Raw genomic sequence first — 72,089 nt, forward strand, 5'->3', positions numbered from 1 at the left:
GTAAGGGGATTTGCGGTATGCTCGAGTTGCGGAAGAAAAGTGAGCGGTACACCTGTACCTGCCAGACTCGTAATACCAGCGGGCATTTAAAAGCAGTGTTGGGACCTCTTAACGCTGCTTTTTAAGGCTAACGCAAGACTCGTAATCTAGCAGAATGTCCTTGGAGAACGAGTTAATTATCACGTCAATACTCTAGAGAGATAAGCAAATAAGTCACAGTTGAAGTAGTATATGTAGAATGACAACGGTAAGTAGAACTAGGTTTGAGAGTTACTTAAAGAATGTCAGTTGTAGAAATGAAGACAATGTCTCTAGTAACGGCTGAAAGGTTTTGCAGCTCTGATTGTAGCAGCTCACTGAGTGAAACGAAGATGGCGTGTACCGTCACCGCAAGGGGCAAAACAAGGCTCAGGGGGATTGCCCACAAACAACTGATCTGTCAGGAGCCAGAGAAATTCACGCTTTGAGATTGTAGTAGGCTGGAAACTCCTAGGTACGTTTAGAATTACCAAGCAATGAGGTATCCAAGATGGCATCCCTTAGATTCCGATTGGCTGATAGAATTCTATCAGCCAATCGGAATTAAGGTAGAAAACATCCTATTGGCTGATGCAATCAGCCAATAGTATTGAAGTTCAATCCTATTGGCTGGTCCAATCAGCCAATAGGATTGTGCTTGCATTCTATTGGCTGATTGGAACAGCCAATAGAATGCAAGCTCAATCCAAATCGGAATCTAAGGGACGTCATCTTGGATGACGTCACTTAAAGGAACCTTCATTCGTCTTTAGTCGTCAGAAGAAGAGGATGCACCACGTCGGGTGTCTTGAAGATGGAGCTGCTCCGCATCGAATGGATGAAGATATAAGATGCCGTCTGAATGAAGACTTCTGCCCGTCTGGAGGACCACTTAGCCCGGCTTGGATGACGACTTCTCCCGGCTTCGTTGAGGACTTCGGCCCGGTTGGATGAAGACTTCTGCCGCTTCCTTGAGGATGGATGTCCAGTCTTCAGAACTGTAAGTCGATCTTCAGGGGGTTAGTGTTTTTAAGGGTGTATTAGGTGGGTTTTATTTTTAGGTTAGGGTTTGGGCCACAAAAGAGCTAACTGCCTTTTTAAGGGCAATGCCCATCCAAATGCCCTTTTCAGGGCAATGGGAAACTTAGGTTTTTTTAGATAGTATTTTATTTGGGGGGCTGGTTGTGTGGGTGGTGGGTTTTACTGTTGGGGGGTTATTTGTATTATTTTTTACAGGTAAAAGAACTGATTACTTTGGGGCAATGCCCCGCAAAAGGCCCTTTTAAGGGCTATTGATTGTTTTATTTTATTTGGTGGGGGCTTTTTTTATTTTGATAGGGCTATTAGATTAGGTGTAATTAGTTTAAATATCTTGTAATTTGTTTATTATTTTCTGTAATTTAGTGTTTTTTTGTACTTTAGCTAATTTTATTTAATTTATTTAATTGTTGTTAATTTAGTTAATTTATTTAATTGTAGTGTAGTGTTAGATGTTATTGTAACTTAGGTTAGGTTTTATTTTACAGGTACATTTGTATTTATTTTAGCTAGGTAGTTATTAAATAGTTAATTACTATTTAATAACTATTCTACCTCGTTAAAATAAATATAAACTTTCCTGTAAAATAAAAATAAAACCTAAGCTAGATACAATGTAACTATTAGTTATATTGTAGCTAAATTAGGGTTTATTTTATAGGTAAGCATATAGAAACATAGATATTGACGGCAGATAAGAGCCATAGGCCCAGCAAGTCTGCCCGACCTTACCTAACAGTATAAACTTATCTAGTTCGTAGGATAGCCTTATGCTTGTCCCATGCATTTTTAAAGTCCCCCACAGTGTTTGTTGCTACTACCTCTTGAGGAAGTTTATTCCATAAATCAATCACTCTTTTAAATAGGAATAATTTAGGTAATGATAGGAATTTTATTTAGATTTATTTTAATTATATTTAAGTTAGGGGGTTTTAGGGTTAGACTTAGGTTAAAAGAGTTAATACATTTAGAATAGTGGTGGCAACGTTGGGGACGGCAGATTAGGGGTTAATAAATGGAGGTATGTGGTGGCGATGTTAGGGACGGCAGAATAGGGGTTAATAATATTTAACTAATGTTTGTGAGGCGGGAGTGCGGCGGTTTAGGGGTTAATATGTTTATTATAGTGGCGGAGACATTGGGGGCAGCAGATTAGGGGTCAATAAGTGTAGGTAGGTTGCGGCGACATTGGGGGCAGCAGATTAGGGGTTAATAAATATAATGTAGGTGTCGGCGATGTTGGGGGCAGCAGATTAGGGGTTCATATCTATAATGTAGGTGGCGGCGGTGTCCGGAGCTGCAGATTAGGGGTTAATAAGTATAATGTAGGTGTCGGCGATGTTGGGGGTGGCAGATTAAGGGTTAATAAGTGTAAGATCAGGGGTGTTTAGACTCGGGGTTCATGTTAGGGTGTTAGGTGTAAACATACATTTTATTTCCCCATAGGAATCAATGGGGCTGCATTACTGAGTTTTACACTGCTTTTTTGCAGGTGTTAGACTTTTTCTCAGCCGACTCTCCCCGTTGATTCCTATGGGGAAATCATGCACGAGCACGTACGATCAGCTCACCGCTGACTTAAGCAGTGCTGGTATTGGAGTGCGGTAAGGAGCAATATTTTGCTCAACGCTCACTTCTTGCCTTTTAACGCTGGGTTTGTAAAAACTTGTAATACCAGCGCTGCATGTAAGTGAGCGGTGAATAAAAACTGCTCGTTAGCACCGCACAGCTCAAAACGAAAAACTCGTAATCTGGCCGATAGTATGATATACATGTATATATATCTTTATACGTATATAAAATTATATTGATGATAATATCTATTTTTTTTTAAAAATCTAGATCTAAATATCTATATATATATATATATATATATATATATATATATATATATGTGTTGTTATTATTATCTGGAGCATATAATGTCCACTTATTGAAGCTGCATGAGCTTTAGACATAATAGTATAAAGTGAATAGTTGTAATGTGGAAATAAATCATTTATCATTGCAGACTTATCAAGGCCGAGGGAGAGGATTCCTAGATATCTGCTGCCGGTATCCCACAGCAGCCCAGTGAGCAACAGGTCATCACTGCCACTGCCCCTGACTTTGCTACAACCTCAGGGTGATGAGGATTCAGGGACATCTTCAGATGTGAGTGAAAATGAAGGTAATGTAATGTATAACAACATGTCATTATTTACATGAAAATGAGAAATTAAAATGTTTTAATGTTCATAACGCTGTTTCATCAGTGATGTTTTATGGCCGAGGCACACACGTTATTTGCATAAGGAATCAGAGTTGGGATGTGCAGCACATCTGTACTGTCCTCTATCTAAAATCAAGCAAACAGTACAGGGACTGATAATGTGAAGGCTTTTAAAGAGAAGACAAGGCACACACACTGATTAAGGCTTATAGGCAGTGCAAATTTAAAACATTGCTTCATTAAGTGCATAAATAATTTTGGATGTGAAAAGCGTTAAACGTGAGAAACTTGACCAGTGATATGCATTCAAAGGTGATAATGGAGGAGAAGACCTTGTGCCAATATGCTATCTCCCCTTATCTGCTGTGGTGCATCTGTGACCTTAATGGTTATTGCAGGTCTTAGCAGCTAATAGAATTGAATAGCTAATATGTCACTTTGTGTTTTTAAAATCACGAGGTTGTCACAACCATCTAACAGCAATGATGAGCATAATATAGGACTTGTCACATATTCATCATCCTACTAATCATTTGTGTTTGTGATTCTTCTCTGACAGATGATACTGAGAGTTCCATCCCAGCAGCAGCCATGATGTCTCCAGCAACTGCAGAAGAGGAGGTTGCTGATACCGAATGTAAGAATTTCTCATATCATCTTTTTCACTTCTACATTGATTGTGAATTAATTTGGAGACCCTAGTTTCTTTTTCTTTTTAGAACAATGTAGAGTATAATCTAGGCCTTCACACATTTTCAAACTTCCGTAACAATGTATTTGGTTTGTGCTTCTTCTATGATAGCTGACAATGATGAATACGCCCAAGCGGCCTTGCATCCAGCAACTGCAGAAGAGGAGCAGGCTGGAAATGAAGGTAAGAACTTCTCATGTTCTCTTTTTTCACTTCTACATTGATTGGGAAATACTTAGGAGACCCTAGTTTCTTTTACTTTATAGAACAATGTGGAGTATAATCTAGGCCTTGACACAGATTCTACATCCTTAACAATGTTTTTGTTTTGTGCTTCTTCTCGGACAGATGAAAGTGATGAATCCTCATCAGAGGAGGGTTCCCCAGCACCCAGTCTTACGGAGGTGACAGAAGAGGAGCAGGCTGGAAATGAAGGTAAGAATCTCTCATGTTCTCTTTTTTCACTTCTAGATTGATTGGGAAATACTTAGGAGACCGTAGTTTCTTTTTCTTTTTAGAACAATGTGGAGTATAATCTAGGCCTTGATACAGATTCTACATCCATAACAATGTTTTTGTTTTGTGCTTTTTCTCGGACAGATGAAGGTGAAGAATATGCAACATCAGCCCTGAGTCCGGAGGTGAGGCAAGAGGAGGAGGCTGAAAGTTAATGTAAGCATTTATCATATCTTTTTACACTGCTATATTTATTTTGAATTAGTAGATCCTCATTTATTTATTTTTTAAAACAATGTAGAGTATAATCTAGGCCTTGACACATATTCAAGATCAATAACAATATATTTTTTGTGATTCTCGGACAGCTGAAACAGACAGTGGGACTGAATATGCGGCCACAGCAGAGGATGAGGTGGCACAAACAGAAAGTAGGAATCTTTCATATGATGTTTTTTAACTTATATCTTGAAAGTAAATTGTTGTAACAAAATTAATTTTGTGTTTTTATTACAGCTGTTGAAATGAGGACACAAACAGAGCCCTCAATTCCACTGTTAGTTGATCTTTGGCAGTCACTTCAAAATGTTGTAGAGGCTGTGAGACAAATACAGCAATCCCTTCAAGATTTTTAATATTTTTATTATATATATATATATATATATATATATATATATATATATATATATATATATATATATATACAGTATATATATTTTATATCAAAGTTTTAGGAAGAATAAAAAGTTTATATTTATAGTATCATGCTGTCACTCCATTATTTTAAGGATTATCTTAAAGGGACATGAACATGAAATATATGTTTAATCATCTATAAATAGCATGCAATGTGGTTGATTATTATTTGGTTAGATATTTATTACATTTTTAAACTTTTATATATCTATCCTTTGATGGGTAGCATATTTTTAGACACTATAGGGGCTAGTTATCAACGTGTCTACTTTACCTGCCTTCGGCGGCTCAATACGCCGGCCTAAGCTCGCCTACCATTGCCGCCGCGGACCTGCAAAATTTTGCCTAAGTTATCAAAAAAGCTGTCAAAAAGCCACGCACCAAGTACGGGGCGATGAGCAGCGGACTGTGAGAGTTATCACTCATCCGATCTCGCTGCTCTTCGGCTTTTTGACAGCTTTATTGCTAGCCTGTCACTAAGCACCCACACTAACTACACTGTTCTACCTCCTATACCAGCGCCCCCGGAGCCCCCTGCAACTAAATAAAGTCATTAACCCCTAAACCGCCGCTCCTAGACCCCGCCGCAACTCTTATAAATGTATTAACCCCTAAACCGCCGCTCCCGGACACCGCCGCCACCTACATTATACCTAGTAACCCCTACCCTGCCCCCCTATACCGCCGCCACCTATAATAAAGTTATTAACCCCTATCCTGCAGATCCCGGACCTCGCCGCAACTAAATAAATTGTTTAACCCCTAAACCGCCGCTCCCGGATCCCGCCGCAACCTATATTAACTTTATTAACCCCTAATCTGCCCCCCTACACCGTCGCCACCTATAATAAATTTATTAACCCCTATCCTGCCCCCCTACACCGCCGCCACTGTAATAAAATTATTAACCCGTAAACCTAAGTCTAACACTAACCCTAACACCCCCCTAACTTAAATATTAATTAAATAAATCTAAATAATATTTCTCTCATTAACTAAATTAATCCTATTTAAAAATAAATACTTACCTTTAAAATAAACCCTAATATAGCTACAATATAAATAATAATTATATTGTAGCTATCTTAGGATTTATTTTTATTTTACAGGCAACTTTCAATTTATTTTAACTAGGTACAATAGCTATTAAATAGTTACTAACTATTTAATAGCTACCTAGCTAAAATAAAGAGAAATTTACCTGTAAAATAAAAACTAACCTAAGTTACAATTACACCTAACACTACACTATCATTAACTAAATTATTCCTATTTAAAACTAAATACTTACCTGTAAAATAAAAACTAACCTAAGTTACAATTACACCTAAAACTACACTATACTTTAATAAATTATTCCTATTTAAAACGAAATACTTACCTGCAAAATAAACCCTAAGATAGCTACAATGTAATTAATAATTACATTGTAGCTATTTTAGGATTTATATTTATTTTACAGGTAACTTTGTATTTATTTTAGCTAGTTAGAATAGTTATTAAATAGTTATTAACTATTTAATAACTTCCTAGATAAAAGAAATACAAAATTACCTGTAAAATAAATCCTAACCTAAGTTACAATTAAACCTAATACTACACTATCATTAAATTAATTAAATAAATTAGCTACAAATAACTACAATTAAATTAAATTAAATAAACTAACTAAAGTACAAAAAATAAAAAAAGCTAAGTTTAAAAAAAATAAATAAAAATAAGTTACAAACATTTTAAAAATATTACAACAATTTTAAGCTACTTACACCTAATCTAAGCCCCCTAATAAAATAACAAAGCCCTCCAAAATAAAATCAGCCAATCAGATTGAGGTCGCATTCTACTGGCTGTTCCGATCAGCCAATAGAATGCAATCTCAATCTGATTGGCTGATTGGATCAGCCAATCAGATTGAACTTGAATCTGATTGGCTGATTCAATCAGCCAATCAGATTTCTCCTACCTTAATTCCGATTGGCTGATAGAATCCTATCAGCCAATCGGAATTGAAGGGATGCCATCTTGGATGACGTCCCTTAAAGGAACTTTCATTCGTCGTTAGTCGTCGGGAAGAAGAGAATGGCTCCGCGTCAGCTCGTCTGAAGATGGCTCCGCTCCACTCCGGATAGATGAAGATTGAAGACGCCGCCTGGATGAAGACTTCTATCGGATGGAAGACCTCTTCAGCGCCGCCTGGATGATGACTTCATCGGATGGAAGACTTCTTCAGCGCCCCTTGGATGATGACTTCTGCCGCTCCGGATCTCCTCTTCGGTTCCATCGGTGGTCGGCTGGCTGAAGACGGCTCAAGGTAGGATGATCTTCAGGGGGTTAGTGTTAGGTTTATTTAAGGGGGGTTTGGGTTAGATTAGGGGTATGTGGGTGGTGGGTTTTAATGTTGGGGGGGTTGTATTTTTATTTTACAGGCAAAAGAGCTGAATTATTTGGGCCATACCCCGCAAAAGGCCCTTTTAAGGGCTGGTAAGGTAATAGAGCTGGTAACTTTTTAATGTAGAATAGGGTAGGGAATTTTTTTATTTTGGGGGGCTTTGTTATTTTATTAGGGGGCTTAGATTAGGTGTAAGTAGCTTAAAATTGTTGTAATATTTTTAAATGTTTGTAACTTATTTTTTTTTTTTTTGTAACAGCTTTTTTTATTTTTTGTACTTTAGTTAGTTTATTTAATTTAATTTAATGATAGTGTAGTGTTAGGTTTAATTGTAACTTAGGTAACTTAAGACTGCTCTAGGGTGATCTTCAAGGGGTTAGTGTTAGGTTTTTTAAGGGGGGATTGGGTGGGTTTTAGAGTAAGGGTGTGTGGGTGGTCGGTTTTAATGTTGGGGGGGTTGTATTTCTTTTTACAGGTAAAAGAGCTGATTACTTTTGGGCAATGCCCTGCAAAATGCCTTTTAAGGGCTATTTGTAATTTAGTATAGGGTAGGGAATTTTATTATTTTGGGGGGCTTTTTTATTTTATTAGGGGTCTTAGATTAGGTGTAATTAGTTTAAACTAATAGTATATCTGAGAGATAATAGAAGTGAAAATGATTAATGCTCCTTGAAAAGGTCTTGTCTATCTGCATAATGAAATAACATTTATCAGTTTGATCTCCCTTTAACATATGAAACGACATTCGGCTAGATTTAGAGTTTGACGTTAGCCGTCAAAACCAGCGTTAGGGGGTCCTAACGCTGGTTTTTACCGCCCGCTGGTATTTAGAGTCAGTCAGGAAAGGGTCTAACGCTCACTTTGCAGCCGTGACTTTTCCATACCGCAGATCCCCCTACGCCATTTGCGTATCCTATCTTTTCAATGGGATCTTTCTAACGCCGGTATTTAGAGTCTTGGCTGAAGTGAACTAAATCTAACGACAAGACTCCAGCCGCAGAAAAAAGTCAGGAGTTAAGAGCTTTTTGGGCTAACGCCGGTTCATGAAGTTCTTAACTACTGTGCTCTAAAGTACACTAACACCCATAAACTACCTATGCACCCCTAAACCGAGGCCCCCCCACATCGCCGCCACTCTATTACATTTTTTTAACCCCTAATCTGCCGAACGCACACCGCCGCAACCTACATTATCCTTATGTACCCCTAATATGCTGCCCCTAACACCGCCGACCCCTATATTATATTTATTAACCCCTAATCTGCAGCCCCCAACGTCGCCTCCACCTACCTACAATTATTAACCCCTAATCTGCTGACCGGACCTCACCGCTACTCTAATAAATGTATTAACCCCTAATCCGCCTCACTCCCGCCTCAATAACCTTATAATAAATAGTATTAACCCCTAATCTGCCCTCCCTAACATCACCAACACCTAACTTCAAGTATTAACCCCTAATCTGCTGACCGGACCTCGCCGCTACTCTAATAAATGTATTAACCCCTAAAGCTAAGTCTAACCCTAACCCTAACACCCCCCTAAGTTAAATATATTTTTTATCTAACGAAATAAATTAACTCTTATTAAATAAATTAATCCTATTTAAAGCTAAATACTTACCTGTAAAATAAATCCTAATATAGCTACAATATAAATAATAATTATATTGTAGCTATTTTAGGATTAATATTTATTTTACAGGCAACTTTGTATTTATTTTAACCAGGTACAATAGCTATTAAATAGTTAATAACTATTTAATAGCTACCTAGTTAAAATAATTACAAAATTACCTGTAAAATAAATCCTAACCTAAGTTACAATTAAACTTAACACTACACTATCAATAAATTAATTAAATACAAATAAATACACTAACTAAAGTACAAAAAAATAAAAAAGAACTAAGTTACAAAAAATAAAAAAATATTTACAAACATTAGAAAAATATTACAACAATTTTAAACTAATTACACCTACTCTAAGCCCCCTAATAAAATAACAAAGCCCCCCAAAATAAAAAAAATGCCCTACTCTATTCTAAAATTAAAATAGAAAAGCTCTTTTACCTTACCAGCCCTTAAAAGGGCATTTTGCAGGGTATGCCCCAAAGAATTCAGCTCTTTTGCCTGTAAAAAAAAATATACAATACCCCCCCAACATTACAACCCACCACCCACATACCCCTAATCTAACCCACACCCCCCTTAAATAAACCTAACACTAAGCCCCTGAAGATCTTTCTACCTTATCTTCACCACACCGGGTATCAGCGATCGGTCCAGGCTCCTATGTCTTGATCCAAGCCCAAGCGGGGGGGATGAAGACGTCCATCCTCCGGCTGAAGTCTTGATCCAAGCAGCGGCTGAAGAAGTCCATCTTCGGGCAGAAGTCTTCATCCTATCCGGGAAGAAGAGGAGATCCGGACCAGCAAACATCTTCATCCAAGTGGCATCTTCTATGTTCTTCCATCCGATGACGATCGGCTCCATCTTGAAGACCTCCGGCGCGGATCCATCCTCTTCTTCCGACAACTAGACGACGAATGAAGGTTCCTTTAAGGGACGTCATCCAAGATTGCGTCCCTCGAATTCCAATTGGCTGATAGGATTCTATCAGCCAATCGGAATTAAGGTAGGAAAATTCTGATTGGCTGATGGAATCATCCAATCAGATTCAAGTTCAATCCGATTGGCTGATTGGATCAGCCAATCAGATTGAGCTCGCATTCTATTGGCTGTTCCCCTCAAAATAGGATGCAAACAAACAGTTAATGCCAATACCAGTGTAACATTGATAATATAATGCAGTGGTGACTGAGATGCAAATCAGATTGGAGTCATAAATTCTCGATAGGGCTGTATGAAGATAAGGTAATATCTGATCACAGTGGATATGATACTAGTGAATGATATATACATATTGACTTTTAACAGATCTCTTTCTGTTAAAGTTCATATCGGCATGTGACACATTTTACTTCTACTTCTCAGGTGGGTGTTAACCTCTAAGTGCTTTTTCTGCTTGTGAACTCTATCGCAACATAGGGGTATACTATGGTTAAAAGGATTAAAATATTCAGATCAGGGAATTAGTTTATAAAATGCATACAATTTGTAATTAATACTAGAAAGTGGAATGAGCACATTTAGCAATAAATAGATGTATACAACATAACATACAATGATTAGTTTATGTTATATTCATAGACTTTGTGCCTCTCATTCTTTTTGGAGTTTTATGATTGGGGATGCCCAATCTATATTTTTTTTTTTTATTGTGAAAAGCTTTGAAAAATAAGAAAATATTTTAGACTAAGTTAAATACTTTTGCCACACACTGTCACAAGATAGGTTAAAAGTGTACACCGAGACCATAGCATCAATAGAAAATTAGGATCCAATACTTCTAACAAAGAATTTGTTGTTTAAACAATATATTATATGTCAAAATGTGTTCTTGGGCTTGGAGAAACCAAAGCTTTACTAACTACTGCAAAGGGATGCAATGTGGGCCTGTGATGAAGCGAAGGACAATGTTTTTGAAGGTATTACAGTCTTATTGTCCATTTCCTAGAAACAGTATTACAATATCTGGAGTCCAAAAAGGTGACCATACATGATAATGCCTCTCAGTTTTTCTTAGGAGCTAGAAGGCAGGTCTGTTGCATATGCTGTCACAGAACAACTATGTCCAGAAAGAAAAGGAAATGTTATCCGATGTCTTAGGACATGACAAGTTTTATAAACATATGTATGGGAAAGAAATCATAGCAGAGACAGATTATAAACCACTTTACAGAATTTTATTTTTCAATAAAATTCTACTTTTACTATGTTTTAGCAATTGACAAAGCATTAAAAATAGTTAAAGTGCTGTACCATATTGGCTTCCATGCAGCTCCATTTAAGAATACAACAGAAGATCAAATACTGGGCAGTTATATGTAGAAATGCTCAGGTCACTGTCCACATTCTTATCTGGAGCAGCACTGAGATGTTATGAGACTATAAATTAGGTGGCTGCGCATTTAAGCCCTTTTCAGGGGGTGAACACAAATAAAATTGTCTAATGCATTTTATTTTTAAACTGATTGAAAAAAAATATTTTGAGTTGTAGAGAATACTCAACTTGACAAAAAAACATTTAATGAAACATCTCAAACAAACAGCAGCAATGATTTGTGAGTAATATATGATCCATACTAAAGATGTGCATTTGTTTTGTTACAAATGCAAATTCATAATGACAAATGGATTTACATTTCGTTTTCAGGAAACAATTATCTGAATGAGTGTACCAATGAAATACAAAGAAACTTTACCTTAATTTAATGAAAAGAAAGGTAAATGTTCTACAAATATTCAGTATTCATTTTGTTCAAAACAAAACAAATATATTGAATAGTGCAGCAGACAAATATTCTGGTAAATTAATTTTCCCGAATATTCGTTCTGAAACATTTGGACAAACAGAATTATTTGGCACTGCACAAGCTTGATCAATATATAATTGTATAAGTCTATTTTTAACAAATATTTACTAGAGAATATATGATAAGCCATTATTTATTACAAATGTAGGCTAGTAATAGGTTTATTTGATTATTCACAATTTCAGCACATGGGTGTAGATCATATGAACCATAAGCATTAGTCATGTCCCATGAATCAATCATACCAATGTTTAAACCCTTGAATATAGTCTTGGATATATTATACTGTATGTAGCCATTGAAGTCACTAAATGTTTCTGAATCACATTCTTTCTCCCGAATGTTTTCTGTTTTAAAGAACACTTGCGTACCTGGGCTGCGCAGGAAGAGACGCTCCACAGCTTTTCTTATACTGAGCATTCTTCTGATAAACAGGGAGAGAGGGAAGGGTCTGAAATGGTGTCCAAGGGTGAAGACAACAATTTTATCTGGATCACCAGACAGGTTATCAATTTCATGGGCAATATAAGAGTAGCTTTTTACAGTGTAAAAATTATTATACAAAAAAGGGTGTCCATGCTTCATCCAATGGATATAGATATTTTTGCTGATGTCTAGTGCCAAGGAAGGACTGTCCCAACGACTTGTATGGATGTCAAAAAATTGTAGTGCTACAAAAAAACAAAAGAAAACTTTAAGTGAGAGATGTTGCCTTTACTAAATATTTATTTTCCCATCCTTGCATACTTTGCTGGTTCTTTTATATTTGTAATAGAGAAGAAAGAAAAAAAAACTGACATAATATCATGGTACATTTCTACTATGAAGAGTTTATTTTTTCTTTATTATGTTATGAATAACATGTTTCCTAAGAAAAAAGAAAAAGTGTTACGATTCCAAATACATTGTACATAAGGAAGTATAAACCCGAAGTTAGGTGTACAGCTTTCTTCATTATATGTGTCCTCGCATTTCATATTAGTCAGGAAAAAGAAGGACCACAGCTCTTTGCCCATTGAGGTAGTCCCACAGAGTGTTAAGTGAATGTCCATTATGCTGGGCAATTATTGATTTGAATGTCCATGCATCTTTTAGCTTGGGTATCATTGGCATAAATTATTTATTCACAACACAAAAGAGTAACAGTCTTAGAAGTGATTTACAAGTTATTCCTGTAGAATGGTTCATTAGTGGTTATTTCAGGGCTTGGTTTGATTTGTGTCGGTAATACTACATCGTGAAATATTTCACCTCTGTAAATTTATACGGTCACAGCTCCACCATAGTGTAACTATGGTGTCAGGCAACAGCAGGCGCCTGAATCACAGCCTCTCATAGCATTTGCTTGTTGTACTGGAGTCTAGCCGGGGTTAAATACCATCTTGTTATTATTTTTAAGCTGGTTTTCTAAAGCTTGGACTAGTGTGCAGAATGGGCTACTGTTTAGTGAGTCCTGATTTTTGCACTCTTGCAGAGTGGTGATAGTGCCTAGCTCTCTGTCCCATCTCCTTACAAAACCAGGTAAGCCTCGATGAGGTTCGCTATTACTATTTGATAGAAATTTGAGATTACTTTTTTGGATGTGGAGTCCATTACACAGAATTGTTCAAAATTAGTGAGTGGACATGGTAGATCTTGTTTATTTGTATGAAGGTTGATGAAGTGTCTCAATTGATGATATGGAAACTAAGTGCATAAAAAGGGGGGTGTTTTAAAGAGTCGAATTGCTGCTTAATTTCATGATTCCATTATCAGTTAATAGGTAGATAGGTAGTAGTTTAGATATTTCAGGGGATGTGTTGTAGAAAAAGAATATCCAGATAGGAACTCCAATGTATGTAGTGCAGTTGTGAGGGGAAAAATATTTAGTGGATATGTTTCTGTATTTATCCCGTATATTCTGCCAGTCATGCCAAGTGTCATTTTAAAGTGAAGTGAGGATATAGATTGCTTATTGCTATTGTCAGGGTTTCTAAGTGATTGTTTCCCAAGTTCTCTAATTGCAAACATTGATTAGGGGTGTCTTTGCCGAATCTACACCATACAGATATAACGCTGTAGGGAGATAGCTAGTTTATATGCTATTAAGTTGGGCACTCCCAGTCCTCCCTCTTTGAGAAATTAATACAGTTTTGAAATTTGCGGTGGTGCTTTTGGGAGGATAATCATTTTAAACTCTTGATCCTGCCTAGCCAGGAGATGTTCTTTGACCAACCATGAGAAGCCAGGGTCTGGAATTCTGTTATCAGCCTACCTTAATTGGTGTTTTCTCAGTGACTTAAATTCAGGAGCATGTATGCCCCTAAGTATTTGAGATATTTCATTCTGGGTTTTAATGGTACATTGTTGGCAGATCTCATGTAAGGTTTTTGAGTTTATATTTAATGGGAGAAATTCTGATTTAGCCATATTGACCGAAAAATTAGATACTTGGCCATAAGCGTGTAACTCAACTAATACCACGGGAAGGGATTGTTGTGGGCTGTGTTAGTGTCAGTAGCAAATCATCTGTCATGATGGCTAGTTTATATGATTGATCACCTAACTCAATGCCATTGTATTCTATTGTAAGCCAAATCTTAGTTGCCAGTGGTTCCAGGGACAACACCAATTAGTAGAGGGGATAGGGAACAACCTTGTTGGGTGCCCATTTCTAATTTTCAAATTCTCTGAAAGATTACCATTGACTCCTAACCTGTGCTGTAGAGGTTTGAAATATAAAGCTAGGATCTAACAAATAATTTTTGTGGGAATACCAAAGTGATGAAGAATGACTGTTAAAAAGGTCCAATCTAAGCAATCAAACCCCTTTTTGACATCTGTGGATAGGTAACATTGACAAGATTTTGGCTGTTTAGACATATTCTAATTAAATTGATAACATTTACCGTGTTGTCCCATGCTTCCCTCTAAGGGCAAAACCCACCTGATCCTGGTGGATAAGCAGGAGGAAATTTTGTTTAGATGGGAATCAAGGACTTTTGCATATAGTGTCAGATCAATATTTAAAAGAGATATGGGCCGAAAATTAGAGGGAATATGGTAGGTTTTCCTGGTTTTTGCTAGAACTGAATATAATTGCCTGGAGCATGGTGTCAGGAAATACATAGCAGTCAGAGATTGAGTTAAATAGATCCTTGGTTGTGGGATAAGATAGTTTTGCAAAAAGTCTTGTAATATAGGCCTGTAATACCCATCTGACCTGGGGCCTTGTTTTGGTTGTAAATATTGGATTGCAGTTTGTATTTCTTTGGTTTGAATAGGTTTGTACTAGGGATTTGTATAAGTCTGGTGGTATTGATGGAACAGGGGTATTCTGTAGATATTGTTTACAGACGTTGTTGATGTGTTTCCTCTCTCGGGAATAAGTTATAAAAGATGTGATAATATTTTTTAAATTCATCAGCTATTTTGATGATGTCCTCTAGGTGTGTCCCCATTCTTTAATTTAATCATGTGTATGTAAGTTATTTGGTTTTTGCTGTTTGAGTGCTTGGCTAGGAATTTCCCAGATTTATTGTCTTTGCTGTAAGAAGTTTGTTGTAAAAATATTGTTTGTCCTTTGGGTTTTAAGTTGTAAGAATGTGTTCATTTCAGCACTGCATTCAAGTAACTGATCTAGAATTTTACTATTTGTTGAGTTTTGTTTATATAAGAGGTCCAGTTCTGAGAGCTTCCAGCAAGGAGAAGGTATTCACTTCTGTATTTTTTTAGTTAATTAGGGCTTTTAACTTGATCATTTCTCCCCTAACTGTGCACTTACTGTATGTGCTTCCCATATTATCACTTTATTCATCTATGGTGTGTTATTAATGGAAAAAATAAGTTTTTAGGCTTTTCTTAATAAGTTTAACATTTTTGTCTAGTAATAATGTGTTAACTAGTCTCCAGTTGAAATATTTAAAAGGGGGCTCTGGCCACCTTATGGTACACATGACCAATGAGTATTTGGCCATGATGTGTGCTTAATAATGGCACTTGTGAAAAAAACAATAGTGCTAAATTGTCAAATAGTATATAGTCCAGCCTAGACTAGCTTTTATTGGGGATGTAAGAAAAAAGGTGGTCTTTTTTTGCAGGATGCAGATAGTGCCATGTGTCATGAAGGTTAAGTAATTTAAGTTTTGCAGATGGAGTTTAATTGACTATGTATTGGTCCTTGTGTCAGGTTAAGAGCAGTCTAGAGTAGTTTCTAGTGGGATATTTAAGTCCTGCACTTACAATCAATGGGCCATTGATGAGGTTTTGGTAATGTGTTGTGCAATTGACTTGATAAATCTGTCTTGAATATTTATTTGGTGTGTACAGGTTGACCATAGTGATGGGTTTCCAATATCATAGAGGAATCTAACCTCTTTATCTTTTCAATTTTCAGTTTAGAAAAGGGAATATATTTATGAAAGAGGACACTAATCCCATAGATATTTTTTGAGGAGTACTATGGTAATGTTGCAGATAGTGGGGCCTAGTTATCAAGTCGTCAACCTCAAATACGCTGGAATTTCTGCAGCGTATTTTGTGGCGAGGCTGATTCGCCTTAGTTATCAAAGGCTACAGACCAGCAAAAGTAGAATTTTTGTGACGTAAACTTTGATCCGCCGGACTCAGTCCGACACAGATCGATTCTTACGTCACTCCAGATTTACTGCACACAAGTACGGCACAATCTGACTTCGCTCGGCACTGTATTCCGGCCCAGCGTACCTGGTTTTTCAATCCGCCACCCTGGAAGTCGTCGGATCCCATAGGAATCAAATGGGAGTCTGACCATAGCGAAAGTACAAGTTCGCTGCTGCCCGACATCCCATTGATTCCTAGTGGGAGCTGTCTACACCTAACACCCTAATATGTACCCCGATTCTAAACACCACTTATCTGCACCCCCTACACCGCCGCAACTAAATAAAGTTATTACCCCCTAAAACCGCCGCTCCCGAGCCCACCACAAGCTACCTATACATATTACCGCCCTGAACCGCCGCTCCCAGGAGCCCACCGCAAGCTACTCTATACATATTAACCAACCCCTAAACCGCCGCTCCCAGAGCCCACCGCAACTATAATATATGTATTAACCCCTAAACCGCCGTTCCTCGTAGCCCACGGCAACTATAATATATGTATTAAACCCCTAAACCGCCGCTCCCGGACCCTGACGCAACCTATATTATATTTATTACCCCCTAATCTGCGCCCCCCTTCACCGTCGCCACCTATAATACATTTATTAACCCATATCCTGCCCCCCACTACAACATAACACCGCCGCCACTGTAAAAAATTTATTAACCCCTAAACCTAAGTCTAACACTAACCCTAACACCCCCTAACTTAAATATTAATTAAATAAATCTAAATAATATTTCTATTATGAACTAGAATTAATCCTATTTAAAACTAAATACTTACCTTTAAAATAAACCCTAATAATAGCTAACAATATAAATATTAATTATATTGTAGCTATGTTAGGATTTATTTTTATTTTACAGGTAACTTTCAATTTATTTTAAACTAGGTACAATAGCTATTAAATCAGCCAATCAGATTGAGCTCGCATTCTATTGGCTGATCAGAACAGCCAATAGAAAGCGAGCTCAATCTGATTGGCTGATTGGATGAGCCAATCGGATTGAACTTGAATCTGATTGGCTGATTCAATCAGCCAATCAGATTTTTCCTACCTTAATTCCGATTGGCTTGATAGAATCCTATCAGCCAATCGGAATTGAAGGGACGCCCTCTTGGATGACGTCCATTAAAGGAGCCTTCATTCGTCGGTAGCCCGTCGGTAAAGAAGGATGTTCCGCGTCGGCGGGATGAACATTTAGAAGACCCCGCTGGAAGATGACATCGCCCGGATAGAAGACTTCTTCAGTGCCTCTTGGAAGATGACATCGCCCGGAGGAAGACTTCTTCAGCGCCGCTTTGGAGAATCACTTCAATCGGAAGGAATATTTTCTTCAGCGCCGCTTGGAGGATAACTTCTGCCGCTCCGAGTCTCATCTTCGGTTCCATCGCTGCTCGTGCTGAGTGAGAGACGACTCAAGGTAGGATGAATCTTCAGGGGATAGTGTTAGGTTTATTTTAAGGGGGGGTTTGGGTTAGATTAGGGGAATGTGGGTGGTGGGTTTTAATGTTGGGGGGGGTTGTATTTTTCTTTTACAGGCAAAAGAGCTGAATTCTTTGGGGCATGCCCACAAATGGCCCTTTTAAGGGCTGGTAAGGTAAAAGAACTTTGAACTTTTAAATTTAGAATAGGGTAGGGCATTTTTTTATTTTGGGGGAGTTTGTTTTATTTTATTAGGAGGGGGCTTAGATTAGGAGTGTAAGTAGCTTAAAATTGTTGTAATATTTTTAAAATGTTTGTAACTTATTTTTTTTATTTTTTGTAACTTAGCTTTTTTTGATTTTTTTGTACTTTAGTTAGTTTTATGTAATTGTATTTAATTGTAGTTATTTGTAGGTAATTTTATTTAATTAATTTTAATGATAGTGTAGTGTTTAATTGTAACTTAGATTAGGATTTATTTTTACAGGTAATTTTGTATTTCTTTTAGCTAGGTAGTTATTAAATAGTTTAATAACTATATAATAACTATTCTAACTAGCTAAAATAAATACAAAGTTACCTGTAAAATAAATATAAAATCCTAAGATAGCTACAATGTAATTATTAATTATTAATTATTATTATATTGTAGCTATCTTAGGGATTATTTTACAGGTAAGTATTTAGTTTTAAATGGGAATAATTTATTTAAGTATAGTGTAGTTGTTAGGTGTAATTGTAACTTAGGTTAGGTTTTATTTTACAGGTTAATTTCTCTTTATTTTAGCTAGGTTAGCTATTAAATAGTTAATAACTATTTTATAGCTATTGTACCTAGTTAAAATAAATTGAAAGTTACCTGTAAAATAAATATTAAATCCTAAGATAGCTACAATATAATTATTATTTATATTGTATGCTATATTAGGGTTTATTTTAAAGGTAAGTATTTAGTTTTTAAATAGGATTAATTTTAGTTTCATAATAGAAATATTATTTAGATATATTTAATTAATATTAAGTTAGGGGGGGTGTTAGGGTTAGTAGTTAGACTTAGGTTTAGGGGGTTAATAATTTTTATTACAGTGGCAGCGGTGGTAGTGGGGGGGCAGGATAGGGGTTAATGAATAAATTATAGGTGGCGATGGTGTAGGGGGGGCAGGATAGGGGTTAATAAATTTAATATAGGTTGCGGCGGGGGTCAGAGAGCAGCGGTTTAGAGGTTAAGACGTAATAGGGTGGGGCAAGGATAGGGGGTTACTAGATAATAATGTAGGTGGCGGTGGGCTCCGGGAGCGACGGTTTAGGGGTTAATATAACATTTTAAGAGTTGCGGCAGGGTCTAGGAACGGCGGTTTAGGGGGTTAATACATTTATAAGAGTTTGCGGCATGGTCTAGGAGCAGCGTTTAGGGGGGTTAGTAACTTTATTTAAGTTGCGGGGGGCTCCGTGGGGGCGCCGTATAGGGGGTAGAACATGTAGTTAGTGTGGGTGCTTAGTGACAGGCTAGCAATAAAGCTGTCAAAAAGCCGAAGAGCAGCGAGATCGGATGAGTGATAACTTACACAGTCCCGCTGCTCATCGCTCCCGTACTTGGTGCAAACGGGCTTTTTGACAGCTTTTTGATAACTTAGGCGAATTTTTGCAGGTCCGCGGGGGCGATGTGAGGCCGAGCTTAGGGCCGGCGTATTGGGCCGGCGAAGGGCAGGAAAAGTAGACACTTGATAACTAGGCCCCAGTTTGCGGATAAAGTATTTAGGGATAGAGTTTGCTTTGAATTGAGTTTCCTGAAGCAGTAATATATGAATCTACCCATCTGTGAATGTCATGAATGGCTTTACAGCGTTTGTTTGGGCAATTCAGGCCTTTTAGATTCTGAGTGATGATAATTAGCTCTTTATCATTATAGTTTGCCATTGGTATTATGAGTATAGTGGGAGTTTGTATGTAGATTTGGGTCACTTGATGATACGTAAATGTATATTAGGACTATGGGCAAGAGGGCAAGTAACATAACAGATAATAACTAACATTTGAAAAATCTAAAACATAAATGAGAACAATGAAATGAACAATCTTTAAAATAAGAATTCTGTAGAATATATTCTCAGAGCAGTGTGATAATTAACTTAAGGCAGAATAGGTTTATATCAAAATCCGTTTTTTCCAAAATGGACCATTAAGAGTAAAATGCATGTCATTACTTACTTCAGATCCACTGATCTATAATAATCATGGTTAAGATCTTGCTTCTACATATACAGGAGATATCCATATAGTCAGAATATCACCTGTATTATGTTTATTTCCAAAAAGGATAGTGTGGATGGAAGTGTCCTCATCCATTTTCACTGTTGGAAGAAGATGTTTCTAGCACTGGCTTGCAAGATCTTTTCTGTGGGACTTGACTGCAGGCGGTCCTTTGTGGGAGACGGTTAGATCTAGTGGTGGCTCCTTGAGCTTGAGTTGATGTCTGTAGATCCAATGCAGGTGGTGGAGGTATGTCTAGTGCTTTGCAAATGTCCATAATGTCTTTGGATGAGTCACAGGTAAAGTGCTTGCCTTTCCATGTGATCAATAGGTGGAAGGAGAAACCCCAGCGGTAGGGTATATTAAACACCCTCAAGGCTTAAGTGAATGGTGACAGTTCTTTGCACTTTTGAAGGGTTCTGATTAAAAGATCAAAGATGTTTGTAGACTAGTGTTTACGTGTCTTATTGTTTGTTGTTGTCTTGCAAGCTTCATTATGTCTTCCTTTGCTGAGAAATTTATGACCTTGGCTATCACGTCTCTAGGCAGTTGGTCTGTTTGAGGTTTTGGCCGTATCGCTCTGTGCACTCTGTTGATATCAATTGTAATAAGTTGATCTCTTTTTTTGTCAGGAAATTGAATAGGCCTTGCAAGTATTACTCCAAATTTGGTGCGGATATGTCTTCAGAGATTCCTCTGATTCTTATATTATGGCGTCTACTTTAGTTTTCGACGTTGTCTATTTTGTTCTCCAATTCATGAATGGTGCCATCTTTTTTTTTATATGGGTAACAGCATCTGATAATGCAGTAGTGTGAAGCTCCTTACTCTCTTTGAGCTTCTCAACTTTGTGTCCCAAGATATCTCCTCTCTGATACATTGTTTTACGTGTGATATCAGTGTAGAAAAGTCCTGTTTTGATGGTAATGAGTCAAAAAGTGCTTTAGGGATGGTGATAGATTCAGAATTATGATCTGACTCAGATCAGAAGAGGAGTGAGGATCTGCTTGTGAAACATCTGAGATAGTAAAAGTTGCTGGTGGAACTTGGTCTGCTGTCTGAAAGAAAGTGTTTACTGAAGGTGTAGTGTGCCGTTGCTGTTTGGCATCCTTACCAGATTTATTGGGTTTCTTGGGGGACATTATGATGTTTTCCAGAGTATATCAAATTAGATGTGAGGTTTGTTTTAACTAAGTACTATTTCAGTTGACCAGAGTATCTGGAGATCAACTGTGAGGTATTTTCCTGTGTCTGGTGTATTAAACTTTTCAATGCCTCAACTATTGTGAACATTTTAAAGTTCTGTGAGCAGAATTATGCAGTACAGTTGATCACCGTCTAAGTACAGCTGTATTGTTTCTCCTGACTGATCTAAATATACCCGCTTAGGGATGCTGTGAATTTTTTTTGCTGGCTTATAGCTTTTATTGCCTGGGTTTAGAAAATGCTCTTGAGATGTATGATTTTAGGATTACGCTCTTACTGTAGAATTAGCTCACTTAAATGACCTATGTTATGTAATGCTGGCCCAGGCCTAATTTTGTGCTCTACATGGTGTGCTGTTCTTACTCACCAGGCTAAAAGGTTGAAGAGTGCCTTTTGTTCAGTAGCTTAACAAGCTACAGTGTCTTGTATAGCATTAGGATGTTTCACCAGAAGACGCTGATCTCTAACTTTGCTTGCTAGCTACAAGGGTAATTTAGGCCTTGTTTAAGGCCTCTTGAGCTACGAGGTGCCAGTCCATAGATCAGAGATGGCCCCTTAAATATATCCTCACATCTCACCACAAGAACTTCAAACACCGGTGATCAATATTGTGTCTGGTAATTAATTCCCAGAGTAGTTGGTTGTCGACTTGTGCAGTTGTTTGTCAGCGCGGCCTGCAGAGAGGCCATGTGAGCTTTATCGTGACAATCTGCTGGGCTTTGATGAGTGGTGATTAATGTTGTAAGAGAAGCTTCTTTTGGTCCCACTAATCTCTAGAACCTATTCTGCAATTGTAGGAATGAAATTGCGGTTTGCGGCTATTGCCTATCACATTGCAGGGATGCGGGAGCTCTTTCAGTGTGCTGCCGACTCTATTGGTTTAATTTGTACATGTAAAATTTGTTAAACAATTATAGTAAACATAATGGGCTAGATTACAAGTGAGTCTCTAACGTGTTTTTGCGAGCAGTTTTATTTGCACTGATATTACAAGTTGAGCAATCTCAGAGCTGTGGTTAACTGTTTCCCTAAACTAAAAAGTTGCACAAAACACTTCAAAAATACATTACAAAGTACAGGTAAACTCCTAAAAACACCATCTAATAAAAATTATTAACAAAACAATGTATTAAAAAGATATACAGGTTCAAAAATATGAGATCTTGGGAGTTAGAAAAAAAACAAAAAACAGGCAAATGGCTTTAACATTGAGATACATACATATATATGTCTACAGATGTATATTTATGTATATATATATATATATATATACTGTATATGTTTATATATGTATAAATTTGTATTAATTTATTTATATGTGTATATATGTATTTACAGACATATACACATATAAAAACAGTAATATATATGTATACATATTTTTTATATTTTCATGTTGTGTATGCGCATAGTACAGTATGCAATCATGTTTGCGTATTACATTATGCGATCGGGTATGCACATATTACAAACAAATGTTAGAGAACATTGGAATATGAAATATTCATAATTACATGTCTGGTTTGCGTAAATGAGAATGTCATGGTGTTTTTCTCCTTTGACTTCTATGGGGGAATAAGTGAACGCACATGCGATATTGTAAGTTCAGATTTTTGCGCTAGTTTGGCTGCCGCATAAGCAAAATCCTTTTTTTTAAAGCTTACGTATTACGAGCGCAACCTGACTAGCACAAAAAGCTTAACTCTAGAGGAGTTTTTGCAATCGTTAAAAACAAAATACCACGCCACTTGTAATCTAGACCAATATGTGAGTAACATCAATTAAGAAAAGCCATAAAGCCAAGTATTAAAACAAATTACAGAAAAAGTATGAGCTAAAGTATCAACTAAGCTATTGAATTCCATTTTGTTAAGCTTCTAAACTGTAGTAAGATATGATTTACGTTTAAATTCAAGGACTATTACCATATTTAAAAAAAACTCCTTTTTACGTTTTCACACTCAGTTTACTGTCTAAATTATACCATTTGATTACTAATTTCCTATTCAAAATAATCATTATTCTTTCTTATTTTTTCACCTACTTTTCAACAAAAAAATCAATAATTTAAACAGTGAACAATGTAATTAATGTGAATATTGATACTTACCAGGAATAAGTTCTGTGAAACGAAGCATCCACTGATGAAGAGTAGAATCTCCTAAGAGATAAACCATTTTTCTGGTCAAATGTGTTTCAGCGTGCGATATGAGGCTTAATGGAGGCAGTTTACAGAAAACAGGGTTCCAAATATCTTTCAAGAAATAGCCACTGGGAAATGGAGTGGGCATCCCAGGTTTGCATTTTGGTTCTGAACGTGCACTTCTTCCTTTTTAAAAAAAAAAGCAGTAACAATGATAATCTGTATTGATGTAATCATGAAGGGAGGTTATGCAGATGATCTCATAGCGGCCGATTTATCAAGGCCCGAATGGCCCCTGATGCCCCTGTTTCCGCGTGAGCCTTCTGGCTCGCCGGAAACAGCAGTTATGAAACAGCGGTCTTAACATTGCTTGTGCAATGTTAAATGCCCACAGTGTATTGGCATTCAGCAAAGTCTGGTGCACATGATACGCTAAAGCCAGACTATGATAAATCAACCCCATAGTCTTTGAGGTGGAAACTATAAAAAAGTTGATCATTAAATATGTGTGATTTACTATAGTATGATCAGTCTTAAAATAGCAGAGAGACTAAGTGATCTTTACATTAAAATGATTTAGCAGGTAGGAATGAATCACTAAATGAACAAGAATCATTTAGAGGTGTATAACAAATGGGCTGATGTGAGAACATATATAAGATTTGTTAGATGTTTAATGAGACAAGCACTGCAACAGTTTGAACAGACAGTTAAGGGTGATATTCTATGTCAGGTATAAGGAAACCGTATGAAATTCAGGAAGTGATATTGAATCTGTATACATAATAAATCAAATCCATTGATCATATAGAAGATTATGCAGAAATATAAATGATGATCTTTTTCCGTGCTTAAAATGTGTGGGGATAAACATCAAGGGGTAATCTGTTATTTACATACGTCTAGAGTACAAATCGCGCGCTGACTGCAACGCAAGTGCGCTATAGTTTTTCTTTAGGCTTCCTCAAGCGTTTTCAGCCTCACTAGTCTCATCCACCAATAGGATTTTTTCTACCTTAATGCCGATTGGCTGATAGAATTCTAGCAGCCAATCGGAATCTAAGGGACGCCATCTTGGAGGATGTCACTTAAAGGAACCTTCATTCGTCGGGTATTCGTCGGTCGAGGAGGATGCTCCGCGTCGGATGTCTTGAAGATGGACCCGCTCCACGCCGGATGGATGAGAGAAGATGCCATCTGGATGAAGACTTCTGCCGTCTGGAGGACCACTTCTGCCTAGCTTGGATAAGGCTTCTGCCCATCTGGAGGACCACTTCTGCTCGGCTTGGACGAAGACGTCTCCCGGTAAGTCGATCTTCAGGGGGTTAGTGTTAGGTTTTTTTAAGGGTGTATTGGGTGGGTTTTATTTTTAGGTTAGGGTTTTGGGCCTGCAAAAGAGCTAACTGCCCTTTAAGAGCAATGCCCATCCAAATGCCCTTTTTAGGGCAATGGGGAGCTTAGGTTTTTTTTAGTTAATATTTTTTTGGTGGGTTGGTTGTGTGGGTGGTGGGATTTACTGTTGGCGGGGTTGTTTGTATTTTTTTTACAGGTAAAAGAGCTGATTTACTTTGGGGCAATGCCCCACAAAAGCCCCTTTTAAGGGCTATTGGTAGTTTAGTTTAGGGTTTTTTTATTTTGGGGGGGCTTTTTTATTTTGATAGGGCTATTAGATTAGGTGAATTAGTTTAAAAATCTTGTAATTTGTTTATTATTTTCTGTAATTTAATGTTTTTTTGTACTTTATATAATTTAATTTAATTGTATTTAATTTAGGAAAATAATTTAATTATAGTGTAGTGTTAGGTGTAATTGTAACTTCGGTTAGGTTATATTTTACAGGTACTTTTGTATTTATTTTAGCTAGGTAGTTATTAAATAGTTAATAACTATTTAGTTACTATTCTACCTAGTTAAAATAAATACAAACTTGCCTGAAAAATAAAAATAAACCCTAAGATAGCTACAATGTAACTATTAGTTATATTGTAGCTAGCTTAGGGTTTATTTTATAGGTAAGTATCTAGTTTTAAATAGGAATAATTTAGATAATAATTGAAGGTTCTATTTAGATTTATTTAAATAATATTTAGGCTAGGGGGTGTTAGGGTTAGACTTAGGTTTAGGGGTTAATACATTTAGAATAGTGGCGGCGACTTTGGGGGTGGCAGATTAGGGGTTAATAAATGTAATGTAGGTGGCGGCGGTGTAGGGGGCGGCAGATTAGGGGTTAATAAAATAATGTAGGTGGTGGTGGGCTCCGGGAGTGGCGGTTTATGGGTTAATTAGTTTATTTTGTTGCGGCGGGGTCCTGGAGCAGCGGTTTAGGGGTTAATAAGTATAAAGTAGGTGGCGGCGGTGTAGGGGGCGACAGATTAGGGGTGTTTAGACTCAGGGTTTATGTTAGGGTGTTAGGTGTAAACATAACTTTATTCTCCCATAGGAATCAATGGGATATCGGGAAGCAGCGAACATGAGCTTTAACTGCTTTCAGACCCCCATTGATTCCTATGGCATCCGCCGCCTCCAGGGTGGCAGATTGAAAACCAGGTACGCTGGACCGGAATAGTGGCGAGTGTACCTGGTGGATATTTGTTAACTTCCAAATTAGTCAGATAGTGCCGAATTTGCATTTGGAACATCTGTAATGACGTAAGCATCGATCTGTTTCGGACTGAGACCGGCGGATCGTATGTTACGTCACAAAATTCTACTTTTGGCAGTTTGTAGGCTTTCATAAATATGGAGAATCAAGGTCTCCACAATTACGCTGCGGAATTCCAGCATATTTGTGGTTGACGGCTTGCTAAATAGAGATAACAATGTATTGTACTACTCTCACCCAGAGAGCAGACACTTCTTTCATGTACTATTCTCACCCGTAGAGCAGACACTTCTTTCATGTACTACTCTCACTCAGAGAGCAGACACTTCTCTCATGATCGTTATACTTTTATACAAACTCGTTTCCTTGTGTTTAAGAGACAGGTTATGATAGTCTGATTAATTTAATCAGACTATCATAACCTGTCTCTAAAACACAAGGAAACTATTTTTTATAAAAGTTCAATGATCCTGAAACTATTGTCTGCTCTCCGGGTGAGAGTACATTGTAGAAATCAGGGAATTCATTAGTGAGAATTTGAGTAAAAAATATGCATTGCAGATACTTAACAAAGTGACATTAATAAAGGATGTGACACACTTTACTAGAGTGAGTTGTTCCTCTGAAGAAACGCATGCTTCTGTAGAGGGGTGGGTGGTAGTTGGCAAATCTGAGCTGCCACTTTAATTTCAAGGCTGTTTTAAGCATGCCTTCTCTGAACATGCAGCTGATAAAGTCTGCCGGAATTCCGAGAAAGCTTGACATTTGCCAAATACCACCCTCCCCTCTCTACAGATGCCTGTGTTTCTTCAGAGGAACAACTTGCTCTCGTAAAGTTTGCCCTGATGGGCCTATCTGTCTGTTGCGGCAGGCTTCTCCTTCTAGTTTAGGCAGCGCATTCCGCAGATAATTTTTTTCTTCTGTTAACCTGCTCACATATCCCGTAAGCTCTGCATTTTGAGCTAGCAATTTCTCAGTAAGGCAAAAGTATAATATATAGATCCCAGAGGGGTACCCAATAGAGGAGCGCTCTCCAAAAAAAAGAATATGGAATAAAATAAAATGTATAACAATAATAAAAATTGCTGTAAACCTAGTAATCAATGCGGTAATTAGTAAACCAATCAAAATCTAAAATGAAAATAAAACTAAAACATAAAGTTCATGTGTAGAAACTTGCTTGTTTTCCAATGCAGTTAAAAAAATCCTCTGTAGGCGATGAACGTGATTCGTTCAGGCAGCTCCTCTTGACCCGGTGGAAGGTAATTCTATAAGAATAAAATAAGGAGAGGGCACCTCATAGTGTAATACGTCCTTTGTTATAGGTGTATGATATTGGTAAAAAGAGGCTTACCAGAAATTATGGCACTGTACTGTGACCAGTGCTATCAGACGGACTAGCGCTTACAGCGGCTAGCACACTGTTTCCCCGTGTTCCTCGTCAGGTGCAAGATCAAGCAAATGTAACAGCTCAGATAGTAGAAGATGGACAACACCGGAACAGCAAACAGGCTGACAACTTCGTTAATGCTTAAAACGTAAACACTTTATTCACATGCAACGCGTTTCTCGACCACAGACCGGTCGTTTCATCAGGCAATTTGTAAAGGCGGATACAATGTATAATCATTGCTACAATTAAATACATTTTCAAGGTAAAAAGCAGAAGTTGTCAGACTTAGAAGTGTCCAATGGGCACAGGTAATACAAATGAATAGGTGATCTTGTAAAACGGTTCCCCAGGTGAAGGAGGTATAGTCACTGATACAAATAATAAAATATTCAAATGTGAGCCATGCTGTATGATTGGTCCATATTCCTCATTATAAACATCTCATCAATACAGTCTACCGTGAATATAAAAAACATACGTTGATACACAATAAAAAATATTTTATCCTATATAAATAAAAACAGTATAAAAATGCTGTGGTATTTCTCATGAACCACAATATTCTACCTATACATTTTTATGGTACGGGATAGGAAACTTATATGGCTTTTTTAGAGGCTTATATGCACAAATGTCAATCAAATGCTTTATTTATAATACAACAAAGCGACTAATAAAAAGGGAAAGAAAGGATCATACTATTAATATAAATTAAAATGGTGATAGTCCATATATATCTGATATGTTTGGATTTTTTATCTAGGACTAAGTGTATTAATAGATTAAATGCTTGCGCCAATATAAAAAAGAACTCGTGCCTAAAACTAAAATAAACTAATGAGTGGGCAATCTAATGTAGTAAGTAAATAGTATTTATGAATGAGAATATAAACACAATTAACAGCAGTGTTAATGGAACACCAGATATCACTGCCGTTTCAAAAATGGTCCAGATTAGTTTTTTTCCTTGCTCATAAATCAAATCTATTCGCATTATCAAAATATTTGAATTTTACCATATTCGTTGCTCAATAGATGTACTTTATGAGCAATGAGAACGAATTGGCTGTATCTCTCATTATGAAGCCTACAATGTAATTACCAGAAAACTTGTAATATTAGTTATTTAGTTAAAATAAAACTATAAAACTGACCGATGTGTTGATCGGTACGTGGTATATTTTTAAAAAGTATCAGTGATTGCAATATTCATCAGAATCACCTATGTGTTTTAAAAGTTTCATAGGTGTATCTCCCAATATTCATAAATAATCATAACGGAATACTGGTTGTGGTGATATTAACCAAAATGTTTTGTGTGAATTTATAGAGAAATATCTGTGGATTTATAAAGATATTTTATGTAAATATGTAAAGACTCATGAACATTGTATATTACGGCCAATATCAAAATACTAGGTCTACAATCAACTTATGATGATATTGGCCAAAATGCATATAAATATATAAAACTAATGGTCATTATGTATTGAAATGTTATTAGTCAGGTTGTTTAGCCTATTCTTATTTTGGAAAAATGAATTTCAAATTATTGCAACTGTTTTAATAAAAAAAGAGAATAATATAATGTTAAACAGATAAAGTTGTGAACGTGTTGAAACATGCTAAAGTATATCGTTAGTAATATGAACGTGTAGGCATGTGTTGTTATATAAAATTACCAATGAAGTGAACATGTAATAATTAAAATGTATATGTTAATCTATGTGTCTGATATGATGGGGAACTTATATATCTCTGTATATCTAAAATGGTAACAAATATATGGTGATATGTGGTTCACCTACAGTGAACAGTCTACGTGAACAAAAGGAAATGGAACATGTTGGTCATAAAGGCAAACAAATATGAATAAGCTAGTGAAAAACTACCTAAATATATCACATAGAGGACAATGAATCATCTATAGTCTACAGTCTGTGTGAATCAAAGGGAATGAAGTGATTGAATCAGCAAAGGATTAGAGCTATTGGCATATAGACATTTGTTATAGAACCAGGTATATTAGTTAAATTAAATTAAGCATAAATATAGGTCTATGAAGTCAAAAAGACTGAAAATAATAATAATATAAAATTTTAATTGAAGGCTGCTAAATCAAGATTTGCGTTTAGATCTGATGGATAAAGTGTTTTTAGTTTGTAAATCCAATAGGTCTCACGTTGTCTCAGTTTAATTAATCAATTAATCGTCTGATTTTTAGATATTTAGGTACTTTTTCACTAGCTTATTTATATTTATTTGCCTTTTTGACCAACATGTTCCATTTCCTTTTGTTCACATAGACTGTTCACTGTAGGTGAACCACATATCACCATATATTTGTTACCATTTTTAGATATACAGAGATATATAAGTTCCCCATCATATCAGACACATAGATTAACATATACATTTTAATTATTACATGTTCACTTCATTGGTAATTTTATATAACAACACATGCCTACACGTTCATATTACGAACTATACACTTTAGCATGTTTCAACACGTTCACAACTTTATCTGTTTAACATTATATTATTCTCTTTTTTTATTAAAACAGTTGCAATAATTTGAAATTCATTTTTCCAAAATAAGAATAGGCTAAACAACCTGACTAATAAAATTTCAATACATAATGACCATTAGTTTTATATATTTATATGCATTTTGGCCAATATCATCATAAGTTGATTGTAGACCTAGTATTTTGATATTGGCCATAATATACAATGTTCATGAGTCTTTACATATTTACATAAAATATCTTTATAAATCCACATATATTTCTCTATAAATTCACACAAAACATTTTGGTTAATATCACCACAACCAGTATCCGTTATGATTATTTATATGAATATTGGGAGATACACCTATGAAACTTTTTAAAACACATAGGTGATTCTGATGAATATTGCAATCACTGATACTTTTTAAAAATATACCACGTACCGATCAACACATCGGTCAGTTTTATAGTTTTATTTTAACTAAATAACTAACACCTAGATTTAGAGTTCTGCGTTAGCCGTCAAAAGCAGCGTTAAGGGCTCCTAACACTGCTTTTGGCCGCCCGCTGGTATTTAGAGTCAGCCAGGTAAAGGTGTACCGCTCACTTTCAAACCGTGACTTTTCCATACCGCAGATCCCCTTACGTCAATTGCGTATCCTATATTTTTATGGGATCTGCCTAACGCTGGTATATAGAGTCTTGGCTGAAGTGAGCGGTACCCTCTACCGACAAGACTCCTAACGCCTATGAAAAGGCTGTAGTTAAGAGCTTTATGGGCTAACGCCGGTATATAAAGCTCTTAACTACAGTGCTTTAAAGTACACTAACACCCATAAACTACCTATGTACCCCTAAACCGAGGCCCCCCCACACACGGCCACTATAATAAACTTTTTTAACCTCTAATCTGCCGACCGCACATCGCCGCCACCTACATTATCCCTATGAACCCATAATCTGCTGCCCCTAACATCGCCGACACCTACATAATATTTGTTAACCCTAATCTGCCCCCCCAACGTCGCCGCTACCTTATCTACACTTATTAACCACTAATCTGCCGACCGGACCTCGCCGCCACTATAATAAATGTATTAACCCCTAAACCGCCGCACTCCCGCCTCGCAAACACTAGAATTACATTTTATTAACCCCTAATCTGCCCTCCCTAACATCGCCGCAACCTACCTACAATTATTAACCCCTAATCTCCCGCCCGCACCGTCGCCGCTACTATAATAAAGTTATTAACCCCTAAACCTAACTCTAACCCTAACCCTAACACCCCCCTAACATAAATATAATTTATATTAAACTAAATAATATTCCTAAAATTAACTAAATTATTCCTATTTAAAACTAAATACTTACCTATCAAATAAACCCTAATATAGCTACAATATAACTAATAATTACATTGTAGCTATTTTAGGATTTATATTTATTTTACAGGCAACTTTGTATTTATTTTAACTAGGTACAATAGCTATTAAATAGTTATTAACTATTTAATAGCTACCTAGTTCAAATAATTACAAAATTACCTGTAAAATAAATCCTAACCTAAGTTACAAACCTAACACTACACTATCAATAAATTAATTAAAAAAATTACCTACAATTACATACAATTAAATAAACTAAACTAAATTAAAAAAAAAATAAATTATAAAAATTAAAAAAAGATTACAAGATTATTAGTCTAATTACACCTACTCTAAGCCCCCTAATAAAATAAAAAAGCCCCCCAAATAAAAAATGCCCTACCCTATTCTAAAATACAAAAGTAATCAGCTCTTTTATCAGCCCTTAAATGGGCTTTTTGCGGGGCCTTGCCCCAAAGTAATTAGCTCTTTTGCATGAAAATAAAAATACAATACCCCCCAACATTACAACCCACCACCCACATACCCCTACTTTAACCCACCCAAATCCCCCTTAAAAAAACCTATCCCTAACCCCCTGAAGATCATCCTACCTTGAGTCGTCTTCACTCAGCCGAGCCGAATTCTTCATCCAAGGTGCGCAGAGGAGGTCCATCATCCGGTAGAAGTCTTCATCCAAGCGGGGCAAGAGAGGTCTTCCATCCGATTGAAGTCTTCATCCAGGCGGCGCCTTCAATCTTCATCCATCTGGAGCAGAGCTGAGCCATCTTCAAAGGAGCCAACGCGGACCCATCCTCTTCAACCGACGCCTACTCGCCGAATGAAGGTTCCTTCAAATGACGTCATCCAAGATGGCGTCCCTCGAATTCTGATTGGCTGATAGGATTCTATCAGCCAATCGGAATTAAGGTAGGAAAAATCTGATTGGCTGATTATATCAGCCAATCAGATTCAAGTTCAATCCGATTGGCTGATCCAATCAGCCAATCAGATTGAGCTTGCATTCTATTGGCTGTTCCGATCAGGATGAAGACTTCGGACCCTCTTCTGGACGGATCGGTGATACCCGGCGTGGTGAAGATAAGGTAGGAAGATCTTCAGGGGCTTAGTGTTAGGTTTTTAAGGGGGGTTTGGGTTAGATTAGGGGTATGTGGGTTGTGGGTTGTAATGTTGGGGGGTATTGTATGCTTATTTAAATGCAAAAGAGCTGTTTTCTTTGGGGCATGCCCCGCAAAGGCCCTTTTAAGGGCTGGTAAGGTAAAAGAGCTGTTAACTTTTTATTTTAGAATAGGGTAGGGCATTTTTTTTTATTTTGGGGGGCTTTGTTATTTTTTTAGGGAGCTTAGAGTAGGTGTAAGTAGTTGAAAATTCTTGTAATCTTTTTTTATTTTTTGTAATTTAGTGTTTTTTTTTGTAATTAAGTTTAGTTGATTTAATTGTAGATAATTGTAGATAGTTTAGTTAATTAATTTATTGATAGTGTGGTGTTAGGTTTAATTGTAACTTAGGTTAGGATTTATTTTACAGGTAATTTTGTAATTATTTTAACTAGGTAGCTATTGAATAGTTATTATCTATTTAATAGCTATTGTACCTAGTTAAAATAAATACAAAGTTGCCTGTAAAATAAATATAAATCCTAAAATAGCTACAATATAATTATTCGTTATATTGTAGCTATATTAGGGTTTATTTTACAGGTAAGTATTTAGCTTTAAATAGGATTAATTTATTTAATAAGAGTTAATTTATTTCGTTAGATAAAAATTATATTTAACTTAGGGGGGTGTTAGTGTTAGGGTTAGACTTAGCTTTAGGGGTTAATACATTTATTATAGTAGCGGCGAGGTCCGGTCGGCAGATTAGGGGCTAATACTTGAAGTTAGGTGTTGGTGATGTTAGGGAGGGCAGATTAGGGGTTAATACTATTTATTATAGGGTTTGCGAGGCGGGAATGAGGCGGTTTAGGGGTTAAGAAATTTATTAGAGTAGCGGCGAGGTCCGGTCGGCAGATTAGGGGTTAATAAGTGTAGGTAGGTAGCGGCGACGTTGGGGGGGGGCAGATTAGGGGGTAATAAATATAATATAGGGGTTGGCGATGTTAGGGGCAGCAGATTAGGGGTACATAGGGATAATGTAGGTTGCGGCGGTGTGCGTTCGGCAGATTAGGGGTTAAATTTTTTTGCGGTGATGTGGGGGGACCTCGGTTTAGGGGTACATAGGTAGTTTATGGGTGTTAGTGTACTTTAGAGCACAGTAGTTAAGAGCTTTATAAACCAGCGTTAGCCCATAAAGCTCTTAACTCCTGACTTTTTTCTGCGGCTGGAGTTTTGTCGTTAGAGTTCTAACGCTCACTTCAGCCAAGACTCTAAATACCAGCATTAGAAAGATCCCATTGAAAAGATAGGATACGTAATTGACGTAAGGGGATCTGCGGTATGGAAAAGTTGCGGCTGGAAAGTGAACGTTAGACCCTTTCCTGACTGACTCTAAATACCAGCGGGCGGCCAAAACCAGCGTTAGGACCCCCTAACGCTGGTTTGGACGGCTAACGCAAAACTCTAAATCTAGGCGTATGATCTTTAAAATCTGAGTTAAATGCTGCAATGTTACAACAAGGTGAGAATAGAAAAATAAAAAGATCCGCTTTTCCATGAGTTAACTCTACTTCTCTCCTTCAGAGGGGGAAGATATAGGGTATCTGCAGACAGCCTCCATATTGTGCTTTTTAATAGCGCCAGTCCCAAGTCTCAGCCTATTCTTGGCCTCCACTCCTGCTGGGATGCCACAGATGATGTTTTCACTGCCTAGGTAGCGGTATTTAGGTTGATGTTCCTAGTCCTATAACCACCTGATCCATTCGTTGGCATCTCTGCTATTTTCTGACTGCTCTCATATTAGCATTCCGCCACTCCCCCTAACGTTCATGGCTCTTTCTTATGCATCAGCATCATCACCTCTTGCTGGGCCCAGTAGTTATAAACTTTTAAGCAGTAGGTGGCAGCAGCATTTGCACAATATATAACATTGCTAGAAGCATTGTTGCAAAATCGCGGCCATATTGTGCTCTAGACATATGGAGAACAATATGAGCCTACCAGAGCCTACCTAGGTAGGCTTTTCAATAAACAATGAGAACAAAGTAAATTTGATAATAGAATTTTAAATTGTACACTCTATCTGGAATGTGAATGACAATCTTTGGATTTGTGTCTCTTTAATATGAAGTAGCCTCTGTTTAAAAAATAAGCATATTATAGTCTTTGCAGTTATACATTTCTGCTAACATAGACAAACCCTTTAACTAAACTCACCTTGACACTGATGTACAATGACAAGATCAACAGTTTTAGAAATCTCATCAGCAACCTTTGACCTACAAATAAATAAAAACACAGGTCACAATAAAGAAATGTGATCCACTCCAAGCAAGTGTGTATTAACTGTGCTGTGAATGAGGAAGAATCAAACTATATATTTTTAAGAGAACTGAAAGCAAAAAAAAAAAAAAAGATTCAGACAAGAGTGCAAGTTTTATAACACTTTGAAAAATACTTAAATTTTAATACGTCAGAGCACAGCTATGTAATGTCAGGAACATGAGCTATATGGGAGCAAAGACTTAGGGGCCTATATGGGAGCAAAGACTTAGGGGCCTATATGGGAGCAAAGACTTAGGGGCCTATATGGGAGCAAAGACTTAGGGACCTATCCGATATTGTGGATCATGTCTGCTGCACATCGATAAATGCCAATAGCATACGATCTGGTGAGCTTCTGGTGCAATACCGCCCCCTACAGATTCGCGGCCAATCGCCCGCTAGCAGGGGGTGTCAATCAACCCGATCATATTCGATCGGGTTGATTTCTGTCCGCCGCCTCAGAGCAGGCGTACAGGTTATGGAGCAGCGGTCTTTAGACACACGGGGCATCAAGCTCCATACGGAGCTTAATAAATATGCCTCTTAAGCCTAGATTCAAAAAGATCCCCCAATATTTTCAAGCATATTTACTTTCAGCTCACATTCATTAGCTTTTCATTCACGTATTTTCAGGCTTATTTTATACACAGTCACAAACAACCTGGGAACAGCCTATTTTAGACAATCTCTACCAAGCAGGGCTGGTAAGTGGTGACTGGCTTAGCAGAATATGATCATATTGTGTGACTAAGATCCCATTTTATTTAAAGGCATTTATAACAGGCAACATTTTTTTGCAGCATAAATATAAGTCAATATTATTGGGAGATGTTAATCACAATTTTATTTGAACTATGTAAGTATATTTAGCTGATAGAAGTATATTTGTTTTTGCACCTCAAATATAAGCCAATATTTTTTTTTGCGAGATGTTTATCCCAATCTTATTAGAAGCTATGTAAGTATATTTGGCAGACAGAAGCATATACAAATATGCCATGAAAGAGTGGACTTAAGTGGCTGGATGTGCACCAATACTTTTTGTTGTTCTGTAATTGTTTTGGTCACTTCGGTAGCACTCCCACAATATGTGTGTTAAGATTAAACAGTCGTTTTGTGGTGTGCTTAACCAAAAAACCCCTTTGTTGTATCTTTTGAATAGGGAGCTTACAAAATCCCTCCCCTTTGGTTAATGCACGCCACCCAGCCCATGTGTGTTCCAGATAATGTAATTGTTTTATACTTAATAAGCTAAAAAGCTTCACACAGTGTAGACATGACTTGCTGCAGTGTGGAAACTGGTTAGTGTTAGGACCAGTCTATATGGGACACCCTGTAAGTGGTGACTGGCTTAGCAGAATATGATCATATTGTGTGACTAAGATCCCATTTCATTTAAAGGCATTTTTAACAGGCAAAAAAATTTTGCAGCATAAATATAAGTCAATATTATTGCGAGATGTTAATCCCAATTCTATTTGAACTATGTAAGTATATTTAGCAGATAGAAGTATATTTGTTTTTGCAGCTCAAATATAAGCCAATATTTTGCAAGATGTTTATCCCAATCTTATTAGAAGCTATGTAAGTATATTTGGCAGACAGAAGCATATACAAATATGCCATGAAAGAGTGGACTTAAGTGGTTGGATGTGCACCATTACTTTTTGTTGTTCTATATATATATACAGTGAGGTAAAAAAAATATTTGATCCCCTGCTGATTTTGTACGTTTGCCCACTGACAAAGAAATGATCAGTCTATAGTTTTAATGGTAGGTTTATTTGAACAGTGAGAGACAGAATAACAACAAAATCCAGAAAAACGCATTTCAAAAAAGTTATAAATTGATTTGCATTTTAATGAGTGAAATACTTATTTGATCCCCTATCAATCCATTTCTGGCTCCCAGGTGTCTTTTATACAGGTAACAAGCTGAGATTAGGAGCACTCTCTTAAAGGCAGTGCTCCTAATCTCAGCTTGTTACCTGTATAAAAGACACCTGTCCAAACAAACAAACATGAATGTAAACCAGCACAGATCCACTCAGAGTCCCACAGTGAGAACTGCCAAACTCACTTCCGTTATTACTCCTAAAAGACACCTGTCAACAGAAGCAATCAATCAATCAGATTCCAAACCCTACACCATGACCAAAACCAAAGAGCTGTCCACGGATGTCAGGGACAAGATTGTAAACCTACACAAGGATGCAATGGGCTACAAGACCATCGCCAAGCAGCTTGGTGCAATTATTCGCAAATGGAAGAAACACAAAATAACTGTCAATCTCCCTCGGTCTTGGACTCCATGCAAGATCTCCCCTTGTGGAGTTTCTACGATCATGAGAACGGTGAGGAATCTGATCAGAACTACACAGGGGAATCTTGTCAACGATGTCAAGTCAACTAGGACCATAGTCACCAAGTAAACAATTGGTAACACACTACGCTGTGAAGGACTGAAATCCTGCAGCGCCCGCAAGGTCCCCCTGCTCAAGAAAGCACATGTACAGGCCTGTCTGAAGTTTGCCAATGAACATCTAAATGATTCAGAGGAGAACTGGGTGAAAGTGTTGTGGTCGGATAAGACAAAATCAAGCTCTTTAGCTCAACTCAACTCGCTTTGTTTGGAGGAGGAGGAATGCTGCCTATGACCCCAATAACAAAGCAAAATGGAATCCAGCACACAATCTAAAGGAGTGAACCCACCAAGAGCTACTAACTGGCTCTCAAAATGGAAATGACAAAGAATAGCAGAGGGTCTCCAATGCTGCAAATAATTCTTTATTATATTGTCAGGATACTGCAGTATGGATCTATTTGTAGAAAGGTTAGCAGCAGATTTTAATACATTTCTGACAATTTGTAGCATCTGTAGTGCAACAGATTAATATCTTGTAATTGTTGCTTACTACAGTTTGCAATTCTATATACAGTCAACCAACCTAAAGAGTCTCTTATTTCCCTAGGCTAAAGTTTCTACTGATATGTATACATAAACATAAGCTCTTAGAACTAAAACCGGTTAACAGAATACTAAAATGATACAGCTATAATAGTTTAAATTCTGAGTTAAGAATCTCTCAATACATCTAGAAAGTATAAAGTTAGTAAGAGTTTGTTCAGGAGAATTTCATTACTGCAGTTCACTTAGGTGCATATATTTCAAAAGGAACAGGAAAGAATTAGAATATCCACTAGATTCAAAGTACATTTCCCAAAGAAACAAGTAACAGGTGACACAGTGTGTTAGTGCTTACTTGGTTAGATTGCAATCTGTGCTTGGAAGGTAATCTGGATTGTTCAGAGAGGTCTGAATCTCATGGAGCTGAAAACAGTAACAGAGGTAGGTATGCAGCACAGTGTGGTCTGTGTAAACAAAGTGGAACAAAGATCTCTCAGGCAGAACTGCTCCAGCTCAGGAAAGAGGCTGGGATGTCAGCTGCAGTACACTTCTCTCAGTAGGAAACTTAAACAACAGTCAGTGTAACCCAGCTGAAGAAGTAGAAGCTGTAAATGCAAAGAAGGAAATTTCCACAAAATAGAAGTAAATACAAAGTGAGCAACTGAAGAAAATTAATAATCAGATAGGGAGATTTAAATGGCTTCAGTTATCACAAGCAAATGGCCATGATCTGTTGCAAACAAATTTCCAAGCAATTTGGAAAGGAAACCCTGCCTCCTTTTAAAGACAGCTGAATCCTCAAGTAATTAAGGAACCTTAAAAAAACAGTACATGACATATATGTTCATATCCAAGACACGATCATAAAAGCCACAACGTTTTGGGGCAAATGCCCTTAATCATGTGTTAAAATTACAAACAGGTGGGCATGTCCACACATCAACTCTGTGCGGTCGCATTTTCAGGAGCTCCAGAAGAGGCTGAGTTAATTCACTTATTACTTCAACCAATTCACAGCATACTAAGAAGGAAAGTTATATTTCAGGTCCACAAAGTTTTGTGGATCATGTACATATGAAATTTGCTGTACTCATGACTCAGGAGCAACTGAACAGCATATCGAGGCCTACAGTGGCGGCTATCTTCTAGGCTGAGCAACCTCCACCCGGTAACACGGATCATTTGCCTCATTGGAACCAAGGAATATATATACAAAAACAAAAGCATATTCTGACACATATGAATTTGTGACAGTATCATCAAGAGACCATATAATAAGCCGATTACCGACAACTATGTGGGACCAGCAGCTAACACTACGCTTGGACGAGCTCCCTACACAGTTTGAGCTAAAGATCTCTGCTATACTAGAGAGATATCCCCTGGAACACCTACAATTCATAAAAACCAGAGTGCATGCTGCTAACTTGTCCCCCACTATCGTGGAAATCAATCCTGGCAAGAATCTACAAGCCGAGGCGGAACAGCATGGCGCTCAAAATACAAAGCTTACGCATGATCAACTTTGTGTCGCAACAGAGCATGGCGATCCATCACTTCCAACAACCAAAAAGATAGCTGACAAGTTAATAGAGGAGGCGCGGAATTCTGTAACTGGTAACAACGTAGGTACTGGTTTGCCTCGGGATCAATATATGGAAGACGGGAGAGTTTTGCTGTGTTTGGCACCCAATGAGAAAATAGCCATAGGGGGCACACAAGCCATAGGAACTAACTACCACAAACAAGGAAGAATATCTATATTCACAAAAGGAGATTATTCCGGAGAACTTCAGCATTATCACCTGCTAAATCTTTATGCTTCTCTTTGAGATCCAACACAGCTGCACTATCTTCAGTCACAATGACTTACGAGATATGCACTTCCTATGGATCGTCTATACTTTTATGCAATATACTTGTTCTATGAATCTTGGAACCTACATTATTGTCCCATCTCTCCCAATTGAAGAACCATCAGGACTGACTTAATATTATTGCCCCCTATCAGCCACAAATCCACTAGGACGGTATATATACTATGTCCATTTCACTTGCTTATAAATGTTCCACACAATGAATGTTCTTGTTTATACAGTTTAAATAATTATGGATATTACTGTATAGTAGTCTAATTTTGCATTATCCCAACGTTACTACTGCAGTAGACTTTAATTTCATATCCTATTACTTTCAAAGTGATCTACTTCTGTTAGAGGTTAAGTTAATATGTTGTTCTTGCCCAAAAGACTCTTTTAATTTTTAAGTTGATTTGATGTATATCTAAGGTTACATATGTTAAGAGAAACTCATTGTCAAAACCTGGGCTACCCTCATTTCTTATCTAGTCAGGGCTAAAGGATAATATAAAATAACTAAATTTAGAGCATTTGAAAACACCCTTTCCTAGAATTACCTCCAGAACCGCTGCTTGCGGCCGGGGCTGCAGGGATGAGATATTATAATTTTTCTTTCTTTTTTTTTTTTTTTTGGTTCAATAATTTTTTTATTGGGTTTACATATGACACCCAAAAACCAACGACAAATCCAGCGAGTTTCATAGAAAACAGTGGTACATTTATAAATTAAAATAGATAAGATACACTAAAAAAAAATGGGGGAAGAAAAATATGATTTAAACGGTATGCCATCATTCATCAGCAGCCAGTCGGTCTTGCGCGTTTCGGCTGGTAAATAGCCTTATTCATAGACCATACAGAGTATCTGGTTTACACCCTTTAATAGCCTGGTCAATGGCAATCAGGGGTGTGCAGCTGATGAGTGATGCATACCTTGATTAACCAATCATGGCACAAATCTTTATACCGTTATCAATGTGGGATGTTATAATTCACACTTTGATTGTGAGTATAAGGCAGGAAACATGTACATAAAAATATTTATAAACACTTATATAATTAATACAACATACATTTTATATAGAAAGGGCCACCAATAGCAATAGAATTGCTTGAATTACTAATAGTTTTTAGTCATAGCTTTTGCTAGTGCTGTCCCCTGATTGAGAGTCAAAGACAGCATATGAGATATATTTTATCCTCATAAATAGTATACTTTGTTTAGTTTTAAGTAATCAAACTGATAATTGCCTGTTGGTTAAAGGAATACAGTAAATAGAGACAAACAATATTGTGTACTATAATGTCTCATATATGTTAATTACATTGCATGGAGAGCGACTGCAATAAAACCTATTGTTCATTTTTTATGTTGCCAATGGTTTATGATATCACCTACTGCATTAAAGCCTTTTGAGCGTCTTGTTTGCAGGGTGAATATCCAAAATGCCTCTCTATGCAATAACCTATGTAACCTATCGCCTCCTCTAGAAGTATGTGTAATGTGTTCAATAACCTGCCATCTGAAGCTGGTAACAGATTTATTATGTTGGTAGATAAAGTGGTGTACTAAATATGACACATAAATACTCTTGTCTATGTTGTTGAGATGCTCCCTAATACGTGAGCGTGCCTCCCGTGAAGAACACCCCACGTATTGCTTATTACTCTGGGGGTAGTTATCAAGCCGTCAACCTCAAATACGCTGGAATTCCGCAGCGTATTTGTGGCGAGGCTGATTCGCCTTAGTTATCAAAGGCTACAGACTGGCAAAAGTAGAATTTTGTGACGTAAACTTCGATCCGCCGGACTCAGTCCGACACAGATCGATTCTTATGTCACTCCAGATGTGTGGCACAATCTGACTACTTTTGCTAGTTATCAAAAAACTAGCAGGTACGCTCGGCACTTTTACGGCCCAGCATACCTGGTTTTCAATCCGCCGCCCTGGAGGCGGCAGATCCCATAGGAATTTGAACATAGCGAAAGTACAAGTTCGCTGCTGCCAGACATCCCATTCATTCCTATGGGAGCTGTCTCCTAACACCCTAACATGTACCCCAAGTCTAAACACCTCTAATCTGTCCCCCCTACACCGCCGCAACTAAATAAAATGATTGACCCCTAAACCGCCGCTCCCGGAGCCCACCGCAAGCTACTCTATACATATTAACCCCTAAACCGCCGCTCCCGGAGCCCACCGCAACCTATATTAAATTTATTAACCCTAATCTGCCCCCCTACACCGTCGCCTATAATACATTTATTAACCCTATCCTGCCCCCCACTACACCGCCGCCACTGTAATAAAATTATTAACCCCTAAACCTAAGTCTAACACTAACCCTAACACCCCCTAACTTAAATATTAATTAAATAAATCTAAATAATATTTCTATTATGAACTAAATTAATCCTATTTAAAACTAAATACTTACCTTTAAAATAAACCCTAATATAGCTACAATATAAATAATAATTATATTGTAGCTATTTAGGATTTATTTTTATTTTACAGGTACCTTTCAATTTATTTTAACTAGGTACAATAGCTATTAAATAGTTATTAACTATTAATAGCTTACCTAGCTAAAATAAAGAGAAATTTACCTGTAAACTAAAAACTAACCTAAGTTACAATTACACCTAACACTACACTACACTTAAATATATTATTCCTATTTAAAACTAAATACTTACCTGTAAAATAAACCCTAAGATAGCTACAATGTAATTAATAATTACATTGTAGCTATCTTAGGATTTATATTTATTTTACAGGTAACTTTTATTTATTTTAGCTAGTTAGAATAGTTATTAAATAGTTATTAACTATTTAATAACTACCTAGCTAAAAGAAATACAAAATTACCTGTAAAATAAATCCTAACCTAAGTTACAATTAAACCTAACACTACACTATCATTAAATAAATTAACTACAAATAACTACAATTAAATACAATTACATAAACTAACTAAAGTACAAAAAATAAAAAAGCTAAGTTACAAAAAATAAAAAAAATAAGTTACAAACATTTAAAAAAATATTACAACAATTTTAAGCTACTTACACCTAATCTAAGCCCCCTAATAAAATAACAAACCCCCCCAAAATAAAAAAATGCCCTACCCTATTCTATATTAAAAAAGTTCAAAGCTCTTTTACCTTACCAGCCCTTAAAAGGGCCTTTGTGGGGGCATGCCCCAAAGAATTCAGCTCTTTTGCCTGTAAAAGAAAAATACAACCCCCCCAACATTAAAACCCACCACCCACATACCCCTAATCTAACCCAAACCCCCCTTAAAATAACCTAACACTAATCCCCTGAATATCATCCTACCTTTAGTCGTCTTCACTCAGCCGAGCACCATGGAACTGAAGAGGAGACCCGGACCGGCAGAAGTGATCCTCCAAGCGGCGCTGAAGAAATCTTCCATCTGATGAAGTGATCCTCCAAGCGGCGCTGAAAAAGTCTTCCATCCGGGCGATGTCATCTTCCAAGAGGCGCTGAAGAAGTCTTCTATCCGGGCGATGTCATCTTCCAAGCGGGTCTTGAATCTTCATCCCGCGACGCGGAACATCCTTCTTTACCGACGGACTACCGACGAATGAAGGCTCCAAGATGGCGTCCCTTCAATTCCGATTGGCTGATAGGATTCTATCAGCCAATCAGAATTAAGGTAGGAAAAATCTGATTGGCTGATTGAATCAGCCAATCAGATTCAAGTTCAATCCGATTGGCTGATCCAATCAGCCAATCAGATTGAGCTGCATTCTATTGGCTGATTGGAACAGCCAATAGAATGCAAGCTCAATCTGATTGGCTGATTGGATCAACCAATCAGATTGAACTTGAATCCTAATCCTAACATAGCTACAATGTAATTATTAATTATATTGTAGCTATCTTAGGGTTTATTTTACAGGTAAGTATTTAGTTTTAAATAGGAATAATTTATTTAAAGTATAGTGTAGTGTTAGGTGTAATTGTAACTTAGGTTAGTTTTTTTTACAGGTACATTTCTCTTTATTTTAGCTAGGTAAGCTATTAAATAGTTAATAACTATTTAATAGCTATTGTACCTAGTTAAAATAAATTGAAAGGTACCTGTAAAATAAAAATAAATCCTAAATAGCTACAATATAATTATTATTTATATTGTAGCTATATTAGGGTTTATTTTAAAGGTAAGTATTTAGTTTTAAATAGGATTAACTTAGTTAATAATAGAAATATTATTTAGATTTATTTAATTAATATTTAAGTTAGGGGGGTGTTAGGGTTAGTGTTAGACTTAGGTTTAGGGGTTAATAATTTTATTACAGTGGCGGCGGTGTAGTGGGGGGCAGGATAGGGGTTAATAAATTTATTATAGGTGGCGACGGTGTAGGGGGGGCAGGATAGGGGTTAATAAATTTAATATAGGTTGCGGCGGGTTCAGGGAGAGGCGGTTTAGGGGTTAAACTATTTATTTAGTTGTGGCGAGGTGTGGGATCAGCAGGATAGGGGTTAATAACTTTATTATAGAGGGCGACGGTATAGGGGGGCAGGATAGGGGTTACTAGGTATAATGTAGGTGGCAGCAGTGTCTGGGAGTGGCGGTTTAGGGGTTAATACATTTATAAGACTTGCGGCGGGGTCTAGGAGCGGCGGTTTAGGGGTTAGTAACTTCATTTAGTTGCGGTGGGCTCCGAGGGCGCCGGTATAGGGGGTAGAACAGTGTAGTTTAGTGTGAGTGCTTAGTGACAGGCTAGCAAGAAAGCTGTCAAACAGCCGAAGAGCAGCGAGATCGGATGTGTGATAACTCTCACAGTCCGCTGCTCATCGCCCCGCGGCTTTTTGACAGCTTTATTTGATAACTTAGGCGAAATTTTTCAGGTTTGCGGCGGCGATGTGAGGCGAGCTTAGGCGGGCGTATTGGGCCGGCGAAGGCAGGAAAGTTGACACGTTGATAACTACCCCCCACTGTGTGCACTCCGCTAAGTAGATTACGTATTTGGTACGACAATTAGTACAACTAGATGACAGAAAAACTCTGTGTGGTTTTCGATTGGAATCTATCCGTTACATTTGCATGGCTGCAGGCTATGCAATTTGAAAAGTGACACAATTTGAAAAGTACATTATCCCAACGTTACTACTGCAGTAGACTTTAATTTCATATCCTATTACTTTCAAAGTGATCTACTTCTGTTAGAGGTTAAGTTAATATGTTGTTCTCGCCCAAAAGACTCTTTTAATTTTAAAGTTGATTTGATGTATATCTAAGTTTACATATGTTAAGAGAAACTCATTGTCAAAAACCTGGGCTACCCTCCTTTCTTATCTAGTCAGGGATCTAGTCAGGGCTAAAGGATAATATAAAATAACTAAATTTAGAGCATTTGAAAACACCCTTTCCTAGAATTACCTCCAGAACTGCGGCTTGCGGCCGGGGCTGCAGGGATGAGATATTATAATGTTTTCTTTTTTTTTTCTTTTTTTGGTTCAATAATTTTTTTATTGGGTTTACATATGACACAGCAACATTTTTAAACAAAACATGCTTTTAATGATTGAGCCACAATTTATACACCCCAAACATGGGAAAATCCCACATTTTTTTTATTGATGAATTGTTGTTGTTGATTTTTGCCAGAGCCAATGTCAGCTTTAATCAGTACATCTCGCAAACTTTTGCTGCGATTATAAGCTGGCATTGGGAACTGGCAAAATTCCTCTATGTTGGGATTGCAACCAATAAGTATACCCCAATGTTTGCGAATAATTTTAAATACTGTCTGACTTTGTTTAGAAAATGTAGATACAAAAGTTACTCTCTTATTGTAATTTTTCAAAAGTTTTGGTTTCAACAATGTATCTCTGTGAATAGGTGATACCTCATCTATAACACTTGTAATAAGACTCTAAGGGTACCCCCACGCTTAAAATATTGTCAATGTAGCGCCACCAAGTGGTGCCACACTGATGAAACAACGAATTTTCAAAGACAAAATTCTCCTCAAAGGAGTTTATGTATATATTGGTGTAATATGGGGCGACGTTGGAGCCCATAGCGGTCCCCTGCAACTGAAGGTAAAAAGTATCTTTAAATAAAAAATAGTTATTATACAAAATAATTTAAAGTAGTTGCAAAATAAAAAAAAATATCTGTGCACTAGAATGGGAACCAGCAGAATATAGAGCATGTTTGACAGCACCCAAGCCACTTTCATGCAAAATTGACGTGTACAAAATTGCAATATCCAGACTCAACAGAGTGAATTCAGTTGCAAGTTATTTAATTTGACCAAAAAAATAATTTGTATCCTTTACAAATGTACTTGACTGCTCCACCAGGGGTCTCAATATTTTATCCAATTATATAGAGATATAGAGCAACCTAGGACTTTTGAATTTTAGTCAGGATGTATAATACCAGTGTTATAGGGTCTTTGACAGTGGATGATAGGCAGTGATAGGCAGTTTTGACATTGATGATAGCATTGTCTAATGCAAATTTGATGATAATTTAAATCTCTTTAGTAATTTTAAATATTGGGTTACCTGCAATGATGACATATACATTACTCATATTTAGCTGTTGATACACCTCCCTTTTATAGTCAAGTATGTTAAGAATGACAGTCGCACCGCCCTTGTCAGCCGGTTTCAAAATCAACTTGTCATTGGTTTTAAGGGCTTTCAGGTATGCTTGATCAGCTGATGTAAAGTTGACAGACTTGGCTATACCACTGCATTTGTGATGTTTAACTCATGACTGTAATTTGTCTAAATCTGCTAGCACAAGACGTTCAAAAGTTTCTATATTAAAATGTATGTTGGAGGGACAAAAATAACTTTTATTATACAAACCCAAATCTCTGATGTTAAGGAATTTTTTTCATTAGCAATAAAAAAATATAATTTTTCAACAATCAGTAATTTAGTGCCAGTGGTGCCCACAGATTGATAATTTGTAGACAAAAGATGCTTACTTGCTTGGAGGTATCTCCCAGCAAGGTATTAGCATGTTAATATTTCAATCTTATATGGCGAAAAAACTGAAGATATCCCTTCTCAAGTTAAAAAAGGATGCCTCAATATCGAGGCATCCTGCAATAATAATTTGTACCCCTCTGGTGCAGAGAGAGCCTTTCTGTGGCCCTCTCTACACCGGACATCGATGGCCGCAATCGTTGGTGGGTGGGAGCTGCAGTGGGAGGTGGGTGGGCGGCCATCGATGGTTTCTGAGACACAGAGGGGGGCAGGATCGGGGGCGGGACAGTCAGGGGCGCGCACAGACACGTGCGCGTGCACGGGGGGCGGGCGCGTGCATGGGGAGGGAGCGGGTGGGAATCGCTTACACTACAGAAATGATCCTGTATAAGTGGGAGGAAGAGGGGGAATAAATGCCCCAAAAAAGTAATCTAAGGGATCTGGGAGGGGGTGGGGGTGGGGGTTGGTCGTGGGGAAGCTACACTACAGAAAAACATAAGAAATAAAATAAAAAATAGAAAAAATATTGTAAACTGGGTACTGGCAGACAGCTGCCAGTACCCAAGATGGCTACCAAGAAGGTAGAGGGGGAGGTTAGAGAGCTGTTGGGGGGGGCAGGGAGGTTGGGGGCTAAGGGGGGATCCTACACAGCAGCATATGTAAATATGCACAGGAAAAAAAAGAAAGAAAAAAGGATGCCTTTTATTTTAGTACTGGCGGAATTTCTGCCAGTACTTAAGATGGCAGGGACAATTGTGGGGTGGGGGAGGTAAGAGAGCTGTTTGGGAGGGATCAGGGGGGGTGATGTGTCAGGTGGGGTGATGTGTCAGGTGGGAGCCTGATCTCTACACTAAAGCTAAAATTAACCCTACAAGCTACCTAATTAACCCCTTCACTGCTAGCCATAATACATGTGTGATGCGCAGCAGCATTTAGCGGCCTTCTAAATACCAAAAAGCAATGCCAAAGCCATATATGTCTGCTATTTCTGAACAAAGGGGATCCCAGAGAAGCATTTACAACCATTTGTGCCATAATTACACAAGCCGTTTGTAAATGATTTCAGTGAGAAACCTAAAATTTGGAAAAATGTAACTTTTTTTATTTTATTTTATCGCATTTGGCGGTGAAATGGTGGTATGAAATATACCAAAATGGGCCTTGATCAATACTTTGGGTTGTCTACTACACTACACTAAAGCTAAAATTACCCCAAAAGGCTCCCTACATGCTCACAAATTAACCCCTTCACTGCTGGGCATAATACATGTGTGGTGCGCAATTGCATTTAGCGGCCTTCTAATTACTAAAAAGCAACTCCAAAGCCATATATGTCTGCTATTTCTGAACAAAGGGGATCCCAGAGAAAAATTTACAACCATTTATGCCATAATTGCACAAGCTGTTTGTAAATAATTTCAGTGAGAAACCTAAAGTTTGTAAAAAAAAATGTGAAAAAGTGAACAATTTTTTTTATTTGATCACATTTGGCGGTGAAATGGTGGCATTAAATATACCAAAATTGGCCTAGATTAATACTTTGGGATGTCTTCTAAAAAAATATATATATATACATGTCATGGGATATTCAGGGATTCCTGACAGATATCAGTGTCCCAATGTAACTAGCGCTAATTTTGAAAAAAAAAAAAGTGGTTTGGAAATAGCAAAGTGCTACTTGTATTTATGGCCCTATAACTTGCAAAAAAAGCAAAGAACATGTAAACATTGGGTATTTCTAAACTCAGGACAAAATTTAGAAACTATTTAGCATAGGTGTTTTTTGGTGGTTGTAGATGTGTAACAGATTTTGGGGGTCAAATTTAGAAAAAGTGTGTTTTTTTTCCTCATATTTTATAAAAAAAATTTATAGTAAATTATAAGATATGATGAAAATAATGGTATCTTTAGAAATTCCATTTAATGGCGAGAAAAACAATATATAATATGTGTGGGTACACAAACACCTCCAAAATGTAAAAATAGCCTTGGTCCCAAACGGACAGAAAATGGAAAAGTGCTGTGGTCATTAAGGGGTTAAAGCCGTTTTTTTCTTTTCTTTAAGTTATTTCAGCATATAAACATATTGCAAATGTGATTTTTTTCTTATGTCGTTATTTTCAACGATTTATGTGTGTGTATATTTTTCTCCATATTTTTTTTTATTGAGGTTATGAGAATAATACAACATAAATGAAATACCATGAAATATAAATGACAAATTATATGACAAAGAGATATACATTGAGTAAAGCAAAAGTATTACATTGAATCTGTATAGGTAGTCATCTTGAACCTCTATTTTATGTTGTTGTCTGTAATGGGTTCCTCTATCAAAAAGGAGGGCTACTTTTGAACCCAGCCTAGCTTATGGGTACAGAGAGGAAATTGACGATGGAAATGGTCACTTTTGGATCGGAGTTTGTTTTTTTGGGGGGGGAATTTCAGCGGGCAGGAGCCGCTTTGAATAAGACAGGGAGGGGTGAACTGGGGGCGGAGCTAGTTAAATTTGTAGGGTGGGAAACAATTGAGGAGGGTGGATGTTTTAAGCAGCACTATACTTAACCCTTGAGAAGTTATAGTAAAGGGAAAATAAAGGAATAAAAGGTCCTCACTATTCTAGTGCGTAGAGGGTAAAAATAATTAGAGGACTTTAGGATGAGTCCCTCTCCTGGGGAAATGCCAGTTTTAGACGTTGTGGGTAAAAGGAATGGGGGTATGACGCGCAGGCAACAAGTAACAGCGGGAAAGGGAGGAGAGGGAACCAGCAAGGACAGGTGATTTGTCCTAACATCAAATTCAGCCTAGGTAGTACACTTGTCTAATAACATAAATATAGCAAGGCTTGTAATGCATTCCTCACAGGTGACTTTGGTATATGGAAGATGGGAGTTATAAATGGGGATAACATAGCGATTAAACTATAAGACCGACTGTCTCTGTTAGACCTCAGATGACATGATATTGACTGGCCTATGTAGTATACCCCAACAAATACTATAGTATTACAATAACTGAAGGGTTAATATTTATGAAACGTACGATGCTTGGGCCTTATGATAATGTATTATTTAATAGCTAAAGATATAGGCGCCCTATAAGGTACTAATGTCATCATGAGGGAATAATATAACAGAGCATGCTGAGAATAGTTTACATTAGTTCTAAATATAGATGACAAATGTGTGAATAATATCATATCAGTCGAGAAGTATAGGCGCCTATGAGATATTTATAGTAATAGCGTATAGAACTAATATCATATGTATAATGCTGAGTGAGAGAGATCCACGCTAGTTAGGACCTGGAGAGGGGGTGGTGTAAGTTGATGACTCTGTTAATGTACCCTCGTCATAATAATGCACTGCCACAAAAATGAACTAGTTTAGTTGGAAATCATAATTATCCGATGCCTTAGATATTCCTTTGGATAGCTAAATGCTAAATGCAGGTGCAGTATATAGTGCAGTTTTCCCAAATAAATGGCTGTTAGGATTCTCTCCACACCTCCCTTTATAGCAAAGTATACCCATTTATATTGTTAGGTATCCTGCAATATGGCTGTAGAGCTCAGGGTATGGGGGAATTATGGAGAGGTAAAGATATAGCAGATTCATGAACAGTAGGTAAACCTAATTTGTAAATAGTAAACCAGTAGGAGGTCAGAGTGTGCTTTACATAATATCATCTTGTACTGTAACCAGAACAAGCTAGTGTGAAATAACATATAAACCTTTTAAAACAGTTAGAGCTGCTCCATAATAGAAGTAGCTATAGATAAATAATATGGGTCTAGGGGGTCAGTAAGGTAAGAGTACCCTTATGTATACTTTTTAAATATATCCCCTGTAGATATTCTTTAGAGGTCATGTAAACAGGAGTAGCTTCTAAAGAAGCATAAGGAGAGTAAACCTATTCTGCGGTCAGCACACATGTAATGTTAGGGGTTGACAAATCCCCTCAATGAAGGTACAAGTTACATAAGAAACAGTAGTGGCTAAAATATACAAACATTCAAATATACCTATAAGCTTCTAATTCTTGTAAATACTAAGAGAACCTAAACAGTAGACAATAAACTAGTATGAAATCAGAGTGTGGTTTACATAATATCATCCTGTGCTGTAACCGGAACAAGCCGGTGTGAAATAACATATATACCTTTTAAAACATCTAGAGCTGCTCAATAATAGATGTAGTGATAGATAAATAATATGGGTCTAGAAATTCAGTAAGGTAAAAGTACTCTTATGTATACTTTTAAATGTATTCCCTGCAGACATTCTTTAGAGGCCATGCAAACAAGAATAGCTTCAAAAGAAGTATAAGGGGAGTAAACCTACTCTGCAGTCAGCGCATATGTAATGTTAAGGGTTTACAAATGCCCTCGGTGAAGGTACAAGTTGCATAGAGACCAATAATGGCTAGGATATACAAAGATTCAAATATACCTATGAGCTTTCAATTCTTGCCAACGCGAAGAGCCATAGAAACCTGTTTGCAGGTCTTCTCATATAGTGGTCCTCCTCATCAAATTCTGTGGTGGCAGAGCAAATTAGGAGTAAGATAAGTACCTGTATGTGTGCTCCGCTAGATCCTAGGCTTGGACGTGTGATGGAAAGAAGCCATGGATCTTAATGCAAAATGTACCTTTGGGTATTAAGGTTAGAATCTAGTTCAATCTTCTTCCTGATGAAGTATTTCATCATTTGGAGGATGCCACTCTGGTGCTGTGGAGTTAAGTTCTTTGGAGTTATTCTTGCGTCTGGCATTAGGATCTGTAGGGATCGTCAGCTTCAGATTGTGCAGCAATTTAAGGCCTTGTTCCAGAGATGAGATAGAATATGATTGATCCTCATGCTTGAAAAAAATCTTCACCGGGAACCCCCATCGATATTTTATGTCATGGCGTCTTAGGGCATATGTCACCGGTTGGAATGATCTTCCCAAGGTGTGCGGGGATGAATCTTGAAAGATTTGCAAGTTATGGTTAGGTTTATTAAGAGGTTTATTATTAAAAGATGCTTTGAGGATCTTCTCTTTTGTTGTGAAATAATGGAGTCAAATAATGACATCTCTTGGAGCATCAGATGGTGAATTACCCGGGCGTAAAGCCCTATGAGCTCTATCAATTAGGAGATCTGAGTCAGTGGTAGTGCCCAGAAGGTCTTTAAAGAGGCCATTCAAATAATTGGCAAGATCAGCTGAGGTTATCTCTTCCGCGATGCCTCTAATCCGAAGATTGTTTCGGCAGGATCTATCTTCTAGATCCGCTAGTTTCGTCTCTAGATCAGAAATTTGTTCAGCCAGACTCTGAGAATATGAGAGTAAATTACTGTGGTCCACAGCCAGATCTTCATGTTTTCTTTCCAAAGTTTCAGTTCGCTCACCAAGTGAGGAAATATCACGTTTAAGTTCACTGATTGACTGGCGCAGGTCCTGCCGTAAAGAAGTATAGTGAGTGTCCATTTTGTCTGATAAAGTTTTAATAGTTTCCAGGAAAGTAGATTGCGAGAGAGCAGCTCTACCTTTACAAGAGTTATCTCCTTTCAGGTTTCTGTGTATAGAGGCTGTAGAACCTCTAGTGTCCTCATCTGAAAGGTCTGGATCCGATGTATTTTTACTGTTGAAGTGGTCTGTGAGAGTCCTCTTGGGGATCTCCTGATGCTTCTGCTTTCTCTTTCCAGAGTGCGCCATGTTCGGTAGTACACTCTCTTAAAGGATTCAGGAGCGTGAGTTATTTCTATGCTAATACAGGAGGCTGGAGGGGTTCAACCGGCACCTCTCCTGTTAGAGACTTAGCCCATCATTGTATACTGCAGTATGCAAAGGAAATGCGCCAGTTGAAGAAGGTCTTAAAACATTTATGTGTCTGGAGTAGTAGCCTCAGATCTCAGGAGGTGTTGTAGGACTAGGTGAAGCTGGATATGGACTTGTATTTTCTATTGACCCAGTAGTTTAAAGGTGGGACCTCTCCAGGGGATATGCCACCTCTGGGCGAGCTCGGTAAAAGGGAGGTGGGTATGACCCGCAGATCACCGGGTCTGCGGGAAAGGGAGGAGAGGGGCCCTTGTGTGAAGAGTAGTGATTATGGGGTACAATACCCCAAATGAGGATGTATTGCACGTGTGGGCTTCTTTTTGCAAGGCAGTTATTGTCCCCAAGGTGGTACTTCTGATTCTAGAGGGATAGGTAATGAGAATAGATACTCCTGTGAGAGTAAGTCACAAAGTGAGGCTCTGAGACCTATATCAATGCTGTAGGTAGGGTAGCATGAGAAATCCTCTCCCAGGCCTCTCTCAAGTAGTTTTCTGCTATATTCAGCCTGTTCTTGCAGAAACTATTAGTGTGAATCTCAACCAGCGTGTCTCCAGCAAGCACCGGTATTGTAAAAAGGCAATCAGTATAAATTATGCAGTACTGTGTTTGTGGCTAAGAAGGGCAACGGTCTGAATATGACACTCTGACTCACAGGATTCCCTTTAGTGCATTCAATAATTGTTTTGCAGGGTATAATAAGGATGTTGAAGTCCTATGGGCTACACAGCTGCTATGTGGTGCAATATCGCTTACCCTGCTATCATCAAAGATCCACCTGTTCTCTGCCGTGAAGGAGGTTGTATTCAGCCCAGGGTATGATGATGATGCGTTGTGGCTGGGAAGATGCCGTCAATTCACGCCAAAAGCACTCTGCTCTTTCCAGAAGGCTGGGGGCCTCCAGGAGATGCCGTGGACTCACCGGACAAGATCTTTTGTGTCAGCTGCTTCCTCCCAGAGTGTCCGGTCAGAGAGAGGTGAGGCAAGTGGGGTGTCCTGTAGGCATGTAGATGCCGGTCCAGGCTGTGAGGCGTCGTCTAATGTCCCGGGGTCAGGCAAACTAATATGAGCTGCACGCAATGGGCCACTAACTCAGCAGCTGTTCCGGAAGGTCTGTGAGTGATGTCGAGTAAACTCTTACTTTAGCCTTGTAGACTATAATAGTTCCCCGTTTGTTGGTAACCAGGACATAGTCAGGATGCCGCTGCGTAGTGAGGCTCTGCTGCTGAGTCACTATATAAACTGCTAGAAAAGGCAGTGAAAGTCTCCCACATTCAATATTACTCAAATGGGGATATAAAGAGCACAGGGGATAATATTTGGGGTAAATAATTCCCGTGGGGATGGGAAAGAAAGATGAATTAAGGAGGTATTGTATGGAGAGCTCCTGTTGTGTGCAACCGCTCCGTGTGGTTGCTAGCTCCGCCCCCTGTATATATTTTTTAGCAATTGTGCATATAACTTTGTGGAGGGACATTGTCCTATATATGGAAGACTAGCCTACTGGTGATTTTATTCCTAGATTCTGGTGCTGGATATAGGGAATCTTTAGTGTGGGAATAACCTTCTCACACACCTCTTGTTAAAGTATTGTATATATATATATATATATATATATATATATATAAAAATATATATATTCAGAGTATATATATATATATATATATATATATATACACACATATTAACACATACATATATATGTATATATTCATATACATATTTATTTAAAAACATGCTGCAATCATTGCACTTCTTACAACCTTTGCTGCACGAGATTCCGATGCTGTCTCTGATGGCATAGTAACGAGGATCCCATATCGATTTACTTGTAATAACAGCGCACTTTATCATGTGCTGGTATTACAATGTGGAGCGCTAATATCGCCCTAGGAGTTATCTATGGAAAAATAGATGGGCATCCTTAAAGTCTGCTGTAATATCATTATAGAATGGAAAACCAGATCCTAAAAATAGGAGGAAAATAGAGGCGCCTAATGTGATACCGTAAGGACCATAAGGATAAAGGCAAGTATATATATCAAATATACTCACAAACCAAGGTGCACATCTAGTGCAATAATCGGCAGGCTGAGACTTCAGAGCCACTCAGCTGACTCAATCTATAAGCATAGGATCACGTTCTCCAAGGAGTTAGCAGAACAATGACAAGAACCCAAGTGCGGTTCAAACATCCATTGGTGCTAAACTCAGTAACCCCAGGTGTCCAAAATCCAATCAACAGGAGCAAGGTGTAGATAAAAGTAGTTTCCTTTTATTAAAAACAATTAAAATACACAGGGAACACAGCAAAGCGTTTCTCAGCGTAAGTGCTGTTTCATCAGGCTATAGTGTTCCTATCACAACTTGTTCTAATTATACAGCTATCTAACCAATCGTAAATGTATAAAATAACAGTCACACTTTATTGGTTTACCATTCAGTGTCCATGTGCAACTGAACCCGCAATCATAGTGATAGGTATGGTTTAATAATAAAAACCAATCTGTATTCAGGTGATGACCCACCCGCCGATATACAGCGTCCCATTGGACCTATTTTCCTCCTATTTTTAGGAGCTGGTTTTCATCTCATCACCTTTACAAGAGAGCTGTCTCTATTGTCCACAAGCACGTTTATGATCACCTATTAGAAAATTTACGTTCATTACAAGACACCAGCAAGAGCTGTTTCCATGTTTTTTGAGGTGGACTGTCCTAGCTTGTTGACTATTAGACTTGTGCGCTGCGAAAATAATTGTTTTGTTTAGTTTCGGATCGATTCAAATGTTTTCTAAATTTGTTTTCGGATTGATTCAAATTCGGATACATTCGAATGCATTCATTTCGGATTCGTCCGGTTTCATTCGGATTTGAATAAATTTGGATGTATTTGGTTTGGATTCGATTCGTAAATTCGGAAGTTCAGTATGTGTTAGGTGGGATGTGCTGTGTATTAGACTAGTATTATGAACTGTAATATTAGGTGTAACCCATAACAGAGTGATATAACCTAATATACAGTACAATACTAGTGTAATTGTGATTAGTCCATGGCCATCCGAATGTTACGAATAAATAAGAACTAATTCAGATTTATTTGTTAGATTCGGTGCTATTAATTCGGAAATTCAAATTGATCCGAATCTCCGAATTTGACAAATTCGTCCGAATTTAAATTTGGAACGAAATGAAATGCACATGTTTACTATTTACTGGGATATGAATTATCACAAATAATATTGAGTCACAAATCATTCTTATTCACTGAATTTTTATTTTATATTTTATTTTTAATTTTACCTATATTGATATGTATACATATATCATTTATGTATATATATTTTTATTTTTTATTTTTTATTATTGCACAAAACCAATACATTATTTATAATATTTTAATTGTCACTTCTAATATCTGAATTATCACTTTATTGTATTTTGTACTGTGTTTTTATTTTGGCGCACCTCTTTTTTAGCAGTTCAGCATTGCACTGTTTTTTTGTAGAAGTTTAAACTGTTCAATTCAGCAGACAAAATAAGCTTTTTCTCAGTATTTAACTGCAATATGTTATACATAATGTTAGCTTGATAAATATATACAATCATTTTGGCTATATCTTTCTATGTGAGGGATAACCTAATGGTGATAAGAATAATACAAATATGGAGGTCTCTCCTTTATTTGTCTGCTGAATGGGACAGTTTTCCCTTCTATATTGATATTATAGCAGACTTTGAGGATGTCCCTCTATTTTTGCAGCATTTAATAATGTGTTGTTTATTTGCAAATGGATATGCGCCAATACCCCCTGTTTTGTGTAACTATTTGGTCTCATAGGCAGCACTACCAAAGATGTAAATAAACTTTTTGTAAGGTTTGCTAAACCATACTTTGTGGATTTGAATAATATTGGAATGTGAAATATTAATAACTCCATGTTTAACGCAGTTCGTCTAACGTTGTGTCGAGTTAAAAGCATGCTCAATTTAAGTCTATGTGGAGCAGTTAATGCAGTTGCAATATCCTAAGTCCCAACCACGTTAAAATTTTACTTTGAGCACAGTTAGCGTGCAAGTGTAAAATACTGATAGCACACCACTTGAAATCTAGCTCTTAGTAGGGTAAAATGAGTAGCTATTCCAGCTGAATATGACAGTAGTGCCAGAGCAAACATGCAGGTATGGATTGCTCTCCATTGATGTTATTGCTTCATACAACTTGCATTTTTGCACTCTTCTTGCAATCTGACCCTTACAAGGACAGTCTACTTGAAATTTGTTATTGTTTAAAAAAGTTATTTAACCCCTTTATTGCCCATTCCCCAGTTTTGTATAACCAACAATGTTATATAAATACACGTTTTACCTCTGTCATTACCTTGTATCTATACCTCTGCCCCCTTATTTTAGTTCTTTTGAGAAACTTGCATTTTAGCCAATCAGTGCTGACTCATAAATAACTCCATTGAGCATAATATTATCTATATGGCACACATAAACTAGCAATGTTTAACTCAGAAAAACTGTCAAAATGCACTGAGATAAGAGGCGACGTCAATGACTTTGGAAAGTTGTTTAAACTTGCATGCCCTATTTCAATCATGAAAGTTTACTTTTGACTTGACTTTCGCAATCTGTTCAAATAACTTTTGACTTTAATGCAACATCAATAAGTTTTTCTTAATATTTTACAAAAATTATTGCTAACATCACCATTTATATTAACCCCTTAGTGACCACAGCACTTTTTCATTTTCTGACCGTTTGGGACCAGGGCTGTTTTTACATTTCTGCAGGGTTTGTCTTTAGCTGTCATTTTCCTCTTACTCATTTACTGTACCCACACATATCATATACAGTTTATATACTCATTTACTGTACCCACACATATCATATACCGTTTATATACTCATTTACTGTACCCACACATATCATATACCATTTATATACTCATCACTGTACCCACACATATCATATACCGTTTATATACTCATCACTGTACCCACACATATCATATACTGTTTATATATTCATCACTGTACCCACACATATCATATACCGTTTTTCTAAAGATACCATTATTTTCATCATATCTTATAATTTTCTATAAAAAAATTATAAAATATGATGAAACAATTGAAAAAAACACACTTTTTCTAAATTTGACCCCCAAAATCTGTTACACATCTACGACCACCAAAAAACAATCATGCTAAATAGTTTGTAAATTTTGTCCTGAGTTTAGAAATACCCAATGTTTACATGTTCTTTGCTTTTTTGCAAGTTATAGGGCAATAAATACAAGTAGCACTTTACTATTGCCAAACCATGTTTTTTCAAAATTAGCGCTAGTTACATTGGGACACTGATATCTGTCAGGAATCCCTGAATAACCCTTGACATGTATATATTTTTTTTTAGTAGACAACCCAAAGTATTGATCTAGGTCCATTTTGGTATATTTCATGCCACCATTTCACCGCTAAATGTGATCAAATAAAAAAAATAATTCACTATTTCACAAACTTTTGTGTGTAAAGTATAAAATAATGGGCACCTGCATGTTGAAACCTAAGTTTCCCTTATTTCATCTGCTAAGTACAATTAGTGACATATGAAGTGTGAAAATAATGTTATATGTTTGGAATATACCAATGTTAAAGTATTTTTATTTATCACTGTTTAAAGTCCCTTAATATTGTTATATCCAACACAGTCTTATTGCACAGTTTATCTATCTGTAATTTCCCCAGCAGTATAGATTAGATAAAGAAAACTTAGGTTTCAACATATCATGGCTTATTACTTTATAAAATTAAATTACTGGAAAGGTGGGAACGTAATTAAACATTCCATAGTGTTTAATATCCCTTTAAGGAATTCAGAAGCATTCTGAATTAGTATCTGAAGGTTTGCAGCAAATAAAATGCCATTAACCATATTACCTGTCAATCAATTTAACTGCAGTGTGTGATTTTCAGCCTTTAATTTAGCGTTAAAAAGTCTCAACACATCATCTTCAGTTGTGGAAATCCTTATAAACATGAATATGCCTTGTTAATAATTTACATCCCTGTTTTCTCAGCTCCTCGTGTGTCCTCCTGTGTCTTCTCTGTAGTTTGCAGTGCTTCGTTGTTAAATTATTGCTTAACTTTATAACTTGCATAAGGAAACAAATTTCCATAAAACCAAACAAATGAGTCACATTGTCTCTGCCAGTGACTGGGTGTTAGCCAGCATTACATTTATACCTACGTTGTGCCAATAAAAATACACTAATCCAATACAAACCAACTGAACCAGTTTTCTATTAAGAAAAGGTTAGTGCTTAATTTCTGCAAAAAAACACTTCCTAAGAAAAGATAAAAAAAAAAATCTAAAATTATTTTTTCAAAAACACATTTTTAAGCACAAGCTATCCTGAAATGCTGCAGCATATGGACGCCAATGCGAAGTCTGGTATACATCACTGCTGGGCTTGAATATGCACAAGGAGATATATGAAACCTAAACTCAAGGGGGCCGATTTATGAAGGCCCGTATTCCGCCTAATGCTTCTGTTTCCGTGCAAGCCTTCAGGCTCGCCAGAATCAGGAGTTAAGAAGCAGCAGTCTTAAGACCATTGCTCCTTAACTTGTCCACCCTCTCTGAGCCGGTGCACAGTAATCTGCCCGATTGCATACGATCGGGTTGATTGACACCCCCTGCTAGCGGCCAATTGTTAAATCGGCCCCATTGCCTCAGCATGCATATTTTCTCAAAAAGTCTGCATAATCTTTTCTTTGTAAAGCTCCTGCTGTCTCACAAGATATTCATATCATTGTCAATTGGAAACTTGACCTCTCCACTAAATCGCCATAACTTAGTCATTTGATTTATTCTTTTCCCTCAGAAAAGGTTTGTCGCTCAGTTTGTTCACATCTTTTATAGTCCTAGAGTAAATCCAGTCCTGTTCAAAACTAATTAACTGTATCCTCCTTTAAATTATACAAATGCATTATCAGTGTGTAGTATGTATTATGAACTACATATACATATTTGTAGTATGTAAGATCGATTTTTTCTAATACTTAATTAAATAACAAAGGAGAGAGTGAGCATCCTTGAAGGGATCCCTTTTTAAGATGAAAACAATGTGATATAGAGTTGTTTGCTAGTAAACAGGCTTTGGATTCAGAGAATATTTTTTTTAATTATATTCATAAAATTACATGAGTTACTAAAGGCATAGTAAAGTCCAAATTAAACTTTCATGATTCAGATAGGGCATATAATTTTAAACAACTTTCTAATGTACTTTTAACATCAAATTTGCTTTGTTCTCTTGGTATTCTTAGTTGAAAGATAAACCTAGGTAGGCTCATATGCTAATTTGTAAACCCTTGAAGGCTGCCTCTTATCTCAATGCATTTGACAGTTTTTCACAGCTAGAGGGCATTAGTTTATATGTTTCATGTAAATAACATTGTGCTCATGCACGTGGAGTTATTTAAGAGACAGCACTAACTGCCTGAAATGCAAGTCTGTCAAAAGATCTGAGATAAGCTTAGATACAAGGAAATTAGGTAAAAGTTTTTTATGTAAAATTGGGGAATGATAAATAATTTATCTTTTTCAACAATAACATTTATAGGGGTAGAAATCACAAATGGCGACAGACATGATTCTCTGTAGCAATAAATGTTCGCCCGACATCGATAAATACAGACAGCTATTTAGCATTGCACAAGCATTTGTGGTTAAATGCTTGTGCAATGTCGCCCCCTGCACATTCATGGCCAATCAGCTGCTAGCAGGGGATTACAATCATCGGGATGATTGCAGTCCGCAATCTCATCTTACGACTGCTGCTTCTTAAATCCTGATTCTGGCGAGACGAAAGGCTCTTGTGGAATGAGCAACATATGCTGCGTAATAAATCAGCCTTTTGGTGTTTACTATCCCTTTAATTATTTTTATCTGTCAAATGACCTTTCGGAATCAAGTGAAAATAAAATGGCATTTGGTAGGATGTTTCCCATCCTTTCCTTATCTTTCCAATATTTGTTACATGTAAAATATTTCTAACATTTTTGCTGAATATCTTCCAGTAATAAAACCTACTTGATATTTATGACTCAAGTCTGGCGTAACTTTTTTAAGCCTATTTGCTAATATATTTGTTAGGATATTACAATCTAAATAAAACAAGGAGATTGGGCGTAAAGGGTCTTTTATTGGGTTTTAGAATAAGCAAGATATTTACCAATTTGAATGTAGATGAAATTTCATGTTATCCTTCCTAAAGTATCTATTATATAAATGTTGCTTTATTAGATTAAATATTTGTAATTGTATTTCTAATCCCTTTTTTTAAATTGGTTAAAGGGACACTGAACCCAAATTTTTTCTTTCATGATTCAGATAGAACAGCAATTTTAAGCCACTTTCTAATTTACTCCTATTATCACATTTTCTTCATTCTCTTGGTGTCTTTATGTGAAAAGCAAGAATGTAAGTTTAGATGCCGGCCCGTTTTTGGTGAACAACCTGGGTTGTTCTTGCTGATTGGTGGATAAATTCACCCACCAATAAACAAGTGCTGTTCAGTGTCCTGAAATACAAATTGTCTGGCTCCTTAGCTTAGATGCCTTCTTTTTCAAATAAAGATAGCAAGAGAATGCATGCTCTATCTGAATCATGAAAGAAAACATTTGGGTTAAGTGTCCCTTTAATTTAAAGGGTATGAAACACAAAACGCTTCTTTTATGATTCAGTTGTGCTTGCAATTCTAAAAATGTTCTAATTTACTTCTATCAATTTGTTTCCATTCTCTTGTTATCTTTAGTTGAAAATCAGACACGTATGCTTAGGATCCGGACCATTTCTGGAGCACTATGTGGCAATAGTTTATCCATTTGTAAGAGCACTATATGGCAGCACTATTTCCTGCTAAGTAGTGCTCCAGATTCCTACCTAGGTATCTCTTCAGCACAGAATATCAAGGGAATAAAGCACATTTGATTAAAAGAAGTAAATTAGAAACTGATATAAAATGGTCTGTTCTGTCTGAATCACAAAAGAAAATGTTTGGGTTTCTTATAACTTTTTCTACTTTTTGCTTTTCTGTAAACATTTAGCTTTTTCCCAAGCCCCTCAGAGAGGAAAAAAGCTAAATCTGTAACCTAGGTTTTCATTTTACAAATTGTAAAAACCAGCTATTAGTTTTTTTGTGTCATAGGGAGCATGATGTCTTTAATTGCCTTTAATGGTTGTGTAGTTAAATATTATGGGCCTGATCAGTACTTTAATTGGACATATGGGGCCAGATTTAATAAGCAGCAGATGCTGCCTAATCCGTCCGAAGTTTCCGGTAAATCAGAAACTGAAGTTAAGAAGCAACGGCCTTAAGATACGATCGGTATGATTGACATCCCCTACTAGCGGGTAATTGGCTGCAAATGTACAGGGTGCGGCATTGCACAAGCATTTCACAAGAAATGTTTGTGCAATATTAAATGCTGATGGCCTATGCTGTTGGCATTTAGCGATGCCGGGTGGACATAACTCGCTATTATTATTATCATTTATTTTTAAAGCGCCGCCAAATTCCGTAGCGCTGGGTAAAATTATAGGGGTATACAATGACAAAGATTTGTGATAAAATACAAAACATAAGAAAACTAAACAAATCTAGTACAGGAGGAAGAGGGCCCTGCTCTGGAGAGCTCACAGTCTATAGGTTAAGGGTGCAGAGACATAAGGATGGGGTAGCTTGTTACATCGGTTGTATTTGCAACAGTGAGTCAAGCAGTTCATGTATTCGTTTGGTTCGGATGAGGGATGGAGGAGAGATGGTAAGCCTCTCTGAGTAGGTGAGTTTTCAAGGAGCATCTGAAGCTATACAAGGTTGGAGACAGTCTTATGGAGCGGGGTAGAGAGTTCCAGAGGACAGAAGCAGCACGTGCAAAGTCTTGGAAGCTAGAGTGGGACGTAGAGATAACAGGAGTGTAGAGACGTAGGTCAGAGGTTGAACGAAGAGGACGGGATGGGGAATATTTCACGATGAGAGAGGAAATATAGTTGGGAGTTAGACTGTTGAGTGCTTTGTAAGTTAGGGTTAATACTTTAAATTGTATTCTGGAGTGTATGGGGAGCCAGTGTAGAGACTGGCAGAGTAGAGCAGCTGATGTAGATCAGCGACTTAGGTGGATGAGTCTAGCATAAGCATTCATAATAGATTGGAGGGAGGAGAGGCGGTGTTTTGGAAGGCCATTTAGGAGTAGATTGCAATAATCAATGCGTGTTAAAATGAAGCAATGAATAAGTATTTTTGTCGTTTTTTGAGTAAGGAAGGGATGAATTCTGGAAATGTTGCATAGGTGTGAACGGCAGGATTTGGTAATTGCTTGTATATGTGGGTTGAATGTGACCCCAAGACAGCGGACCTGGGGTGAGGATGTTGAGAATAGAGTCTCCAACCATCAAAGAAATGTCAGGTGTTGGATGTCTCGAAGAGGGGGAATAAGAAGCAGCTTAGTTTTTGACAGATTAAGTTGGAGGTAGTGTGAAGACATCCAAGAGGAACTTGCAGAGAGGCAGTCAGAAATCTGGTTGAGTAAAGAGGGAGATATATCGGGAGAGGAAAGATAGATTTGGGTATCATCAGCATACAAGTGGTACTGGAATCCAAAGTAGGCTATAAGTTTTCCAAGGCAGGATGTATAGAGATAGAAAAGCAAGGGGCCCAAGACAGAGCTATAGCGAATCATGTCCGCCCAGGGTTTAATAAATTGACCCCTAAAAGTTATTGTTAAAAAAATTTAACCAAAGACTTCTTTCAAGCGTGTGGCTAAATAAGAGCATCCCATACTTATACTGGCTATGCTAATTAGCATGCAAATAATATTTAATAAAAAAAATTGCACTAGGCAGTTTTCGGGCTTTAAAGTTGGTGGGAGTGTGGTGTAAGGAAAATACGGCACTGAAAAGTGCCTTTACATTGCGGTCTATGGGAACTGTGTGTTCCCATTAAATATATATGTGTGTGTATATATGTGTGTGTTAATATGTGTGTATATATGTGTGTGTGTGTGTATATATATATATATATATATATATACCTGTACACACACATATTAACACATACATATATACACACATATTAACACATACATATATATATACCTGTACACACATATATACACACATATTAACACATACATATATATGTATATATTCATATACATATTTATTTAAAAACATGCTGCAATCATTGCACTTCTTACAACCTTCGCTGCACAAGATTCAGATGTTGTCTCTGACGGCATAGTAACGAGGATCCCATATCGATTTACTTGTAATAACAGTGCACATTATCGTGTGCTGGTATTACAATGTGGAGCGCTAATATCGCCCTAGGAGTTATCTATGGAAAAATAGAGGGACATCCTTAAAGTCTGCTGTAATATCATTATAGAATGGAAAACCAGATCCTAAAAATAGGAGGAAAATAGAGGCGCCTAATGTGATACCGTAAGGACCATAAAGATAAAGGCAAGTATATATATCAAATATACTCCAAACCAAGGTGCACATCTAGTGCAATAATCGGCAGGCTGAGACTTCAGAGCCGCTCAGCTGACTCAATCCATAAGCATAGGATCACGTTCTCCAAGGAGTTAGCAGAACAATGACAAGAACCCAAGTGCGGTTCAAACATCCACTGGTGCTAAACTCAGTAACCCCGGGTGTCCAAAATCCAATTAACAGGAGCAACGTGTAGATAAAAATAGTTTTCTTTTATTAAAAACAATTAAAATACACAGGGAACACAGCAACGCGTTTCTCAGTGTAAGTGCTGTTTTATCAGGCTATAGTGTTCCTATCACATCTTGTTCTAATTATACAGCTATCTAACCAATCGTAAATGTATAAAATAACAGTCACACTTTATTGGTTTACCATTCAGTGTCCATGTGCAACTGAACCCACAATCATAGTGATAGGTATGGTTTAATAATAAAAACCAATCTGTATTCAGGTGATGACCCACCCGCCGATATACGGCGTCCCATTGGACCTATTTTCCTCCTATTTTTAGGATCTGGTTTTCATCTCATCTCCTTTACAAGAGAGCTGTCTCTATTATCCACAAGCACGTTTATGATCACCTATTAGAACATTTATGTTCATTACAAGACACCAGCAAGAGCTGCTTCCCTGTTTTTTGGGTTGGACAGTCTTAGCCTGTTGACTATTTACTAGACTTGTGCACGGCGAAAACATTTGTTTCGTTTAGTTTCAGATCGATTCGGATGTTTTCAAATTTTGTTTTCGGATCAATTCGAATTCAGATACATTCAATTGCATTCGTTTCGGATTTGTCCGGATTAATTCGGATTCAAATAAATTCTGATGTTTTCGGTTTGGATTCGATTCGTAAATTCGGAAGTTCGGTATGTGTTAGGTGGGATGTGCTGTGTATTAGACTAGTATTATGAACTGTAATATTAGGTGTAACCCATAGCAGAGTGAAATAACTTAATATACAGTACAATGCTAGTGTAATTGTGATTAGTCCATGGCCATCCGAATGTTATGAATAAATCCGAACTAATTCGGATTTATTTGTTAGATTCGGTGCTACAGTATTTCGGAAATTCAAATCGATCCGAATTTCCAAATTTGACAAATTTGTCGGAATTTAAATTCTGAACAAAATGAAACGCACATGTTTACTATTTACTGGGATATGAATTATCACAAATAATATTTAGTCACGAATCATTCTTATTCACTGAATTTTTATTTTATTTTTTATTTTTCATTTTACCTATATTGATATATATACATATATCATTATATCATTTATGTATTTATATTTTTATTTTTTTATTCTTTATTATTGCACAAAACCAATACATTATTTATAATATTTTAATTGTCACTTCTAATATCTGAATTATTACTTTATTGTATTTTGTACTGTGTTTTTATTTTGGCGCACCTCTTTTTTAGCAGTTCAGCATTGCACTGTTTTTTTATAGAAGGGAAAACTGTTCAATTCAGCAGACAAAATAAGCTTTTTCTCAGTATTTAACTGCAATATGTTATACATAATGTTAGCTTGATAAATATATACAATCATTTTGGCTATATCTTTCTATGTGAGGGATAACCTAATGGTGATAAGAATAATACAAATATGGAGGTCTCTCCTTTATTTGTCTACTGAATGGGACAGTTTTCCCTTCTATATTGATATTATAGCAGACTTTGAGAATGTCCCTCTATTTTTGCAGCATTTAATAATGTGTTGTTTATTTGCAAATTGATATGCGCCAATACACCCTGTTTTGTGTAACTATTTGGTCTCATAGGCAGCACTACCAAAGATGTAAATAAACTTTTTGTAAGGTTTGCTAAACCATACTTTGTGGATTTGTATATATATTACAAAAACAATTATATATATATTTAAAAATTAAAAGAACATTTTCTTCTATGTGAATAATATTGGAATGTGAAATATTAATAACTCCAGGTTTAACGCAGTTCGTCTAACGTTGTGTCGAGTTAAAAGCATGCTCAATTTGAAACTATGGGGAGCAGTTAATGCAGTTGCAATATCCTAAGTCCCAACCAAGTTAAAATTTTACTTTGAGCACAGTTACCGTGCAAGTGTAAAATACTGATAGCACACCACTTGAAATCTAGCTCTTAGTAGGGTAAAATGAGTAGCTATTCCAGCTGAATATGACAGTAGTGCCAGAGCAAACATGCAGGTATGGATTGCTCTCCATTGATGTTATTGCTTCATACAACTTGCATTTTTGCACTTGTCTTGCAATCTGACCCTTACAAGGACAGTCTACTTGAAATTTGTTATTGTTTAAAAAGTTATATAACCCCTTTATTGCCCATTCCCTAGTTTGCACTGAGATAAGAGGCGACCTCAATGGCTTAGAAATCAGTTTATGAGCCTACCAAGTGTTAGCTTTCAACAAAGAATGACAAGAGAACAAATTAAATTTGATAATAACAATACATTGGAAAGTTGTTTAAACTTGCATGCCCTATTTCAATCATGAAAGTTTACTTTTGACTTTAATGCATCAATAAGTTTTTCTTTATATTTTACAAAAATTATTTCTAACATCACCATTTATATTAACCCCTTAGTGACCACAGCACTTTTTCATTTTCTGACCGTTTGGGACCAGGGCTGTTTTTACATTTCTGCAGGGTTTGTCTTTAGCTGTAATTTTCCTCTTACTCATTTACTGTACCCACACATATCATATACCATTTATATACTCATTTACTATACCCACACATATCATATACCGTTTATATACTCATCACTGTACCCACACATATCATATACCGTTTTTCTAAAGATACCATTATTTTCATCATATCTTATAATTTACTATAAAAAAATGATAAAATATGAAGAAACAATTGAAAAAAACACACACTTTTTCTAACTTTGACCCCCAAAATCTCTTACACATCTACAACCACCAAAAAACACCCATGCTAAATAGTTTGTAAATTTTGTCCGGAGTTTAGAAATACCCAATGTTTACATGTTCTTTGCTTTTTTTTGCAAGTTATAGGGCAATAAGTACAAGTAGCACTTTGCTATTTCCAAACCACTTTTTTTTTTTTCAAAATTAGCGCTAGTTACATTGGGACACTGATATCTGTCAGGAATCCCTGAATAACCCTTGACATGTATATATATTTTTTTTTAGTATGCAACCCAAAGTATTGATCTAGGCCCATTTTGGTATATTTCATGCCACCATTTCACCGCCAAATGCGATCAAATAAAAAACATCATTCACTTTTTCACAAACTTTTTCACAAACTTTAGGTTTCTCACTACAATTAATTACAAATAGCTTGTGCAATTATGGCACAAATGGTTGTAAATGCTTCTCTGGGATCCCCTTTGTTCAGAAATAGCAGACATATATGGCTTTGGCGTTGCTTTTTGGTAATTAGAAGGCTGCTAAATGCCACTGCGCACCACACTTGTATTATGCCCAGCAGTTAAGAGGTTAATTAGGTAGCTTGTAGGGAGCTTGTAGGGTTAATTTTAGCTTTAGTGTAGTGTAGTAGACAACCCAAATTATTGATCTAGGTCCATTTTGGTATATTTCATGCCACCATTTCATCTACAAATGCGATCAAATAAAAGAATCATTAACTTTTTCACAATTTTAGGTTTTTCACTGAAATTATTTGCAAACAGCTAGTACAATCATGGTACAAATGGTTGCAAATGCTTCTCTGGGATCCCCTTCATTTAGACTATCAGACATATATGGCTTTGGCATTACTTTTTGGTAATTAGAAGCTGTCTACCAGTACCCATGTTGCCATAAAAAAATGTGTGGTTTGGTGTCTGAGAACCTTTGTGGATAGAGGAACAAACACCTTCTCTCCCTCGGAAAGCATTCTGAAAGATAATTAAGGGACACAGTTACGGTGTCTCCTATCACTGAAGATGGACTCTCTCATTAAGGAACTAAAAGCTACATTTTTACCGCGCTTGGATAAACTGATGAAATCCTGCCTGGCGCTTGATGAAGAGATTCAAACCCTTCAGGGACTGCATTTACCATTGATTATCGTCCCTGTGCAGGTTAAGGAAGATCCTCCAGCCCCAAACCCACTTTGGCGCCACTTCTCCTGGGACGCAGCATGGATGGACAGCGTGGAGTCTTACCTAGGGGATAACACAGAGTGGCTTTTTAATTTCGGTATGCCCATCCTGCTGGAAAACAACTCTTACCGCAGACTTGGTTCGGCGTTGAAGGAGATCCCCGGTCTAGCTCATGAACAACACAGCCAAACAGCACATCTGTGGGAAGCAGGAGATTCTGCGGAATTAAATTCTACTTGGCACCATACTTTGAAATTACAAGATAGCCATGATTTGGCACTACTCAGAAACTTGATGGCACAGGTTCCCAACGCTGGATATGAAACACATTGGGAAAATATTCTCATACTTAGCTCTGGATACCTGAGAGAGTCATCTTATCAGCCTCAACGTAAGCAAGTAGGGGTGGGATGAGTCTGGGTCACCGCTCTGATAATCTGCAGTAAGACGCTAAAAAGATGGCTCATAGTTTTTGATAGTTGCAGCAAAGTTGTGATTTTGGATGATCCTGCATACATGACACTTCAGGAGAACTCTTATTCTGGCATACTCTCACCCCATTTCCTTGCAGTAGATGAACGCCTATGCTGTGTTTGCATTTTTATTTTAATTTTTATTTATTTGTGTTTAAACTAGTGATAATCTAGTATATGGGCGGGCTCCTGTTATTGCTAACTGTTTCTGGTTTTTACTTTATTTGTAAAGAAGGCAAACAGAAAATGGCTTTTTGTATAAGACTCCTTTGGTGCATGGATACTTACTTATTGTTTTTTTTTTTAACTGTCAAGGGTGACGCTTGTGTGTAACGTCAGGTATTGACTTAACCTCATTGCTTCCAAACCTGCACCGGACTGATTGATGGCTCTCTGGCATGAACTGTTTATTTGTTTTGCCTCCCTTGTGTGTTACTGGTTGCTAGCTTTGTAAAAAACCTCTTAGGTATTTGACCCTTTAGGTTCTGAGGGCTGGAACCCACAAGCTTACAGATTGTAGATGCAGTGCAAATGCATGGGAGAAGAGTGGCATAAAATATCACAAATAAAGTTAACAGAAGTGACAACTTGATTAACTCTCACAAAGCCTTCACCTCAGACTGTCATAAAATCAGGAATAAGTAGCCCTGCATTGTTGTGTTACTCTATTTGGCTTAATTTAAATAGTTATATTCATTATAGACCTTGCATTTTGCTGCAGACTCAGCTTAATTGTAATTTGGTCACTGTTTATATTTTCTTAAAATCTCACTTGAGTCACCTATATCTTGATATATCCAGATATATCCCCTATCATTCAGTGCACTAGTATCTGAACTATCTTAAGTTTTGGTTAATTCCAGCACAGTTTACATGCAAATACCGTGTGCCCTTTGGATGTGACCTGGTATGTTGCTTATGTTGGCTGATTCATTTTTAGATTGTTTAATCATGTCCTGGACATGCTGAGTAGGTGATAGTCATGCCGAATTCAGTTTTGAAGGAAAAAGTAATGCCTTCATTTCCTATATAGGCACATAGATAGCACTGCAAAGTGAGATCTGGACCTTGAACATTTTTTAGTCCCAAATTGTTTCAAGAAACACACCTTTTCTCAATCTTTACGCTCTTTATGGAAAGCTGGGCACTTTAAATATTATAATAATATGTTATTGAATTTGACTTGCTGCAACTTAGTATTTTTGTTTTTAGCTTTTTCACATTTAGTACAGCCCTAAGATGAGGTCTGAATGTAAATTGCAAATTGCTTAAACCCACAGTCCTTTCCTATTTCGCTGCTAGGTATACAGCTATTGTCGTGAGCGACACGATTACATACATAATTTATTTGGACAGCGATATATAGTTTGTCTGTATGAAAGTATATCTATTCTTTTTAACATAGCGTGGGCAATATATCAGGGTACTTTGTTATATAGAGGGACCCTCATGATCAACGTGCCTTATCATACTGTAATAGTGTTGAATGGTCTCATCGCTGAGGTAGTTTCCCACTGCAGCTGAATAGGATTGCAATCTTTACAAAAGCCACTGCCAGATATTTTACTTAAATTAACTAAAATGTCTTATATTGTTTGTTATAACTCCTCATTATTATATTATATTCCGCTGGGATGTTATACCGGCTTACTCTAATAGTTGTATCTGGAGGTGACCTGGTAGTGAGCATCCCAATATTAGCCAATGCCCCCTCCTTATTACTGAAGCTTTCAGTTTGTTGAACATCCTTGGGTTGACATACAGACGAACATTAATGCCTTAATTTAGCTTTCTTTCCCTAGGGGTTGAACCTAAATTTGATCAAAGCTACTCCTTTGCGGCAATGCCCTCATAGAGTCAGTTATTGCTTGAATTCTTAGCTTATTTTTATTTTATTTTTTTATTTTAGGTTGAGGTTATTCAAATTAAGTTAAATAACTTTATAGTTGAGGTTATTAAGATTTTTAGTTTAAAAATTTTTTAAAAAAACTCCAACGTTTTGATGCAAGCGTATATTTGTTGGAATACTCATTAATACAAGTGAGCTTTGTATCTGCACATATACATGCTAATGTATGTTGCCTCTATTATTGTCTTGTTTCTTTCTGCCTCTAAATCACCCTGCGAGGTGTGTTGATTATATATTGTGTATGCTTGTACCCTTTGTTGGTTATAAATAAAATTAAAAATAAATAAAAAAAATTGTGTTTTTTTTACATATTATATAATATTTTCTGTAGTGTAAGCTGTCCCCCTCAACACCTTACCCCCTCACATATCCCTTGCCCAGCATTTATTCCCCCCTCTCTCTCCCTCCTTCCTGGGTAAAGAAGGGTATTGCAGTGATGCCTCAATATCGAGGCATCACTGCAATACCCTGAAAGCATCTGGAAGCGATCACCATCGCTTCCAGAGCTTGAAACCCCAGAGGACGTGTCAGGCACGTCCTTGGTCCTTAACTGTATTATTTTGTAGGACGTGCCTGACACATCCTTGGTCGTTAAGGGGTTAATGCATACATCTTCATTATGTTCACAAATGTATTTTTGTTATATTTCTGGTTATAATTTGTAACATTTAAATTTATCTTACTTTTAAAATATACATATCACATGTTTGTTTAATAAATAGGTTATTTATTTCTGTTAACACCGCTAATATGTTAATGTCCATGGCAAACAAACATAATTGTCTAACGAAAAGGGTTTATGTAAAGCATGACAAAATTATATATATTTGTTGATACTTATACGTAAAATATATGCATGACTTATGTTTATGTTGCTTAAAGGGACATTAAACTCCATTTTTTCTGTGATGATTCAGATAGAACACTTTCCCATTTACTTATATTGGGCCAGATTATGGGGCCAATTTATCAATGTCTGTCCGACATGATATGCTGTAGCGTATCATGTCCGACAGACATCGCTGAATGTCGACAGCATCGGCAGCTAATAGCGGGTGTCAATCAGTCCGATCGTATAGGATTGAGCGGATTGCAGACAATAGCTTCAGAGGCGGCGGACCAGTTATGGAGCAGCGGAAACAGGGGCATCAAGCTCCATTAACATCTTGATAATTCGGCCCCTATGAGTGGAATGCTTGAGCAATAATTGGGCTAGTAGTAAGATTTATTTCATGTAATTGGCAAGAGTCCATGAGCTAGTGACGTATGGGATATACAATCCTACCAGGAGGGGCAAAGTTTCCAAACCTCAAAATGCCTATAAATACACCCCTCACCACATCCACAATTCAGTTTTACAAACTTTGCCTCCTATGGAGGTGGTGAAGTAAGTTTGTGCTAAGATTTCTACGTTGATATGCGCTTCTCAGCATTTTGAAGCCCGATTCCTCTCAGAGTACAGTGAATGTCAGAGGGATGTGAAGGGAGTATCACCTTTTGAACGGTTTTCCTCATGGGAGATCTATTTCATAGGTTCTCTGTTATCGGTCGTAGAGATTCATCTCCTACC

General features: G+C 37.1%; 1 protein-coding gene across 1 annotated transcript; it reads right to left on the minus strand.

The window, feature by feature from the left end:
• Positions 1-12,068: 12,068 nt before the first annotated feature.
• Positions 12,069-39,010, minus strand: LOC128639038 (NXPE family member 2-like). The gene is made up of 4 exons (XM_053691180.1): positions 38,910-39,010; positions 34,804-34,865; positions 23,558-23,776; positions 12,069-12,610 (listed from the first exon to the last, which is right to left on the minus strand). The coding sequence occupies exons 1-4, from the start codon at positions 39,008-39,010 to the stop codon at positions 12,069-12,071; spliced, it is 924 nt and encodes a 307-aa protein (XP_053547155.1).
• Positions 39,011-72,089: the final 33,079 nt, after the last annotated feature.

Source organism: Bombina bombina, chromosome 8, assembly GCF_027579735.1.
Source record: "Bombina bombina isolate aBomBom1 chromosome 8, aBomBom1.pri, whole genome shotgun sequence".
Lineage (NCBI taxonomy): Eukaryota > Metazoa > Chordata > Amphibia > Anura > Bombinatoridae > Bombina > Bombina bombina.

Bases quoted from the DNA above. Each gene is read 5' to 3' on its own strand.
- LOC128639038 (XM_053691180.1), bottom strand. From the start codon at position 39,010: ATGAGGCAAATGATCCGTGTTACCGGGTGGAGGTTGCTCAGCCTAGAA. The intron at 34,866-38,909 runs GTACAGCAAATT...ATTTATTTGTAG, and splicing joins CAGTTGCTCCTGAGTCATGA to GTCAAAGGTTGCTGATGAGA. The intron at 12,611-23,557 runs GTAAGTATCAAT...GTTTTTTTGTAG, and splicing joins TTTCACAGAACTTATTCCTG to CACTACAATTTTTTGACATC.